This window comes from Solanum lycopersicum, chromosome 1 (assembly GCF_036512215.1).
Source record: "Solanum lycopersicum chromosome 1, SLM_r2.1".
NCBI classification, from domain to species: Eukaryota; Viridiplantae; Streptophyta; class Magnoliopsida; order Solanales; family Solanaceae; genus Solanum; species Solanum lycopersicum.
The window spans coordinates 62,581,288-62,653,376 of NC_090800.1; the positions used below are offsets into that span (position 1 = coordinate 62,581,288).

Consider the following 72,089-nt stretch of genomic DNA (forward strand, 5'->3'; position numbering starts at 1 on the left):
GACCGCTTTACTTCTCATTTGAGAAGTAAGTTTGAGCGTATCAGATACTAGAGGAGAATAATTTCTTTAGGGGAGCATTGTGCTTTCAGTAGGCTTGATCTTCTGTTTGTTTTCCAGATTTTTGTATGTGTTACAGATTTTATATTTGAGAATTAATTTCTATTCTTCTGCTCTTCGCTGGTTCATTAAACTTTGATAACTTCGTGTTTCTACAAAGTTTATTGGAATCAGTAAGATTCTTTAAACCCAGACTAATAACATTCTTCTTGAACAAAAAAAATTCGTATCTTTTTTCTAATCTATTTTTTATCCTAATTTTTCTACTAGTTTTTATTTTCTAGATGTGAAAATGTTCTTAAACTTTGTTGTGTCTTACCAAGTTCTTCAAAGTTTTAATCTAAGTATCTTAGAAATACAAGATGAACAACAGCTAACTGGTGGAATGATCGTCTTACAATGTTAAAAATTATCTAGACTCCACTGAGATTATTAAATTATCTGTATTATGTGGAAAATTTGGAAGGCTAAAAATTCGATGAGTTGCAATGGAGAAATTTCTTATCCTAATGGTATTGTTGATAAAGCTCTACTTTATTTCCATGATTATGAAAGAAATTTGATCCATCCATTTTTCCCTATAGTTATACCTTCTTGTAAGGATGATAGAAATATAACTATGGCACAAGATGGTATTGTTGTGTTTGCAGATGCTAGTGTACATAAGGAAACAAAGACGGGAAGTATTGGTGTGGTGGCTATGGATAGTTATGGTAACCTCCTCCATGCCTTTGATACCTAAATTCAATATGTTGGAAAGTAATTAGTGCTAAAGAAATTGCAATTCGTATGACGATAGAGACTGTTGTTAGGTAGTGTGTGTGCGTGAATTCGATCCTAACAACTGGTATCAGAGCCAGGTTGATTCAACACGATCACAGAAGATGGATAGTTCGAAGCTTGAAATCGAGAAGTTTGATGGATCCAATTTCAGTTTCTGGAAGATGCAGATTGAAGATTATCTTTACCAGATAGATCTTCATGAACCGTTGACCGGGGTGAAGCCGGAATCCATGACAGAAGAGAAGTGGAAACTCAAGGATCGCCAGGCTCTAGGGTTGATCTGGTTGACTTTGTCAAGAAACGTGGCGTTCAACATTGTGAAGGAGAAGACTACGTCAGGTTTGTTGAAGGCACTGTCAAACATGTATGAAAAACCATCGGCTATGAACAAGGTATATTTGACGCATAGATTGTTCAATTTATAGATTTCTGAGAATGGATCTGTTTCTGATCATATAAACGAGTTCAATATGATTGTGAGTCAACTCAATTCTGTGGATATTAATTTCGAAGATGAAATTAAGGCGTTGATTTTGATGCCATCTCTGCCCGAGTCTTGGGATACTGTTGTTGCTGCGATTAGCAGTTCCCATGAATCTGAGACACTGAAGTTTGATGAAATCCGTGATGTTGTTCTTAGTGAAAGTATTCGCAAACAAAAAGTGGGAGATTCATCGGGCAGTGCTCTCAGCTTTGATCGAAGGGGGAGAAGTAAGACGAAGGGCCAAAATTAACATGGTCGATCAAAATCAAAAAATCGAGGAAAATCCCTTAAAAGATCAAACGTGACTTGTTGGAACTGTGGAGAAAAAGGGCACTTCCGGATGAACTGTACAAAGCCTAAGAAGAAATAGAATCAGAAATTTGGAGATGACAATGATTCTGTAAATTCAGCAGAGGACATTGGGGATGCTCAAATCCTTAGTGTGAACAGCTCGGTTGAATCATGTATTTTGTATTCTGGTGCATCTCTCCATTCGTCTCCAAGCAAGGAGTTGTTCCAAAACTTCAAATTTGGAAATTTTGAAAAAGTATATCTTGCTGACAATAAAGCCTTAGAGATTGAAGGAAAGGGGGATGTTTGCATAAAGATCACCTCGAGAAACCAGTGGACATTGGAGGATGTCAGATATATTCCTAGGATCAAGAAAAATATGATCTCTATTGGTCAGTTGGATACCACGGGATATGCAGTAGAGTTTGGGAAAGGTTTGTGGAAGATCGTGAAAGGTGCTATGGTAGTAGCTCGTGGCACCAAATCTGGAACCTTGTACACCACTGCAGGGTGTATAAACATGGTCCAGAAAAGAGAGACAAGCTTGATGCCAAGGTTGTGAAGTGTTACTTCATAGGCTATGGTTTTGTTTGGTTACAGGTTTTGGGATGAAAAGAACAGAAAGATCCTAAGACATTGTGACGTGATATTTGATGAGTCTCTCCTGTAAAAGGATAGAGAGCAGAAGGTTCTAGACATTACAAAGAAAGTGGGAGTTGAGGTTAAGTTGAAGAAGAGTAACCCCAGAGATGTCAAAGCAGATATTCAACCAACTCCTACTGAAGAATCTGAAGTGGAGAAAGTTACACCTGAGCAGGTGTTAAAGAGATCATCCAGATCCATCAGGGCACCAGATAGGTATTCACCTTCATTACACTATTTATTGTTGACTGATGAGGGGGAACCAGAGTCTTTTGATGAGGCCCTACAGGTGGAGGATTCGATCAAGTGGGAGCAAGCCATGGATGATGAGATGAGGTCACTTGAGAAGAACGACACATGGGTGTTGACTGAGTTACCTGCAGGGAAGAGAGCTTTGCAGAACAAGTGGGTGTTCAGAATCAAGACTGAACCAGATAGCAAAAGAAGGTTAAGGCTCGTTTAGGGTTAAGGGATATTCACAAAGGGAAGGTATTGATTATGCTGAAACATTCTCTCCTGTTGTGAAGTTAACCTCTATTCGAATTCTGTTGAGTGTTGTTGCATCGGAGAATTTGCATCTAGAGCAAATGGATGTAAAAACAGTGTTTTTACATGGAGATCTGGACAAAGAGATCTATATGCAGCAACCGGAAGGATTTGTCGTTCCACGCAAGGAACACATGATGTGCAAGCTCACCAGGAGCTTGTATGGACTAAAGCAAGCACCAAGGCAGTGGTACAAGAAGTTTGACTCCTTAATGACCAAGAGTGGATTCTACAAAGCTGAAAAGAATCCTTGTTGCTACTTCAAGAAATACACTGATTCATATGTCTTTCTACTCTTTTATGTGGATGATATGTTGATTGCAGGATCTAGTATGAGGGAGATTAACAATCTGAAGACAACGTTGTTTGCAGCGTTTGGGATGAAAGATTTGGGTCAAGCAAAGCAGAATTTGGGGATGAAGATTTCTAAGGGATAGATTTGCTGGCACTTTAAATCTATCTTAGGAGTTGTACATTGAGAAGGTGCTGAGCAGATTCAGGGTTAATGATGCTAAACCCAGGACTACTCCATTGGCAAATCACTTTAAATTGTCAAAGGAGCAGTCACCCTAGACTGTCGAGGAGCGTGATCACATGGCACTTGTTCATATGCTTCAGTAGTTGGTAGTTTGATGTATGCTATGGTCTGCACTAGACCTGATATAGCACATGCAGTGGGAGTTGTTAGCAGGTACATGGTGAACCCTGGGAAAGAGCATTGGGAAGCTGTGAAATGGCTTCTGAGATATCTGAGAGGTACATCCAGTACTTCACTTTGTTTTGGCAAAGGCAAGGTGATTCTACAGGGTTTTGTGGATGATGATCTTGGTGGGGATGTTGACTCGAGCAAGAATACATCCGGTTACATTTACACCATAGGTGGAATAGCAGTGAGTTGGATGTTCAGGCTTTAGAAGTGTGTTTCTCTTTCATCTATTGAAGTTGAGTATGTGGCAATAGCTGAAGCTGGGAAAGAGATGATATGGCTGGCAGATTATCTTGAGGAATTAGGCAAGAAGCAGAGCGAGAAGATTCTTTACTCAAATAGCCAGAGTGTCATACAGTTGGTAAAAAATTCAGTCTATTATTCGAAGACAAAGCACATCAGAAGGCGATATCATTTCACTCGCAGGGCAGTGGAGGATGGTGATATGTGCTTGGAGAAGATAGAGGGTGCAAAGAACCCGGCAGACATGTTGACGAAATGTGTTGATGTTGGGAAACTGAGGTTATGTAAAACCTCGGTTGGTCTTCTGTAGTTGTTGCTACAGATATTGCGGTGCGGTAAAGATGTTGATGATAAAGAGATTTTTTTTTAAAATGTATTTTTTGGATGACTGAGTGAGTCTCCAAGTGGGAGAATTGTTAGGTGGGGGAGCCTGATTAATATATATAACTGACCTAAATTTTAGGCTTTCCTATTTATTCTCTATTTATTCTCTGTAACTAAAAATACTCTGATTTATTAATATAAATATACCTCACCGCCGTGGAAGTTTATTCACGAGGTGTTACCACGAAATATTTGATCTTCTTTTTCTCTTGAAAGTTCTTGTGTTCTTCATTCATCTAGTGTGTGTGCGTGAATTCAATCCTAACAAATGCGACAGAAAAGGGGTCAACAAAAAGGTGCAAATCTTATCAGATGCAAAAGAATGTGGTGGATATGGTACTACAAAGAACTATAGTCTCATGAAAGATAGAGACTACTTGTAAAGACATTTGGAACCTTATGAAGTACGACTTTGAAGTGGTTAATGTAATGCATATTTTAAAGTCTTGGAATTTAGTAGCACATAATTTAGGAAAAATTTCTACTTTGTTAGTACACAAAGTTGCTCGGCTTTCTACTTTCCTTAGATGGGTTGTAAGTGATGTTATCGCATTTTTTAACTCTTTACACCTTTGTACGAATAAATATATCTAGCGTGTTGGTTGCTTAAAATATTGTAGGATAATGTTTCCTAACTTTTTTAACTTTAACTTCAAATCCAAAAAGAAAACCTAAATAAGCGAGACTACTCCTTTCTTATGAAGAAAACGTTTTATTCTTTTCTGCTTAATTCATGGTCTAATAATAAATAGATCAAATAAAACAAACCTATCTGGTAAACATCAAAATCATTGAATAATATTCACTAGCAAACAAAAGTGATACTAACAAAAATTAGACATTTAAAATATGAATTTTGATCGATTTAATTAGTACATTAAGTACAAGATCAAAAAAAAATCCTACCCAGAACAGTAAATAAAAAAATTGAGTGGTGGAGTTACAAAATATATAATATTAATTTTTTTTAAAAAAGTTAATGAACGAATAAGTGCAACAAAATTAAACATTTATAATATAGTCATATACCTTCAATAATTTATTCCTTCAACCGAGTTTTACATGACCCATCCAATATTTATAATTATTAGGTGGAATTATTTGTGGCCCTCTAAAGTTAGCACCAATTTTTACTTTGACATTTCAATTAAATTTTATTCATTTTAAATATCTCATGTCATATTTCGCTATGTTATTTTGACACTTTTCGCTGACATGTCATTGAGAGTGTAATGCACTCATTACGGACGCGTGAAAGACTTGTTAAATCATTTTTTTTTCAAACTTTAACTCCTTTTATGGAGAAATAAATTTGATAATGTTCCAAAGAAAAAAAAAATGAACTTAAACGCATTGGACTCATAATATAATGGTATAATAAAAATTAAAAGAAGAAATGTGAAAACCTCTACTACAGTAAAGAAGATAAATGGAAAGTCACAATTCATGAATAATTTCAAATTAGATTTGAGTAGGGGTATGTGTGGATTTTTTATTCTACTCGAGAAGATGATGTTGGGGTTAGAGTGGTAAACATGGAGAAGACGTTGGTTGAGTGGGGGAAGAGTGGAGAAAATACAGGGTTGGGGTAAGTGGAGTGGAGAAGATGATTTGGGTAGGGTTGGGTTATTTTATACATATATATATATATGTATGTATATATATACATATATATATATGTATGTATATATATATACATATATATATATATACATACATACATACATATATATATATATATATATATATATATGTATATATATACATATATATGTATATATATATATACATACATATATATGTATGTATGTATATATGTATGTATATATATTCAAGGAAAATTCAGCTGTATCATTTTTTGACTGCGTAGTAGTCTTGTTTCAATTTCACTTTTGTCATCTTCAAACATATCGAGGACTGTTACACTTGTCTATTTCTGCATTATGGCTCATGTTTAACGTTATATTATAAGCTTAGATGATCAAAAAGACGATGGCTAGCTACTTTTATTTTTTCCAGAGGTGAAAGATTAAACGTATCCCATTTAGTAGTGGGTAAAAAATTTTATCCAGAAGATATTAAAATACAAAAAGATAAACATGCAAAAGAAATTTAATATTTATTATATACGCATTAAAATTAGTTTTGACATAATTTTTGAAAATTTGTGTTTGAACATACAATATTTTTTAAGAAAATTGTAAATGAATATCTTAAAAATCCAAGATTTGATTCTTTTAAGGGAGCTGAAAATATTTGACGATCAAATTACATGATATATGCGATAAAGTATAAGATAAATTGTAAGATTAATCCAAAATAAAAGTTAAGCGGATAATTAAAAGAAAAAGTTTAAACGTATTGATTCAAAATCCAAGTCAAACATATATTTAAAGAAATAATTTAAATGTATTCAAATAGATATTTAAAGAAAATATTTAAATGTTTAATTCAAAATCTGGAATTATATGATAACTTAATCAGTCAAAATTGAGAACCTACTTATTGACGACACATATTTCAAAAATGAGCAACTAATCAATGTGTAAAAAGATCTTTACTTTCCGACCCTATATGTATTTCAAGGGAAAAAACTACTATATACTTATTAATGTACAACATTTGTTTTTTTCCCTCAAGAGTCCAAAATAATGACTACTTCTACTCTTGAAGAAGCTTACAAAGAAAACCCTCTAAGCCTTCAACACATTCTTCCTATAGATTTTCAATCAATCCAAGAAGTCCCAAACTCTCATTTATGGCCTAACATCAATAATGTCCCAACTAGTCATAATGACAAAAACCCTAATGTCCCAATAATTGATCTTATAGACCCTAATGTTGTGGAACTTATGGGCCATGCATGTAAAACATGGGGAATATTTCAAGTTGTTAATCATGGAATTTCTTTAAAATATTTTGATGAAGTTGAATCTCAGGCAAGGCGACTTTTTGCCTTGCCTACTGAACAAAAGGTGAAGGTCGTAAGATCAACTAATGGTGTCACCGGCTATGGCACAGCTCGAATTACGCCGTTTTTCTCAAAGTTCATGTGGCATGAAGGGTTCACAATTGTGGATTCACCACTTGATCATGCTAAGGAACTTTGGCCAAATGACTATAAGAAATTTTGGTAAGTACATTCTACAAAATATTTATATTTCTCTCAAGCTATACATAAATTTAATTATGTGGATAATTTGGACAATTTTTTACCTTCAGAAATCACGATAAATAATTTGAGACGCAGGAGTAATATAATGGTTCTTTATTTTGATTATTTGTGATGGTTCTTACAGTGATGTGATGGAAAATTATCAAACGAAGATGAAAGTTCTATCCTTCCAACTCTGCATGTTCATCCTCAACTACTTACAACCATCTCATGAACATTCAATTAATTCATTTGAATTTGAAGGAGCCCTACAGTTAAATTCATATCCATGTTGTCCTAACCCTTACCACGCACTGGGGTTAGCTCCTCACACAGATTCCTTATTCCTAACAATACTCCATCAAACAAATAATACAAAGGGTCTTCAAATCTTGAAAAAAGACCAAGGATGGACTTCAATTGCTCCGGTTTCCAACGATGCCCTCATTGTTAATGTAGGCGATCTTCTTCATATACTCTCTAATGGTGAATTTCCATCGGTTTATCATCGAGTTCTTGTGGATCAAACTAAGCATAGGGTTTCTTTGGCTTATTTTTTTGGACCTCAAGTTGAGTCTATAATTTCACCATTAGTTTCTTCTCAGGATAATGATGGTGTTGTACTAAAATATAGAAATGTGACAGTGAAAGAGTATCTTGGTCTCAAGGCTAAACATCTTGAGAAGGTGTTCTCTATGATTAGAATTTAATTATGTTATAGTATTTTAATACGTAGCTCAGTTAATTTACTACATATACTTTTATTTTATCAGTGACAGTTCTTGTAATATGCTCATCATCCTTTCCCCTAACCTACCCCTTAACCCTACCCCTATTTAATAAAATAAAATATGATGTTTTTGTAGCGTTCATAATTTTGAGTAATGTGATCATTGGTGTAATTGGTATATACCATAGAAAATTATTTGCAGTATCTATTCAGTTTACTTTTTTAATTTTATAGTTTACGTTTGTTGTCAAAGTGTGTGACTCTCTGAATGAAAAATTTTAAATTTTGAAAGAATATATTTTTATTTAGGAAATTGTATTTTTAATATGTTCCTCATATACAAATTTATATTTCTATGAGTTAAATTTGTGATTTTTTCTGCAATACTCTTAAAATATGACAATGAAATTTAAATCCCAAATTTTTACTTACGCATGCACTATAATAATATACATGATCATTTCATCTAAAATATAAGTTATTAATATGCATATAGTACTTCTTTTACTTAAATATGTACTCAACATACATATGTATATATATCAAGTTGAATCACCTAGGAATTTACTCATTTCCAGCTAGACATATTTATAGAGCAACATTTTCGAAAAAGACAAAGGACAAAACAAAAAGAAAGAATTGTGAAATTACGTAACTAAATTGAGTTATTTCTTGTTCAATCAGTCTAATAAGTCCAAAATAAATCACTTCTTGCCTAGTCGTAGGTAGCTAGTTTATATTTTTTATATTAGCAATAAAATGATTTTGTCAATTATGGGAAAAACAAGGAAATTGAAGAGTGATGGATGAGACAAAAAAGATCTAGTATTAGTTCAATAACAACAAAAATGATAAAGCTTCCAAATCCCCCACCCCCACTCCAAACCCAACCACCAACACGAGAAAAATGTTACACTATTTGTCTCGATTTATATGACTTATTTTTCTCATTAGTTAGTCACCAAAAGAATGACACATTTCTATATTAAGAAATAATTTACTATAAAATATCTATTTTATCTTTAATAAAATAATTTACAACCAGAAATTTCATGAATAGTGTCCATGAATTGTATACGAGTACATTTTTCATTTGGATTAATCAGTGCACCAGAAATTTTAAAAATAAAACCACGTAATATACACCAAAAAAATATGTAATGTACTTGAAAAAATTTGAAAAAAAGAAAGATGAAAGAGTGCACTAGAAATTTTAAAAATTAAACTACGTAATATACATGTAAATTTTTGAATAAAAAGTACGTATTATACATGAAAAATTTTGAAAAAAAAGAGGTAAAAAATTTGAAAATATACATGAAAAAAATTTAAAATGAGAGGCTTAAAGCTATTGCAAGCGAGATTTGAACTCACAAATGCTTAAAGACGCTCTTTCAAGGCATCTTAAACAACTAAGCTACAACACCTATATCGCGAAAAAGAGCTGCTCTAGCTTTAGCGCGCACCCTTTCTCCTATGAGGAAAGTTACTCTTTCCGATTCATGTCTGGCCCTTCCTGGGTCTGGATCACAGTATACCGGCGACTTTGTCCTTGAATTCATTCTATTTCATATCCACCGATCCGTGATTATGTTAAGGGTGTCCAAAATATGTTGTTTAAACATTTTATATATTATTTTACTTATATATACAATGTAATTTCTCGACGACAGGTGGACACCCTAAACCGTACGTAGCTACGCCCTTGTTTACGGTCACACAAATTTCTATCATTCATTTTGGATCACGGATTTTAAAATTAATCTTAATTTCTTTCTTATACTCCGTACCGAATCAAACTACCTCATATAAAATCACACAAAGAGAGTATTAAAAAATAATATATTAGTAATTGTTTCATCATAAATTTATCAATATTTTTTACTTTATTTATGGTTTAAAAATTTTGAAATGAAAGACGTGTTCTGATTGTACTTTTCGTAAACAAGAAAAGAAAGTATTTTGTTTAGAATGTATGACTGTTAGTGGCCTCAATTAACTGGCGGATCGTTTGACTTGAAAAATAAGACAACACAATCCAATTAAAAATTTGGAATTAAATTTATTAATTTCACATTTGGTTGGATTGTTGATGTCCTGAAACTCATGTGTTGTAATGATCTCAAATTATAATCATTAAATTGACACAATTGTTATTCTCTAAATCTCTTTTACACAAAATCGCTTAAACAAACACGATTGAAGTTAAATTTAAGAAATTACCTTGTTCTATCTAGTTTAAATCAAACACGTACTTTACATTATACGTGTATGGTCCATTTTAATTTAATAAAAAATATATAATCAATAAGTGACTTCGTTATTTAGAGATGTCAACATTGGTCAAATTAGGTCCACCCTACACAAACATCCAAATTTGATGGGTCAAGAGGGGCTAGCCTACCATTTTGACACACCTTAATATTATGACTTGTATAAAATTGAAAAAAAAAAACGTAAATACACAAATATTTAACTATCCCTAGAATTCAATTTGTTTCTTGTCTCAAAGCTAGGAAAATGATCTTCAAGGGGTGCATTTACAACATCGTTAAGGGTTGTGGATGTTGAGTCCGAAACTCCTTCCTTAGAGTCAGTCCCCATGGTGAGTGAGTTTTCCAAAGTTTCTCCCAACGAATTGCCCGGCATTCCTTCCGAACAGGAAATAGACTTCGGCGTTGATCTTTTGCCAAATACACAACCTATATGCCATCATCCCTATAGAATGGCTCCAACTGAAATAAAGGAGTTAAAGGAGCAATTGCAGGATTTGCTAGACAAGGGTTTTATTCAACTACGTATCTGGTGCTCCGATGTTGTTTGTGAGAAAGTAGGATGGACCCCTTAGAATGTGTATTGACTATTGCCAACTGAAAAAGGTGACTAAAGGATAAGTATCCCCTTCCTAGAATCTGATGACTTGTTTGATCAACTTCAAAGGGTTAACTACTTCTCTAAAATAGATCTTTGTTCAGGTTACCATCAACTAAGGGTGAGAGGGGTTGAAATTCTAATGACAACCTTTAGGACTCGGTACGGTCACTTTGAATTAGTGGTTATGTCATTTGAGTTGTCAAATGCCCCGGCGGCATTCATGGACCTAATGAATATAGTGTTCAATAAATACCTTGACATGTTTCTAATTATGTTTATTGACGATATTTGATCTATTGAAGGAGTGAAAATGAGCATATACATCGTTTGAGAATTGTGTTGCAAGTCCTTAAAGACCACCAATTGTATGCGAAGTTTAGTAAGTGTGAGTTTTGGTTAAGGTTCGTAGCCTTCCTTGGTCATATTGTGTCAAGCAAGGGTATTAAGGTAGATCCTAAGAAGATGAATGCGGTTAAAGGTTGTCCTAGACCTTTAACTCCTACCAATATTAGAAGATTTTTGGGTTTGATCGATTATTATAGGAGATTTGTTGAGGGTTTTTCCTCCATTACTTCTCTATTGACGGCCTTGGCTCAAAAGAAAGCTAAGTTTGTGTGGTCGAAGTCTTGTGAGAAATCTTTCAAGAGTTGAAAGATAGACTTACTTCCGCTCTAGTGTTGACCTTATCGGAAGGTACTGATGGCTTTGTGGTGTATTTTGACGCTTCTCGAGTGGCTTTGGGATTTTTCCTTATGCAACAAGGTAAAGTGATTGTCTATGCTTCAAGGAAACTCAAGGTCCATGAAAAGAATTGTCCAACACATGATCTTGAATTAGCAGCGGTGGTGTTTGCCTTGAAAATATGGAGACTTTACCTATATGGGGTACATGTTGATGTTTTCACCAATCACAAAAGTCTTCAATATGTTTTTATCAAAAAAGCCTTGAATCTCCGACAAAGAAGGTGGTTAGAGATTTTAAAGGATTATGACATTTGTGTCATTTACCACCTCGACAAAGCTAATTAGTTAGATGCCTTAAGTTGAATGTCCATGGGTAGTTTGGATTAGAAGAGGAGAAAAAGAAATTAGTTCATGATATGCATAGGTTGGCCCGTTAGGTGTCCAACTAGTGGATTCCACCAACGGGTGATGTAATGGTCCATCATAGTTCTGAATCAACCTTTGTAGTTGATGTGAAGTCTAAAGAACATCTTGATACTATATTAATGGAGTTGAAAATATCGATTCTCAACAAATTCATTGAGGCTTTCGCCTAAGAGGAGACAGGTGCTTAAGTACCAAGGTAGATTATGTGTTTCCATCGATGGCTTGAGGGATAAAATTTTTGAAGAGGCACATAGGTTCACGGTATTCTATTCCTCTTGGAGAAACCAGATATACCATGATCTACAAGAAACCTATTGGTGGAATATTATGAAGAAAGACATAGCGGGTTTTGTGGCCAAATGTCTGGATTGTCAACAAGTTAAGGCCGAACACTTAAAACCGGGAGGTTTGCCCCAAGATATAGATATTCGCACTTAGAAGTGAGAGGATGTGAATATGGATATTATTGTGGGTTGCCTTATACTAAAAGGCAACATGATTATATTTGGGTCATTGTGGATAGGAGGACAAAATCAGCCCACTCTATTCCCATGAAGGTTTCTTATTCGGCAGAAGACTATGCCAAATTATACATCAAGTAAATAGTGAAGTTTCATGGGGTTCCTTTGTCTATTATTTAGGATCGAGATACTCAATTTACTTCGCGCTTTTGGAAGCCATTCTAAAAGGGCTTGGTACCAATGTTAGCTAAAAACCGCTTTCCACCCTCAAACAAATGGTCAAGTGGAACGCACCATTCAAACCTTAGAGGATATGTTGATGGCGTGTATTTTTTATTTCAAGATTAATTGGGATAACCATCTATTGTTGATAGAGTTTGCCTACAACAATTGTAACACCTTAGAAAAATTTTGAACTAAGACTAGAACCGTTCATCGTAATGAGTGAGATTTTACCAAGGAATTAAAATTTCTTTAGTATCAAGGTCAGTTAACTAGATTTAGCACCAAGAGTTCCTAAAAGATCTAAATTAGAAAGAGCAAAATCTGAAATTTGGGTCAACTTCAAAGGACCATAAGTCCTAGCACAGGATGAGTTAGGTGTGCTACAAGATACCATAGGAAAAGTCTTTGAATTATCTTTCCAACTCCATCGAGTTTGCTAAGTTACTAGTTAAGATGACTGAGATATGACATTTTGAAGTTAGGTTGTCCAGCTAAGAAAAGTTACCCAAAAATATGAGGGGTATTCTGGTCCTTTCCTTATCCAATCAGATTTAATTCATTTTTAATAATATTTTATGGGTATAATCATTTTATATTCAGTTTTAAAAATCCTAATATACACCTAGGGTTTTATTTGAGATTCCAAGAAGAGACAAGAAGAGAATAGAAGAGAAAAAAGGAGAAAAGAGGAAAGGGTGAAGGCCTTCGTCAACGTTCTTGAGTTTAGTTATGGATTTTCGCCATAAGTTTAATCCATAAGAGGTATGTAAGCTTCCATAGTTTTGAGTTTTCTCTCCCAAACACCAAACATGTTATTTTCAGCGTAATTTCATTCTCAAAAAGTTGAAGGATTTATGTTCTTGATAGATGTTCTTGAGTTTCTTTATAAATCTTGTCTTGTTGGGGTTTTGATGATTTGTGGAATAAATCGATTAAAAGCAATTTAGGGTTAGAAAACGAGAAGCGAAATTCGTCGAAATGTTGCCTGGGGAGAGGCACCCCAGACGCTCCCAAGGGGCTGGGGAGGCACTCCTGGAGTGCGCAGAAATGCACTCTCTGATGTTAGGGGTTGTCTCCCCTCTCCTAGAACGCGCCAAGATCGCCTGCCCGCACTCTTTTTCCATCGGTTGTCCCGTTTTAGCTCATTTAAAGTGTATCTTCACTCCTTTTGATTCTAACACTTAGAAATCATTCATAACATGAATCATAACCTTGAATTAATAATTCAAATTCAAGGTAAAGTTAAGATTAAGTTTTGAGAGTTCTTCTAAATCTTTTGAAGAGTCCCTTCAAGACTTTTTGAGGAGTCTTCAACAACTTCTAGTAACTTGTTTCAAGACTCGAGCAAAATACTTGAGGATGAAGAGAATTTATTTATGATTCTAACTTTCATCATGAGATTTTCCATGTCATAAACCAAAAATCTTGAATTCGTAATTCACATTCAAGACAGAGTTAACAGAAGAGTTCAAGAAAGCCTTTTGAGTTCAATTGTGAATCCTTTGAGGTAAACTATTGATTTGAACTAAATTTTCAGGAAGTAAGAGAATGAGAAGATTTTTATACATGAGTTTCATCTAGTTACTTAGGCCTTCTAGTCGATTTGTTCCTGCCCATAACTTCCACATGAACTCCATAAATTGAGTATCATTGACAGGAGAAGTATATCCAAGTTCCAAGTATTGAGTATTGAGTATTGAGTATTGAGTTCCTTATTTCTTTTGAGATTATATTACTAATCATGGTACTATTACATGTTACTTATTAAATCCTTGAGATGAATAGTACATGCCCATAATTCTGCATGAACTCTATTACTCAAAAAATCTTGAGATAAGAAGTGCCTTCGAGTCCTTAAGTTGAGTAGTTCATGCTCATAATTCCGCATGAACCCTCCAAGTTGAACATCATCAAAACATCCATAACTATGATATCATGAACCTTGAATCCATAATCCAATTCAAGGAAAGTTAAAATCAAAGTCAGAGGAGTTAACAATTAAGTCTAGAAGTTAAGAAGCAAGTCAAAGTAAAGTTTCTTACAATTTTCAAGAGTCTTTTTTAAGTTTTAACTTCATTTTAAGTCTCAATTTTCAAGTCAAGTAAATATTAAAGAGTTGAAGATCTTCCTTCAAAGTAATATAAAGGAACTAAGTATTCTCTAAGAGTTGAGCTCATTTCTCAAAAGTTATAAGAGAACTAAGTATTCCCTCGAAGTTTATAAATGTCTTCATATTTAAGTTAAGAGGAAAGTAAGATTTCCCAAAAGAGGTTTAAACAAGAAAAGTGAACATTGATTCCAAGAGAGCTTTTCAAAGCTAAAGTTTTTAGCAAATTATCTCAACCCAAAGAAAGGATGTTATTTTAAAAGTATGAGTTAAAGTATATTTTTGAGTAGTATTGTGCACCGAAATGGGGATGAGAGTTCATATTAACTCAAGTCTCCATGTAAACCATGTATTCATCATGGGTATTAACGGATCATACTTTTTAGATGATCAAGTAAGTTAAGCTAGTGGATCCACCAAGTTAAGGAGTTTTATGCAACATCAAAGTATAGGACAAATCTGGCAGCGTGGGCAAGACATTGTATCACCATTTAGGCTCATAATGGTGGTTCTCAGTTACAGAATCTCCCACAGAAATTATATTACTTTATTATATAAGTAAAGTTGAGTTAGTTATTCCATCTTCTTTAACAAACTAAATTGTTTTTTATATTTTATAAATTTTTCCATATATTGCATGCATATTCTTGCTTTATATTGAGTTGAGTATCCAGAATTGAATATCATATCCTTTAGTTGATTATCTAATCTCTAGTTGAGTATCTTATCCTTGAATACTTCTAAGTTGAGTATTCCTTGAGTTGAGTAAGTTTGTAAAGAGGTAAGTAATTTTTTCTTTTTATCAAGTTCAAGCTTATGTTATGCTTTAAAATTCCCTTTACATGCTCGTGCATTCCTCGTACTTCGTCATTTGGCCTGCATCTTCTCATGATGCAGACACAGGTATTCAGGATCTTCAACAAGAGCTTCGTCGATACATTTGAGATATATGGTGAGTCTCCTTGCTTCCGGAGGATTTCATTTACTTTTCAGTTTAGTCTGGATGTCGAGGGCCTTGTCTCAAGTTCCATCTTTACCAGTTAGATGTTTCATAGATAGTCAGTATAGATGAGGATTCTGTAATAATCAACCATTTTATTAAATATTTTAAAGACTAAAATTGTCTTTTTATAGTGAGTTGTATATATTTAATTTTGGACTTACAGTTGTATTTAAGTTTTATGAACTTTTATTTTAGTTTTAAACTTTTGTATGCATAAGTTCGTTCACCCGGGATTAGGGTTCGCTTGGGACCAGAGATGGTTCTTGGGTGCCAGCCATGTCCAGGGTGTAGACTCGGGTCGTGACAACAATAAATATCATTCAAGTACTTTCGTGGCTCCTTTTGAAGTACTATATGGTAGGAGGTATAAATCCCCGATTGGTTGGTTTGAAGTTGGTGAATTTTCTTTAATTGGTCACTAATTATGAGGCCATTGAAAAAGTTTGAATCATTAGAGAGAGATTAAAAACGGCCCAAAATTAGCAAAAGTCTTATGCAAATATTAGAAGGAGGGATCTAGAGTTCGAAATTGGTGATTAGGTCTACTTAAAAATCTCACCTATGAAGGGTGTGATGAGGTTTGGTTAGAAGGTGAAGCTTAGTCCTCATTATCTGGGCCCGTATCAAACCCTGCAACGTGTTTGGAGAGTTGCATATGGATTAGACTTGCCAAGCAAATTTGCGCCGGTTCACCCAGTATTTCATGTTTCCATGCTTAAGAAGTGTATTGGTGACCCGATATCCATCATTCCTTTGGAGGTTTTTGGGAGTTGATAAGAATCTTTCTTATGAAGAGGTTCTGGTAGAGATTTTAGATCGGAAAGTTAAGAGGTTGAAAAACAGAGAAGTAGCTTCAATTAAGATTTTATGGAAGAATCATTTAGTTGAGGGTGCTACATAAGAGGCTGAGGCCGATATAAAGTCCCTCTATCCTAATATTTTTCCTCCTACTCCTATCAAAGCTTGAATTAAGTAGTTTTCTTGAGTTTGGTGTTTTAGGAGTAACATGTGCTATATGTATCTTTCATGATTTTTCTTAAATATGCATGTTCTTGTGAGAATTTATATTTTGGCGTAAATTGAGTTTTAATGATTTTTATGTTCCTCATGTTGATTTGTATTTTCAGTATGATGAGTGCATATTTGACTTCATGAGATGGCTTGATGAACATGCTTAGTTATGCTTATGATGAAATGGATTATTGGATCCATGATGTTATGTTGAGCTTGCTTTGAGTTGGAGAAGGTAGTTCCTCCCATGATTATATAAAATGATGAGTTTTGTGCATAATGGGTTGTAGATGTAGTTCCTACCTACTTGCAATTGCATTGATTATGTCTTGAGATGAAGTTGATGTTTCCTCTTTTGAATTGTGCATTATTGATATGTTGCATGCTTGATGGGCTGCTAGTCTTGAGTCTTTATTTCCGTAAAGTGACTAGATCATCATTCAAGGACAAATATTACCAAGAGGGAGATAATGTAACACCCCAGTAAAATGATAGGCTAAACAAGAGCCTAATGTAAAGGTTAAAATCATAAAATGACTCCATGTATGTTAATAACTCATTTAGGGTTGAAATGAGGTTTATTTGTGCCAAGGCAAAGGGGAAAGCCAAGGTTGCCCCTAGCTGGGAGCACACTGTCCCACCTTGATGAGAGGGTAAAGGTGGTCATGAAGCTTACTTGTCTAAGGGGAAATGGATGCCCTTTGGGCTAGCTACTTCCTCAGCATCCACGGAAGGGAAATGGCTCGTGGTCTTGCCACGGCTCATGGAGCCCTTTGTGAAAATGCCTTAGGTATTGAAGCCAAGGGCCCCAAGTGGTAAGCTCACTACCTCAAAGACCACGAGAGAGACCACGGATCGTGGAGCCCCTCGTGGTAATGCCTTGGGCTTGTGAGCCTAAGGCACCATGTGCCAAGACACTGTCTCACCATGGGCAGGACCACGGGCCACCACAGCCCATGAATAAGATGCTCGTGACACCTAGGCATGGTCACTTAAATGACGGTCAATTGAGTCGCTTCCTTTTTAAGTCCAATCAAAGTGATGTCATTTTGGGTACTTTTAGGGGTACTATATAAGTTGGTTTTAAGTCAAATTCACCCGATTTCAGGTCATTAACTCAAACACCCAAATAATTCTCAAGATCCTCTCTTCTCTCAATATTTCTCGAAGAAATCTCATTGTCCCATAACTATGTGCCCACATAGGTCTTTAGCTAGTGGATCAACCTAAAAGTATGTTAGTTCTACCTTAGGCAAGAAAAACACCTATTTTCGGTGTGGGTGTAATACGTCGGATTCCATGTAGCTCAATATGGTCTATGTCGTTTAAGGCTATATTTCCCTATATGATAAGAATATGAATATGAAAATAACATGAACTATAACTAACTTCTTAAGAGGTACTACTTAGTCTAAGTGGGGGTATGAGACTCGATTTCTGCATTGCAAAAGTAGGCTTCAAGAGTCATTGTGGTAAGGTTCTCTTATGCTCTGAAGACTTATGAATTATGTATGTATTATATGTGTTATTGGTAAGGATGACTCAACTTGCTACATGTTATGAATATGAATGTTTCGTTGCATACAGTGTTGGCTATGAATGAGGTTAAGGTATGATATGTATGATGTAGGTGATGTAAAAGTGGTACTTGGCATTTGGTATATGGGATCTTGCTTTTGCATTGCACTAGTATAGCTTTGGGTTGCTTATGATATGTTATGATTATGTTATTTCACAAATGTGAATAATGGTTTTTAAACTTGATAATTTATGGTTTTAACTAAATTTTCCTTTTATGCATGTTTTAAGGATTTTTTATGCATGGCTTCCATACATAGTACTTTTGTGCTAACTCATATTTTCTACATTTATTATGAGTGTAGGTTCTGGTCATTGAGACGTACTCCTCCTTTCAAGTGAAGCTTAAGTTAAGTATTCCTTAATCTTGGTGAGTACTCATGGTTCGAGGACAAGATGTTATTCTTTGCTAGTTCTATTGTATTTTCTATTTTTGAGACTTTATTGTAAACGGATTTGACCCTAATTGTATTCTCTATTACACTATATGGTGATTGAGACAAGGTCTAGAGTCTTATATTTTTTTACAAAAAAAAAGTTGACTTCAACTATAAATGTTTTAAATTTTCCGCATCATTTCTATGTCTTGTGTCTATGATTATGCTAAGGGCATGTATGAGACCCATTTGGGTTCGAGTACGCCATGTTATTTCTAAGGGGTAACCCCAGGTCGTGACACTCTCATGCATGAATTGATGAAATACTATGATTTTATGATGATTTTCCCTATGAACTCATGTAATCCCCATGTTTTCAAGTTTTGATCATATGATGTAGGAATTTGACTATAAAAGGAAAAAATTATGAAATTAAACATGTACTGCTAGCTTGGGTTGTATTTTAATATGCTTTCTTGGGGAGCATCTATTTCCCAAAGAGATAAAGGAAGAACATGCAAAAGAGTTTCTTAATCTAAAGCATGAAGTTATGAGTGTGCAAGAGTACAACCTCAAGGTCACTCGGCTATCTCTCTACGCTCTAGAGATGGTGATTGGTATGAGGAGTAGGATACGTTTGTTTGTGTCTAAGATGTCACACTTATCGAGTAAGCAAGGTAAGGCAGCTATGTTGATAGGTGACATAGACATAGCAAAATCATGAGTTCGACTATCATAATACCGGGGATGTAAACCGGTCATACTTTCAACAAAGGTCGTATGGACCTGGTCCATCGTCATTTAGTGTGCCTACACCAAAGAAAAGGAATGATTACAAGAACTAGAAGTCCAATAATTTCAAAGCTCGGATTCTTAGTTGCAAGGCACGCAAGGGTTCACTCATAACTTACTTCGTAATAAGTGTGGTAATCTTCATCAGGGGGAATGTTGTGTTGGTATTGATGTTTGTTATAAGTGTGGTTACTTTTCTAGGGAATTTCCTATATGGAACCAAGGTAATAAGGGCAGCAGGGCCAAACTTCTTTAGCACCAATTGCACCAAAGGGTGCTACTTCAAGAACATGTGAAGGTTCAAACTGTCTGTGTACTATATCTAGTCTCCAGGATCAGGAGAGCTCACAAAATGTCATCACAGGTATGCATAAAGTCATTTTTTTATGTTCTTACTTGATCCATGTGCAAGTTTTTATGATGTGATTCCTTATGTAGCCATGAGATTTGGTGTTTTGCCTGAACAACTTCTTGAGCCCTTTGATGTTTCTACACCTAGGGGTGAAAGAGTCCATCGTGATTGTACCATCTCTTTCAGGTGCCTTCATTCTTAAAAGAGCAGTTCAGATATCAACTTGATAAGTGTTTCATCTGACCAAGTATCTTATCTTTGGACGCTCTGGTCTTACTCGTAAGAAATAAAAATGTTTCCCTTAGAATGTGTATCTATTATCGGCACCTGAACAAGGTCACTGTAGAAAATAAATATGACCTTCCAAGAATAAATTGTATTAATTCTTTTATGGAGCTTTGGTATTGATTTATAGTAAATTGATATTTTTATTTATTTTCTTAATAGAAACATGCCTGAGAAATATCAACTACAAGGATGTATTAAGTTATAATTCACTATACATTTGTAACTTATAATAAAAGTAAAATAAGTATGAAAAGCGTATGTGACTAATAAAACTTCTTTATTAAATCAATCATCTTGACCTCAATACAAACAAGTCAGGATACGATAATTTGTTTGGTAAGGGTAGTGTAGCTAAGTACATAGATGTGATATACCCCAAGAGTGTAATATGGACAATTAATTCTAAGACAATCACTAGTCGTTACATTCACGTTCAGTGGCAGAGCCACATGTAATCAAGGGGTGTCAATTAACACCCCTTTAACGGAAAATTACATTGTTTAGCAAGATAAAAAGAATTTTATGTATACTTATATTGTATATTAACTCCTTATGACTTCTTAGTGAATTTCCATCTTCATATTTTGACACATCTCAATGAAAATTTAGTTCCTTCATTGTCTATGTCGAACATGCTAATTACATATAAATTGCACAGAAATAACTTAAACAATCTGTATTTACTATTTATAAAAAAAAAAAAGTTATACTTTTTATTTCATGTATAATTATTTAATTACTCAAAACTTTAATTTATTAATATTGAAATTATTTTTATAAATGTATTGTCGATAACTTGGGGAGAAATTACTTAGAACAAAAAGAGTGAAGACCTTAGAGTACTCTAGAGGAAAGGAGAGGAGAGTTTCAATTAAAGCATCTACCCTCAAAATATAACAACTTCAAGAGAAAGCATGATGTGAGAAGACAGTAAATTGAGAATATTTGGAGAGTACATAAAAAGAATACATAGCTAACTAAGGTCTCAGTTGCTTGCATTTAATGAAGGTCTGAATTTTAATCAATCAGATTCTCCTCATACAGTGTATTTGTTTCTTAGGATTAAATTTAATTATTTATATTCAGTTAATTGAATCTGTTTGTTTTATTTCCTTATAAGTCTCTTAATAGGTCTGGATATATTTGAATGAATTAGATCTGCAACATACTCTTAACACCATTCAGACTAAAAAATAAAACTCTTATATTAATTCAATTACATCTCAACAACTCATAAAAGTTTTTTCTTATTTAGTTAATGTTAATTACATGTTAACTGTTATAATTTCTTTTATTCTTACTAACTTAATATACGTCTTTTACTTTCATAAATTAGTCAAATATATTTAAATCAATAAGCACTTAACGATATAATATTTAGCACGATTTCAGAAAATAAAAAAGTATCAATTATTTGATCGATAATAATAACAAATGTCCATTATAAAATAAAATATTTTCATATACATTGTATTACTACTCTTTATAGACTATTTTACATTCCATTATATTAGCTAGCGTTTGGTCATAGATATTGAAATATTTTTGGCAAATATTATTTGGATGAAAATTTGGGTGAAATTTTACCATGTGTTTGGCCATAGAATTTGAGAAACATATTTCATTTTTTTAAGAAATATGATTTATACCCATAAGTTTTTTTTGAGAAACATATCATCATTTTCATATTCATTGAATATTCCATCACTACTTTGGTGTTCACGTAAAAAATTATGCAATACACCGCAAGCAATTACTATTTTCACTTGCATGTCACATTCATAGTTGTTCATGCCTTGTCTTAGTATTCTGAATCTACTTTTCCACGCACCAAAAGTTCTTTCAATTACATTGCGCAGAAAAGCATGTCTATAGTTAAATAGCTCTTTTCCATTCTTAGGCTCTCTTTCACTTCCTCGGTAGTCCTACAAATGATAGCGCATTCCTTTGAATGGAGCTAAAAATCCTCTTGTGTTCCGTAGACCAGCATCAATAACGTAATATTTATCTACCAAAATAAAATATTGAGTAAATTTTCTTATATTGAATAAAAATAGAACTACTAATTTATATACCATGTGATGGGAGATAAATGAATTAGTTGGTATTAATAAATATTATTATTTTTGTAAAATAAAAAGTTAAGGGTAAAAATTGAATTTCCAAATAATGGAATTTGTCCCAAATACTAGTTTTTTCTAGTATTTGGGAATTTGGAAAATTTGCCAAAAAAAAATTTGCCAAATAATAGAAATGTGTATGGACAAACAAAATTTGCCAAGTTTTTTCCCAAGTTTGATGTGCAAAATCTATGGCCAAACGGGCCCTTAGATTCTCAAAGTTTTTGAGTGCAAAGAATAGTCATATTAATGATGTAACTTAATGTTAAATTTAGACAAATCATATATCTTGTTACGATAAAGATGTTCAAAATATTATTTTTTTAAAAAAAAAATACTATGTTTACGATAAAAATGTTCAAAATATTATTTTCAAAAAAAATACTATGTTACTAAAATGAGGCTTTTATAATATTTTATTAATATAACATTTAATTTCATATGTACATCCAGATATTGAAAATAAACCGTCCCAATAACCCAGTGTTCAAATTCAAAGATAACATTTTATATTCAAATGTTTATTTAGATTTATACATATCTTAATATTCATATTAAGATGTGTATTCAAATTCAGACGTTTTAATCTTTAATAGAAACAAAAGAGACCTAAGGTTGGACTCGATATGAAATCACAGAAACAGTAACCCAAAGTGGCTCAAACGTCACTCATCCATAGCACTACTTGTCCTGTTACATTATTCACCAAAGCATGAGGTGTGAATGGAGGAGAAGGAAAGGTTCAATAAGAGATTATATTAAACATTATATTAACATAAATTTGACAAGTACAAGCTACAAGCTCGTCAAGCAGCAACTGCAAGACTGGCGCAAAAGAACGCGTTCATTTCTTCAATGTGTTTTTCAAGAGCAAAAGCATTTACACTATGAGAGGATTTACAAGTAACAACACTCAAAATGTACAATCGTGTCATTCTTCTCTGTACTGACCACGAATACAAACTGTGTTGAACCTTTTTCGCTCTGTGGAAGAGCAAACTGACTGAGGCGTTGAACAACAGAAGGGGCGGCAGCAGCTCAACCCCCAGCATTTGGGTACTCAGGACGTGCATTTGTGGTCAAATATCCATCAAAAACACAGATGGTTGGTATTTGTAGTATACAGGAACTATTCACGGATTGCTCCCCACAACCTCCAACAAGGCTTTGCACTCTGGAGCTCACTATTAAAGTGGGCCTTTTAAGGTAACTGATCAGCTTGCACAATTGATAACTTCAGCTTCCCAGTTGGGCCTTGATATACATTGTTCGCACTCTTCAAGAACTCTACCTCCACGTGACCTATATTTATCATATCAGTCATAGCAGGAGGCAATCCCCAATAAAAAACGAGATTGGGCTCGGATGCATCAACGTCAACATACTCTGTTGGGTTGGGGTCACAAAACCCCAGCAACTCCTCCAGCTGCCAACCAAGCAAGGAAGGTTTCTTCAAAATACATACTCCCAACATGAAATAAAAATAATATATAAAATCGAATTACTTGTAAAAGGAGATCGTTTTATGCATTGCCAGACAAACTATGCAGAGACTACCAGAAACTGGGTTATGCATTGCCAGACAAACTATGCAGAGACTACCAGAAACTGGGAAGAAAGAAGATCATGGTCAAGTAACTCTAATCATATATCTAGTATACCATGGGAGAAGTAATGTTAAAAACTTCTCTAATCCACAAGCATCTTGCGATCTACATGTACTGCAATGCTTTATTTAGATAGAAGACTTGATTCATAAACCTTACATATAGATTTCTCAAATAGTCGTCATCATGCACCAAAATAGAGACACAAGAGTGTTTGCTTAAAATGTTGAATTTCATTATCACAGTGATATAATACCTACCATGTTCACAGTACCAGAACGAGTGCGATAGACAAACAAAAACATATCTCGTCATGCATCATTGGAAGTCAACCACATAACATGATCACTTCAATTAACCGCAACATATTGGATTACACAAAATTATATCAGGTTCAAGCATGCGAATTGCCCATACCAAAGATTTGATAGTGTATAACCAGAAATCATAATTACATATCCACAACATATTGGATTATACCAAATCTATCTAGTTTGGCAGGTTTCCAAAGAAAACTTTCAACTTTCAACATTGTGTCACCTTTCCTAATATTCTTTTTTCTAGTTAGAGGTGAAAATATGCAACTAGCCATTTATGATTCATGTTTAACAAAAGCTAAGAGAGTTGAACGACAGAGAAACAATAAGTCAGTTGGCAAGTCACATACTTTGATAATTAGGCAGCGAAAGCGTGATTTGACACAACCCACCCAGTCACCTAGCTCATCTTTATCAGAAGCTGAGAGGAAAATTTTGACAAACTTCTCATATTTTCTTGGATAAGGATAGGGCTCAAACAGGTTATTCCAATCAAAATCTGGCCTTAAAATATCCTGCAGTGAAGATGACATGTAGTGAGTAGGGAAAGGAAGGGGAACAAGAAAGACCAAGCACAAATAAAAGGTGAAAAGGAAGCATTAAAGATTTAATTAGGAAACGGATATATATCAACAAATTAATGCACAAAAGGCACATACCTTAGTCAGTGTATGCCCTCTCAGCAACTCACTCTTGATTATGAAAAATGTACTTCGGACCGTGTTTGAATGACAAAATTGATATGGGCTACACGGTAACTGGATTGGCATCCACAAAACTTTATCCGTGGGAATAAATGGCCAAGCAACTCCATCTTGTAAAATTACTGGAGTCGGCCAAGGCCAAAAGGCAAATGTTTTGAAGAAAATAAAAAAAAGTGCACTCAAGCTGGCTGTTGGATGCCTTTGACAGATGAATGCTGAAAGCACTGCTAGATGAACTCCTCCAAAGAATCCAAGCAACTGCAGGTTATGCTTCATCAATTTTACTTCATGATAATCATGGTGAAATTTTAAAATAGAAAGGCAGATAAAAAGTTCACAATCCTTACATTCCCATAAACTCCTCGTTTCTTTGCCCATAGTTTAACACAACGCAGAACTGCCTGAAATATCTGTAGGATATCACCACAATACAATGTAAGACATGGCAATTCTGACGAATGAGAACCAATTAAGAACCTATAACACACTGACACAACCCAAGAATATCCAAAACCAGAACAGGCTTATTCAACTAAATTCACGGGTAAGTGGATAACGAAAAAATGTCCCAACTACTAGAGTATCTTCAAATAAGTTCTCCACCTACATCATATCTCAAAAATTTGATAATGACTAATTTCTCAACTAAGTAAAAGTTTCTAAGTAACCTCTCTCTTAATTTCAAATGACCATAATCGAACTCATGAAGGACTTTGGCAAGAGTTCAGAACTCAGAATTGTACATCACTACAATCGAAAGCTTTCATATTTAAAAAAGTTAAGTAAACCATACAATAACTATTTAGAAGCATTACTTACCTCTACATTTGGCACAAGTTGAAGAATTCTCCTATTTGCACGAACACCAGACAGACTTTTCCAACTCTTGTCATCAATATTCTTCAAGAAGAACGGATTGAATACATCCACATCCTGGCCATAGCATAGAAAAAGCTAATATGATGTGACACTTCCTTCAGAAATTATATAATATTAGAGAAAGACATTTAAGAAATCATTGTTTTCTTTTGCAAATGAGTTGGTTGAGATGCAGTGACTTATATGGTTTCTCAAACCACTGACAATCAATCACAATAACAATAATATAAGAGTAAACTCACCTCAGGTATGGATATTACTTTTAGTCGTGCATATGGAAGATCAATAGAGATCCCTTCAAATTTGAATCTCATCAGAGGAACCTTCGCACCTTTGACACAGTGAATACCTGATACTTCTGGTCTGCTCGCGAGAATGTTGCGCAGAACAATGAAAAAGTCTTCCTACATGAATCACAAGGATATACCCATCAAAATATGCACAACCTCAACCAGATTCAAAGAGGCTAATAAGAAAAGGACTCACTTCTATTGTTGCAAAGCACGGTCCAACACATAATGCATCAATATCAGACTCCGAATTATGAACCTGAAAAGAATAGAACAAGTCAAGACGGCGAGGAACCTGCAACTTTGAAAGTATTTTCTGCATCAACTTGCAGCTGTTATATTAAAAGTGGAAGAGAAGTAAACAGTAAAATTGCAATCTCCCGGGGCATGGATTGGTAGTGTTCAGTTACAGGTTAAAATAGAACCACATGTACAAATGTCAGTTTCAATGCTGTATCGCTGAAAGTACATTCCCTCTTAGAAAGACTTTCAACTTGAAACTGCATTTTGCAACAAGAATCCGTCAGTTTGATAACAAGAACACAAATTATTACCCACAGATCTGCCATCATACTACTGCATTCTCCAACCAAACAAAATAGAGGAAACTGTCAAGTAATGAATTAAGACTTACTCCTAGACCATATGATCCATATGTCAATATTGTGCCAGAGGCAAACCTGAGGTATCTTTCTGGAAGAGCGTGATGGTAAGACACTGTCTGGACCCATTCCCTCACTATCTGATAAATGAGAATGAACAAATAATGTAACTGAGTTAATAATTCTTGCCAATTACAGAATTTACATAATGGAAAAACAACTATGCATTTCGATGAGATGTAAACTTTCGGAAATTTATACATCATTAAAGATTATAAAAAAACTTCTAGTACTCATTATTTTTATTTTATACAATATTGGATTGAGATCCGTGAAGATTTATAACCGACCCCAACATGTTTGGGATTGAGGTGTAATTGTCATTGTAGTAGAAACAACAGAAAGAAACTCTATCGAATTTACTATAGCGCAAAGCCAAATCTATTTGGTTGATAAAATTCCAACAGATTTATTAAGGTTATTTAGCTCTATTGTTTTCTTTCCATTTCTTTTTTCTTTGGCACATTTATTTTACTATCTTGTTTTAATCCTTTAACTAGTTCTTTTCCTGCAATATCATGAGTTCCATAAACCTACAAAAAGGATACTTTCTCAATCACCTAAGAAAAATACACACTTCTTCCAATTGATTAATATATTCTCACCTTTTTGAGCTTGTGAATAGCATTTCTCCTCTTCATTTCCTCCTCTAGCGAAGGCACTAACCCTTCAGCGCCCATAATCTGCTTAAAAACAAAGGCAACATTAATCACAAAGTTGAAAAAATTTGATCAACACTTCAAAAAATTTACTAACCTGAAAGAGTGACATTGACCTTTCCATTTCCATTCGTAGAATCGCATCTTGGTTTCCCCCAAAACCCAAAACCCCACCAGGATGGGGTACCTGATAATCAAGATTCAAGTTTGGACGCAACCCAATTGACCATCTGGGTAGATATGTATACACATGTCGAGGATCAACCAATTGTTGCCTTTCAATATACCCAAATTCCATGCACAAATGTTCAATTGGAATTCAGGAAGATGAAGTATGAAAAGGTTAAGGGAAAAGAAACAAACAAAAAACCCTTATTAGAGAGGAAGAGGAAAAGGGTTTAGTAAGGGGGAAAATATGAAGAAAGGATTATGGTGATCTGTATATGAAAACAGGAGAAAGAAGGAAGAATTGTTTGGTGTGTGTGGTTAGAGGTGGAAAACGTGTTAAAATGCGCAAAGTGTCACCATTTCAAATATTGACACCTGTATTCTATGTCACACCTCATCTAATCCAAATTTTATTTTAGGGTTTGTTCAAATTGATGTAATAACTCTCTTTGTTCCTTATTTATAAGTAGTTAGGGTTGTGCGTAATTCGGTTTGTATCAGTTATTAATTAAAATTTAAATTTAAATTAATTTAATTTTTTTTTAAAATTTGTAAAACCAAATAAAAAAAAAATTAGTTTAGTTATTGTCGGTTTGATTTAGTTTTATGATTTTTCTGATTTATTTGGTTTGAAAGTAATATTTTGAGGACTTACGTCGATAGACACAAACGTCTAAAACATGAACAATATAGAAATGTTATTGTCAATTCAATTAACCAATACTAGAATTATCATTACATGAACAAAATGTTTCAATTAGGAGATAATGTGGACTATTTTATGTTATGTATTGTAGGTAAACACTAAAATTGATTTTAATGGACTTGGACTTAATATTGTTATAGTTGGGCTAAAGTGTTGACCTGAGAAAATTGTAAAATTAAAGACTTAAATTAATTAAAATTTATAAATATTTATATTTCATTTGTGAAACACAATATACAAATAATTATAAAATTCTATATATCTAAATTGTCGGTTTGATTTAGTTATTTTTGCGGTTTTTTCAAGTAAAACTAAAATCAAATCAAATAATATCGATTTTTCAAAATTTAAAATCTAACCAAACCCAACGAAGTATCGATTTTTTGAATCGATTTGGTTTAGATTGCGGTTCGGTTTGGTCTTTTAACCATAGCATGAACAACCTTATATGTAGTCACTATTCTCTCCGTCTCATTTTATATGTCATTCCTTTCTATAAATAGTTAATTGATAATACTTGTTATTTGATAAAATCAATGCATAAATTACCATATTCTTCTTTTTTTTTTATCCTTGTGAGTTATTAGCCTTGAAAATATATATTTGACCAACTTAAGAAAAGTTAAGTAAATTTTTCATGTTCATTGGTAAATTAATTAATCAAAATAAATTAATTCATATTCATTGATTGAAAACTTGAGCTCGAAAAAATTAAATAAGGGTAGAAGAATAAAGTTACATCATTTCTTAATAAGTACAAAGTAAAAAGGTGACATATAAAATGGAATACTAAAATTAGATGTTCTTTAATATTTTCTTCATTTACTTTTAGTTGTTATTTATTTTTAATATAGATTTCTACTTTTACTTGTCAATATTGACATATCAAAAGCGACAATTTTTCTTTTCATATTTTGCCCCTCGGCATTAAATATTTACTCCCCAAATCATTTTCAAGATCAAATATTACATCATTTATTAGGAAAAAATACATATATCAATAATTATTTTTTTAATGAATATGTCAAGTCAAACAGTCACAAGTAAAAATAAACAAAGGAAGTATTTGTCATTACACAAAATCAATATATAAATAACAGGAAAAATACTAGATAACTAGACATACTTAAACGCCACATATGCATACTTTATCTTCTAGTTTAAAAATTGCTCATCATATCACTTTTGAATAATTATACCATGTATTTTAAAAAGTTAAATCAAATACACAAATTCCTTGAATATGATACTGAATAATTATCTTAAACTATAATCTCTATAATTAATGGACATTAACAATTCAAAATTTCTCTCCCATCACACTAGTCATTTTTCTCCCCCAATCTCATTTTCGATATGTATCTCACCCCACCCACGTAATTCACACACATCCATCTTCTCAACTTCTTCCCCACCATAATACATGTTTGGATGTACTAAAGCAATAACTAATTCTGGATGATTAGCAATATACAAAAAAGTAAGATTTGTTTAGTTTTTTGCTAATATTCAAATGTATTTGGAAAATTTCACCACTATGTATTTGAGTTAGAGTTTCAATTTTTCAAAATTCGATATTAGATTTTATATTGTTCGAAGTGTCTTTATTCATAGAGCAATGTCTCACAATGTTACGATCCAATTAGATTTTACAATTTTTCTCCAATTAAGAAAAGTTTAGGATTAGTCATTCGACTACAACATGAAGGAATAATGACAACTCTAATAAATGATTGACAAATATGACGACTCTAAGATTATAAAATAGAAAAAATAACAATTTAATAAATCTCTTATCGAGTGAAGCAACGTAGGGCTACTAGATGCTACCAAATCACACTCTCTACTTAATGAAATGCTTGTCAATACCACTTGAGTTCTTTGTAAAGACGTAAGCTCAACAAGTAATAAAACTAAACCAAAATCACTTTAATGAGGGATAAGTCAAAAAATATGTTAGTATGATAATAAAAATGATGAATCAATGTGCCCTTTCAGAAATGATAACAATAATCAATCTTATTTGTCTAATATAAGCAAAATCAATGTGAATTTTTAGTAATAAACTTAGAAAAAAATTCATAGCAAATCTCATATTTGGGAGGTTTTCAAGGATGAATCATGTAATAGTTTGACCTTCTTCTTTAAGAAGTGACCAATGACAGTGAACTCCTCATAGATGAGTTAAACAGTCATTCGGTAGATCCCTACTCAAGGGATGCCGATAAAAGTATGTTAGTTTTATCTTTCCACTAGCAAAGCCTATAGAGGTAATATGTAACTACAAGATATATCAGGTCTAACGAACCTGCTATTAGCTATAGGATTCGTCAAGGTCTATTCTCATTTATACTTTTTTATAATCAGTAAAAATATTTCAATTTTTTTAAAGACATTTAAGATCTTATCGAATCATACTTTATGAAATTTTAACCAAAAACATATGTCAAAATATTAATTTTTCAAGTAAAATGTTGAACTCTTTCGATAAATTATTCACTTTATAAATCATAAAAGTTATAAGACACAAATTATGATAAGATTATTACTCATAGTACTCATGTTGAAATGTCGAACTTGTCGCCTCAAATAATCTGTAACGCTTACTTCAATCAATCTCTTTAATCATATCATAATAACATTGTGTTAACTTCTTCATTTATGATACTCCATTGTACATTAAAATACCCAGCCTTTGAGGTACCATAAATGACTCCAAATCTTCCATATCGCCTAACTGGTACAAGACATCCTCATCTTGATTACTTTCACATTGTAATTAACCAACATAAGCTTATTGTCCTACTTTTCTTTCATCTATGCTAAAATAGAAAAACTTTATTCAGTCATTTAACGTACGCATTCAAATGTTAAACATGATATGGAGTTAAGTATGTCCTCTACCGAAAAAGATATGACATTTATGATCCTTGCAAAGGAATGGACAAGCAGAAACCCAAGAGACAGAGCAAATGTTTGCCCAAAAATTACAATAAAGAATTCATGAATGTCAATGTGTGCGTCTATGAAGTTCACAATTAGTGTTGACAATTTAAGCCCATTTTCACTGATCCGTCCAAATAGCCCTTCAAATATGGGTTGAAAGAGTGATTTTAAATATGAATAATATTTGAAATTATATCCATATTTTACCCATTAAAATATGAGTATATTATGGATAAACTACGGGTCAAATATGAGTATTGCAAGTTTTCTCCAAATTTTCAAAAAATCTTCTGTTACCAAGTTTTAAAAGCGAATTTTCAAAACTTTCATGTACGGGTCCCTATTAATATTTCAACTCTCGACCTCCACCCCCCGCTTCTCAAAAAGAAAAATTAAAGCTTATTTTTAAAAAATATTTTGAACTTCAAAATTTCATTTTTTTCACCCCTACCCTCGATCCCCCCTCCAACTGACCCCACACCAGCCCTTTCACCCCCCAACGCAAAAAAATAAAAATTTAAGTTTATATTAAATAATGTTTTCAACTTCAAAATCTCGTTTTTTCATCTCCATCGTCCCCTCATCACCCCCACCTCCATCCAAAAAAATTAAGTTTGTTTAAAAAAATCCAACTTCAAATATTTATTTTTTCACCCTATCCTGGACCCACCCTAACCATCATCCCCACCCCACCCCTACCCCCAACCAACCCTCATCCTTCAAAAATATTGAGTCTGTTTAAAAAATATTTTAAACTTCAATTTTTTTTCACCCTACCCTGGATCCCCCCCTCCACAACCCCGAAATTTCTTTTAAAGTGTTTTTTTTTATACTTTTATTATAAAATAAAACTAAATGAAGCATTTTCATTTTTCAACAGATTTCATAAAAAAAAAAGACTAAAAATATTTTCTCCATATTGAATTCTTAAGTAAAGAACTATTTATTCATTAAATATGGGTAAAATATGGATAAATTAGTATTTTTACCCATTTTCAACCCATTTATTACCCAACTCATTTTTACCCATAACAAATATGGACGGATTGAATGATTACCCATTTTATGTTTACCCATTTTCAACCCGCCCACATTTGATCCAACCCACCCATTTGCCACCACTATTCACAATGAAGGAAATCAAGAAGTAAAGTGTGAAAACCAATTTTCAAGCGATGGTTAATCTCTTGCTATATAATCGACATCATCAACTTCTCTGGTCTTCTTCGATGGATCACAGTTAACTTATATTCGATTGCTAAATTTTATCCACTGCCTTCCTTTGCCATCTATTTGTCATGTCGGTACTACGGAGTTTCACTACGTACGCCTGGCCCTTGGGTTACTATCATGCGCCATATCGAGAATAATTTCTTTTTGCTTTCTTGAAATAAAAATTGCATTAAAGGGCACTTTTGTTATTTAGGTATTGAGTTATCAAAAAAGAACCTATATTAACTTATATATTTAGAAATTACATATAAAATATCACAAATACAATGATTAACAACTTACAATATTTTTATAAAACATATACAAATTTACAATCAAATAAAATATCACCGACTATTTAAATTTTATTTATGCCACATAAATTAAATTAAAGAAAGTAAATAAAATTGCAATAATTTATATTTTTGTATGTTGAAAGTATTATAAATTTAAAAATTTTATTTTTTTGATTTTTGAAATTATATAGATGTCATAAAAATTGGAATAGAAAAATAATATATATTAGACCCATAACATATTTGATTGACTTTTTAAATTTGATATGTACTACATAAAATGAAATAAATGACTAAAGACATAAAAATAATTTTATACTACTTAAAATATAAAATGGTGTAAATGACAATAATTAATAGTAACTTAAAATAGTCATAAATTTTTTTTTAAAGTAATATTGCAGTATGTGAACAGTGACAGAAAAGGACGCTAGTTTTTGCTATAATTAAAATCTCACGTCTTTAAGGTGCATGATCTTGCAATCAAATTAATTGAGTGTCGGTAGCACCTGCAATTCACTCTACTTATTCATCTACATGAATATTCTTTTTATATTAAATGATATATATTTAAAAAGATTTATTTAATTTACTTTACGTATTATAATTTAATTTTTTTTTTGAGTTTTAACCGACAATTCAAATAAAAAATTTATATATTTAAAAGTCCTGCTCATTAAATAAAATTATTTCAATGTGGTAACTGAAACATATAGATGTATATATATATATAGATAGAGAGATAGATAATTAAGCATTAGTGTTTTTGATTAGCTTAAAATGTGTTTATGAAATAACCCAAACATTAAAGGCGGAAGGTTAGCTTTCTAACCATTTTTTATTTATTTTGTTTGTAAGCGTTCACCCTCCCAACCATTTAAGAGCAGAGTATAATAAATAGCAAAAACACAAAAGATTTATAATTACATCTATTCATGATTTCTCTTCTTTCTTTCTTCTAATAATAATAATTGAATTGTGAGAATGCTAATCTACGGCCCTCTTTCACCTGGTCAGGTTAGTCTATTTTGGTTCCCATTTTGATCCATTTTTATTAGTGTGGGGGTTTTATACTATGGAGTAGTGCGTTTTGTATGAACTTCAAATATTTGCTTCCACTGTTTGCTAATTGTTTATCAAGTTGGGTATTCTATTGCTGAATGCTGCTTTCATGGTTATCGGTCATAGAATTTACTTGTTCAATAACATACTTCTATTGGACTCTGGGATTTGGTTCAAATGCTATCTTATGATTAAATTCAGACGTGTTTGTTCACTCTATTACATAAATCTTGCACTGAGTGGACTTGTTTTACTAAGCTGCATTTCTTCCATAACTTCCCACTTGTAACAACTCAAGTTACCACACAAAATACAATTGAGAAATGGAAAGTAACCACTAGCTATCCTTAAAATGGAACTGAGAATGTAATCAAAGGGGAAGAAGATCAGAAATTACTGAGATGGATAGAAGGGGGTGAGAAGCTTAGACTAAGAACGGAGATGAGAGGAATCAAACTCTTTTCTTAACAATTTGCATAATCCCTAAATTATATGTCACTGCCCTTTTTAATGGAACCGCGAATCCCAAATTAACCTGGCCCTATTGCTCGTTCTCAGCCCAATGACTCTTGTCAACCCAAAAACTACATGTGTGACCTTGGTATCCACGTTAGGCTGAACTTGGTTCATAACACCACTTGATTATCTTTTCGCTGAACTTAAAGTTTAACTTGATCTTTTAAGGGGTTACTCCCACTCCACCATCATTATAGTATGTTCAATGCTTTTGGGTAAGTGGCATTTTCGATGTTCTAATGTGTGACTCCTTTCTGATTATATTTTTAAATTGGGCTTTTATTTCTTTGGTTGGATCTTCCTTTGGTTGTATTGAAGTTCCATGTTTACTGGGGTTTTTGAGATTTGAAGTCTTGTTCCGCCTTCTTCGTTTCAAATGTCATAGCATTGTCCTAGAATTTTATAGTTAGAAGGTGGTTTACATGATCTTTGCCAGGTGATCATGTGTTTGTAGTTCTAGGTTTCAATGAATTGATTTTGGCTATGTTACTCCGACTCTTCAAAAATGATGCTGCACCTGTGTCAAATTCTTCAAGAATATATGTACTACTTTTGAAGAACCCGACACGCACTCGTCGAAATTTTTGAAGAGTCCGAGCAACATATGATTTTGGACAATGGATGATTGATATATCAAACGTAACTTCCCCTAAATGAATTGCAGGTGTCATTTTTTCTTGGAATTGTGCCGATATGTGCTGCTTGGTTATATTCAGAGTATTTAGAGTATAAGAAAAATTCAGCATCATCCAAAGTGTAAGTGGATTTAAACTCTTCGGATTAAATTGTTATATGGCGATAGCAATATATTTAAAAATTTCTCGACTATATAATAGCTCTTTATTAATTCCCCTTATAAAGAAATATACTTCTTATTAGGGTTGTTGTTGTTGTTATTGTTACTATTTCTTGTGTTATTGTTGTTGATGCTTCCTCTGCAAAACTATACATTAGGGAGCATTCATTTGTGTGCTTTTGTCTCTCTACAAAGAGCGTCATTTTAATATCAGATCAGATATGATGGTAACTGATAAGTGCCATAAGATGTGAGAATAATAATTTTCCAGTTCCTTGATATCTAAGTGTAATGTGATTCCTTTCTTAGTCCGTGGTATGTTCATTCATCTGGCCATTCATATTTTCCTATCTTATCTCCTAGAATTAGTGAGTTAAGGTGGTAGGTTCTTCATGAATATATGTTTTTCTAAAAAAAATTAAGTGTGTATATCTTTACTGTACCTCAAATCGGTGATGCTTGTCTTGGTCAAGCGTGGGCTTTCATCTTCAGTCTAATTTATTCTGGTGAGTTCCTCTTACATATTGCAGTAGGCATTCTGATATCAACTTGGTTGAGTTGGGAGATGAAGCAGTCAAAGAAGATGATAGAGCTGTCCTATTGGAAGGAGGTGGTCTTCAATCAACATCGCCTAGAATCAGAAGTTCATCTGTGACATCTCAGTTTACTAGGTTTGAAACTCTATATTTACTCTAATCAGATGAAATGCCAGTTCATGGAACTCATGTAAGGTAAACACCTCAGGTTTTTCTTGATGGATGAAACTTTCTTGCTTGAAAATCGATTAACTCTGAGAGCAATGTAAGTGGCCTTTAATTATTTGAAGACTTAAGTTCCTGAAGACTATGGCTAAACTTGTTGTTTTTCATCTCCCCCATTTATCTACAGATCAGAGTTTGGTACCCTTTTGATTTACTTTTACATATCTGACCGTACAAATCTGTTTGGTGAATCAAAAAAGGTACGTTAAACCTTTTCTTTGTCTTTGTGTTTTCTTCATGAGCCATTGACATTGTTTATAATTATTAACCGAAGAAATATTGGAACATTCCTTTTGGGGTAAAAGCATGGGGAGAAGTTTAACTGTGCAGCATATGGACAATTGACTAATTTAGCTGGGATAGAAGAACCTTTCTTTCTTCTATCCTTTTTTATCTGTCGCAGCTCTTTGTTTTTTTTTTTTTGTTTTTTTTTCTGTTTCCTCTTTTGCTACAGATTGACTTTTAAGGGCACGTATTTTTCAGTATTAGGATGGAAAAGTTGATGTTTTTCTCCTGAATACTGTTACAACACTGGAGCACCCTGTTATTGTGCTTACAATAATATGCATAAAAACTAAGTTGGCCCATGTTCTGTGCTATATCTGGATGAAGCATCTCTAGATCCTTTGACAATGTGGAGACACAAACTCAAGGATAACGAGTACATTCCTTCAAAATTAAGAAGCAAGTACAACTGATCAAAAATCCTTAGCTCTATTTTGTGTATTTTTTAATTAGTTGGAGATCATTTGCAACTTCGGATAGATTCCAAGGTTCTAGCCTTTAATGATCATTTATGTGCCGGAAACTGGTTATATGCAGTTGCTTGGTTCTAACTAGCTTTTGCCTCTTCTTTTGGTTGTCTTCACAGAGCTACAATCGTGATCTTTTCATCTTCCTATACTTCCTTCTCATCATTGTCTCAGCAATCACTTCTTTTAAGATCCACCATGATAAGTCTCCTTTCTCCGGAAAATCTATAATGTATTTGAATCGGCATCAAACTGAAGAATGGAAAGGATGGATGCAGGTAACTCATCTCGTGAAGTATTCACTAGCTGATAATCTATGATTTCTTGTCTCCTGATTTTTCCTGCATATGTTGGCATGAACTGACTTTATGTTGTACCTTTATCTTTCACCTATTGTTGTGAATAATGAATCTCCTCATGATACTAGTATGGGATTGGAAACTATTGGATAATAGTAAATGGCCTACACAACGACAAAACTTGGACATGCTTTCCCCCTGTGAGTATGTGAGCTCCCACGAAAAAGGTGGAAAGAAAATAAGGGTACTAGTGTAGGGCTGTAGGCACTAGGAGAGAATAGGATGTCCGCGCATGAACAAAGTGCTTCTCCAAGGGGGGCTTGTTTGAGTAAGGAAACACCGGAGCCATCTGAAGTATTTATGATGGCATAACTTATATCAGAAAAAAATTATGGCATAATTTAAAAATAAACCAATTCCCTTTGCATCTTAAAAATACTTGTTTCCTGTGTCATTGGAGAACCAGGCATTCTTTTGAATAACTTGGAGTCGGTGAAGGTATCCTTCTCATAAACATCTGGCAGTTTATTTTCTGTCTACAAGTTTCTGTTGCATCCGCCATACACTTCTGGATTCTCACAATTTAATTTCTTGTGACAGGTGTTATTTTTAATGTATCACTACTTTGCTGCCACAGAAATTTACAATGCTATACGAGTTTTTATAGCTGCATACGTATGGATGACTGGGTTCGGGAACTTCTCTTACTACTACATCCGCAAGGATTTCAGCATTGCAAGATTCGCTCAGGTAGTATCTGCCCATTGACTTTGCAGATCTTTTGTATTGAATTTTCCTTAATTGGCAGTGCTTCTGAAAGATCTAGTCTTTGATGGACAGATGATGTGGAGGCTTAACTTCTTGGTATTCTTTAGCTGTGTTATCCTTAACAACAATTACATGTTGTACTATATATGCCCCATGCACACTCTTTTTACACTGATGGTTTATGGGGCCCTTGGTATATTCAACAAATACAATGAAAATGGGACAATTATTGCCGTTAAATTCATTGTCTGCTTCTTGTTTGTTATTCTGATGTGGGAAGTTCCAGGAGTCTTTGAAGTGGTTTGGAGCCCATTTACTTTCTTCCTTGGTTCGTACCTTGAATCTTTTTTTTTCTTAGCAGTCACGACTGGTTACTAACACCTGTGTGTATGTATGTATTTTAGGATATGCTGACCCTGATCCTTCAAAACCAAAGCAGTCTCTCTTGCATGAATGGGAATTCCGTTCAGGCCTTGATCGTTACATCTGGATAATTGGGATGATATATGCATACTACCATCCAACAGTAGGTTTTCATTGAGAGCTTTATCAATTTTTACCTGTCATTCAGTCCACTTATGAACTTTTGCGACTGTCAGAGCAGAGCTGAGGATGTTGTCCGTTATCCTTTTCTGAAATTTCATCTCCTTTCCTTAACAATGTTAGTTGATAAATAATCCAAGTTTCATATGTCAGGTAGAGAAATGGATGGAGAAACTTGAGGAAACTGAAGTGAAACGTAGGATATCAATAAAAGCAGCTGTTGCCATAATGTCACTCACGGTACCTCCTCTCTTTTTCCGCTGTCTGAATTTTTCAAACTTCTCTCCCTTGTTTACTTACCATACAAATGTCAGATGGGATATCTTTGGTATGAGTACATATACAAGCTTCCGAAGGAGACATATAACAAATATCACCCTTACACATCTTGGATACCGATAACGTATGTCTTTTTTCCCCTTTACTTGATTGCTTAGTTATTTGGGTGTTTCTACTTCCACTAGTGAATAATGTCTTGCGTGTTCCCTTCTAATGTAAATTTTGCTGTTCTTATCTAACAGTGTCTACATATCCTTGCGGAATGTTACCCAATATTTTCGTAGCTACACGTTAACCCTTTTTGCGTAAGTAAATTTGCATTAGAAGTTCTTTTTTACAATTCATTTTTCATATGCTTGAGTTCAAGTAAAGGCATTGAAAGCCGGTAAATTCATGACAGACATATATAAATAGACACTAGATATTGGATTTTGGTTTATTACTTCAAGACAGATCACTTATTGCTTTGTTGACCTGCAGATGGCTTGGGAAGATCACTTTGGAGACTTATATATCGCAAATCCATATATGGTTAAGGTATGAGAGATGAATTAAAGGTTAATTTGTTTCTTGCACATCCATTACATGATTTTTAAGATAGTATGCTTCACTAGTTCTTATTGATTCGTGATACTTATTCCTTTCTCTGATATGTGTATAATGCCATCGGAAGACTAATGGAAGTTTCACTTTGGCTGTTTATTATGTGATGTTCCTCAAACTATGATCTTATTAGTAATTCACTTTGAGCTGGTTATGAAAAAAGATATTATAATAGGTATATGTCACCTCGGAATGCTGGAGTTGGCTTAACGTTTTGGCGTACTGACCACTAATTACAATGTGATTCTATGAAAACAAAGAAATCATAGTTAGTTCTGTTTCTCTTTTAAAAAAGATGAATTGTGACTATCAACAAATGTGTACATTTAACATAGAGGTAAATAAATGCAGATCTGGTGTGCCAGACGGACAGCCTAAAAAGTTGCTGTGTTTGATCCCCGGCTACCCATTGATGAACTTCATGCTTACCACTGCCATATATGTTGCAGTAAGTAGATTAATATCTTGTTCACTGCCTTCCGTGAGGAGAAAGAATGAAACACAACAAATCAGTTTCCTGTTTCTTTATATATGTGCAGGTTTCTCACAGATTATTTGAATTGACAAACACTTTGAAATCCACGTTTATTCCCATGAAAGAGGATAAACGTCTTGGCTACAACATAGTTGCGGCTTTAGTTGTATCAGGTCTTCTATATGTCTTGTCCTCAGTATTTCTAAGGGTACCTCAGATGCTGGTAAGTCATTCTCTTTAGTGTTTGCTTCAGCTTTTTCGTTTCTCAAGTGTTTCTTTAAGAATGATCAGAAATCTCAAAGAGAAAGCAAATGTATGGTTATAGAAAATTCCAAGTTGACATCTATCTAGTGAAAAGTGGAAGTTACTTTCTCTCATCTTTGAATTGAAAGAAAATCAATCTTTCTAATGAGTTTGTTTCTAATTTACAGGTGTAAATGGGTAACGTACATTATATGAAGGCAGATACAATTTGTGAGCCAACTACAACTGGCTATTGTTTCTTGTTTACATAATTAAACAGAGAGAGATACTCAACTGGATTATAGTTCTTAGTTTAGGATTCTTTGTATATACAGTCTGGCTCTTAAACTCAACTTTTGGATTGTGCAGTTTGTATTTTTCACATTTTGTAATGTAGACCTTCTAACTGCGAGGCCGATATACCAATTTACTTATCTATATTGTTCTACCTGAGTAATATATTTGAAAGGAAATTGTCATTTCATCCCATAAAAAAAGCTTGTATTTCTGCAGAAACCATCTTGCCTTACTTGCTGCTTCCCAGGCATGTCACCTAGTAAACTGCACACTTCCGTTTTGTATATTCCAAAACGCATTGGCATCAACAACGAAAGAACAAACAGGGACGTATAAATTGCATTCTGCTGAAAATCAAGGTGGAGCAGTTTCAAAGCCTGTACTGCAAGGCAAAGCCAACCTAAAGTCGGAACGTATAACTTGTATCAAGTAAAAGGCTCAACTGCAAGAACTTAAAACCTGAATAATTAGATTAGGCTCATCTATATCATTCAACAGTGGTTTGAATTGCGTTAACTGCTTGTACAATTACTCAAGCTTTTAAACTCAAAAATATAAGTCACCCAACAAAAATCTTTGGTCAAGATCAAAATGTTCTCAACTACTCCCAACTCAAAAATTTGAACCAGTGATTTGTTCTGCGATAATAATCTCCAGCAAGCTTAAAAGAAAGGAAATGTCATGAGTGCAAACTTTGAATACCACTACATTGAACTTGAAAATGTCTAGCATCTTCTTGATGTGCACGTAAGGTCTTCATCTCACACAGGATCCTCAGAATATATGCACAATGTCATATGCAAATCTTTCGTGTGTTAAGGAATTATAGGAATGTATTATAGGATAAAACACAAATGCAAGTTATGATATGTAGATGTACATAGAAATCACACAAGATATGCAAGGAAAATATTGGGACTGATTCTGCTAATTTATCTCTGAAAAAGATTTTTAAAAACTTGTTTTTGTTAAGTTTTTCAGAACTTTTTCCCGGAGGAACTGTCACCTTTTTGAGTTGAGAAGTCTTCTCTTAAAAGAAAACAAAAAGGATCGAGAACACTTAAAACACTTCCAAAAATCTTACAATTATGCATACATGTTTTTGATCCAAACAATTTTTTCCTCAACAAAAGCAGTTAGTTTAGGAGAGAGGATAATATGTTGACAGCTACTCTTAACCTGATGATATCTGTACATTCATTCCTATCTTGTTGCTATGATAGTAAAACTTGAAGAAATTGACAACAGACATACTTCTTGGGACAGGGGAAGAGGACAAAATAGTTCAGATAGTTTTATTTAGGGAGGGAAAAAATGCACAAGTCTATCTTTCATAAGACTACAACAGACAAGGATACGTCCAGAAGAGCACAAATGACTGCAAAGAAAAGAAACAATGTCAGTTAAGTGTCAAATTAAGGGTAGAAAGCTAGATTAACAACTTGAAATCATAATGTAGTGATAGTAAATTCCTCTCAGCAATCAAGCAGTGGAACTGTTATGTTGGATACTATATCAAAACTAAAAGGTAGTTCATAGGCTACAAACACCTAGAAATCAACCCCTTGTCCACAGATAGCCAGGAAACCTATTTCTTTATTAGTTGCCAAAAAAAAAGACCTAAAAACAAACCCATCACCCTAAAATTAATCAAGAAGATCCACAGGAATACTGACAAACATGATTCTGATCAACAAAATCTCACCTACATTGATAATAAGTTCCAATAATTAAGTAACTTAAAGAGAAATTTGAATAAAGAAAGTTAAGATGATATGAAAAGAATTCATAACTGGAAAATGAATTGAGAATAAACTTCCATAAGGGTATTAAAGAAACAGGCAGAAAAAGCGAGGCAGGGTAGACAAATTAATCAGGGGTTCAAAAAAATATCACTCCCTCCGTTTTAATTTATTTGTCATGTTTTGACTTGGCAAGGAGTTTAAGAAAATAAAGAAGACTTTCAAATCTTGTGGTCTTAAATTAAAGATAGTCAAATGTAACAAAGTGCCCTTTAATCTTCTGGTCTTAAATATGCCATGCGGAAAGTTAATGTTAAAGAGTTACCAAAGAAGGAAAGAGATATTCTTGTTGAAACATACTAAAAAGGATAGGACTAACAAATTGAAATGGAGGGGGTATGATTTTGAACGGAAGTAATTGTTTTATAATATTCTATCCTTTTAACCTTGTGCAGGTGATTGAGCAGGGAGATGAATTATTTCTAGATGAAGGGTCAGAATAAATAAAGAACGTATGAAGAAGAGATCTTATTATGAATGTAAAGAAGTTACCATAAGACCGCCAAAAAATCCATCAAGCAAGACTCTGTTCCAGCTGTCAAAGTAGGAGTGGATTGAAAACTTGGCCTTTGCCGTGAGTGCAACTGAAGTTATTGCCATGACAAGGAAATAAAATATAAATCCTGTCAAGCTAGTAAGTCCCAGAATGCCGGCAATGACACCACCAATGATTGCCATGAATGTGCGGCTGAACAACAGAATGCTCAATGTAAATGGAGATATCCAATGACAAGGAAGAAAATCTACTAGCTTAGAAAGACGAAAAGAACCCATTTTCTTGTTAATATATGATTGATTGCCTGTCTCAATCATATTTTTATTTATCCTTCTGCTCCAACTCTGTGATCAAGTATTACATTTCTTTGTCGACAGTTGCAACACAGAGCTCAGATTTATTTGTTTATTTTTCCTTTTTTTAGATAAGTTTATGGAGCTTGGGGTTGCTTTGCTGTAGAGGCAAAATGACAAGGGTAGTCCCAGGACTTCCGCTAGCATTGGAAACAGGTATTAACTGTTCAATTACTCAAAAAGCTATTACTTTACTGATCAAAAAGAAATTATTCAAAACTACAACTAATTCATTAATTGTAAGTTTAAAAGGTTAAATTCGCCATTAATATGATTACAATCTGCAGTTCTTGGTTTAGGGCATTAGTTTGTTTAATTGGTGATTGAGGTACTTGTAGGACTTTACAGAGATAAAAAACGGATATAGGACTATACGTATCTCCTCTAGCAATTACAGGCAAGCATACAACTGTACCAAGGGCAAACACACTTTCTGTTTAAGGGCAAGGAGTAATAGTCTTGGGTGAAAGGAAGATAGGAAGAAATCAAGGACTGCAACCCAATTGGCCAAAATACATACTAATCATACCAATGTAGAAGTGTAATCCCACAGATGTAAAGAAGCTAGACTGAGGCTACTTAATGAGGTAAGTTATCTAATTAAACTTATACCATATTCTTTATTCTATATCCTAGTGACGTTCCACCGAAATGATGCCTCAGTGAAGGAGTTAAAGCTACATGAGTATATAATCCCTAATTTCAACCAGTTGTTCAGTTGGGCTAACATCAGTGTCACATAATTGAGGATGAAATTCACATCGATAGTCTGTATCAACCTACATCCAGACTTTATAAGAAAAATCAGCTAAATTGTTACTATCCAAAATCATCAAGGAACTATAATTTCAGTCCACCTAAATATGGTGTCAAACTCAAACCAACCTGTAAAGAATAACTTTCATGTTGTTTTGCATATTCTCAGCATTGAAAGTGGGCAAATCATCCATACCACTGGTCGACTTTTCTGTAGATCCGTTCGAGTTATCATGCCCAGCCATCGCGCCTTTTTGGAATTCTACAGCAAACATCAAAATAATAAGAATAGAGAAGTTGAGATGTAGATCGAGAATAGAACTTTGTGGTCACTCACTATCTCAGTTAGAAAGAAGATTGAATTCATCAACATAACAAAATAATTTACCCAAGATATCCTATAAGATAATGAAATACATAAACATTCAGATGTTCTTCCATGGATGTCATATCCAGTTCAATTCAAACTCTTCCCGTTACAATTGATTGATTCTATGATCATAACTAAGAAGTCGAATCATAGCCAGTTCGATTCAAACTACCTCAGTTGGTGGATTCAACCAACACAAGAGAAAATTGAAGTTTCTTCAAGGGCGGCTCAAAACCTCAAAATTACATATCTCAAATTCAGTTCGCTTAAATATGAACACACACTCCGAATCGCAAGCATCCACAGAAACAGTAAATATACATATACATACATAGACGGAAAGAGATAAAAAGAGACAAACCAAACAAATCTGATTAAGGCGATGGCGATGATTACTAATTGTGAGAGCACCGTAAGAAGCAATGGCAGAACGAACTCTGAGATTGAAGGACCAAAATATCCCTCGCTCAACCTCTAGCCTAGTCCTTATACTAAATAGAATATAAGTAAAAGCCTAAAATACTTGTAGTATTAAAAATGATATAAAATTATCATTCATCCATTTATTAACTTCAATATGCGCTTTTCATTTATTTGTTGGCTCTAAAATATCCTTCTCATCCAACTTTGACATCTTTGGGTTCAAAATTAAAATTAAACTTTTTATATATTTTATTAAAATACTTGACGTTCGACTATTGATTACAATTTGATTTATTAATATAATTTATAAATCAAATCACTACCCACTCATTACTAACTAAACCCCACCGAATTAGTAATCCAATTATAATATCAAAATCGTTATAACACTACTAAAACACGACGAAATTATAGATTCCTGAAAATGACATTCAAAATTATTCGAGTCCGTATCGAATTAAGAGGATACTTTCAATAGAATTCTCTTTCAAGATTGAATTAGAAATTTATGATTAAAGGTAAAAAAGCAATGCATCCCCAATTAATTCATGCACTATTTTTAAATATAATTTTATAAATATTTATGATTTGTTTTAAAACCTTTAATATATTATTTTGAAAAAAAGTTACCTATGAAGTAACATCACATAATTGAGACGTAAAAATTATTAAGATGAACATAGTCATACTTTTAAGTTTATCGATAATTTTTATTTAGACACTTGAATGTATAATAATTTACTTCTATAGATATTTTCGCCTAAATTTTTTAAAAAACACTCAGTTGGCAGTAGCTGTTCTATTGTTGCATTAATAATGTGACGGGTTTATTAATTTAGAGGAGTTTAATTAGTAATGGGTGGGTAGTGGATTGATTTATAAATTATACTAATAAGTTAAATTATAACAAATAGTTGAGCGCCACATATTTAAAAAAATATTTAAATAGTTTAAATATAAAACCGTTAAATAAGTGGTCAATTTTGAACCAAAAGGTGGATGACAAGGGTATTTTGGACCCAATAGGTGGGTGAGAGGGTATTTTAGAGCCAATAGATGGATGGAGGGTAATTTTGTACCATTTCCAATACTTTAAGGGTATTTTAGGCCCTTTTCTGTAGAGTATAAATAACTAGGTAAATTACGCGGGGTTCGCGCAATGGTATACTTAACAATAATCTACTTCTGAAAATTTTATAGTATAAGTGTTTTTAAGAGGTTACATTCCTACAACAACTTATCACGAATATTTCATCCAAAGAAGAAATAAAATATTTTTTAATCTTAAAACGAAAAAAATTTGATTCTAAGTGTTCATGAATTTTATTATTAATTCTTCATTTTACTATAGTTGTTCATCACCAAACTTTTTAGAAAAGATATGTAATTGTTTCATTTTTTGTATTTATATTTTCAAAAAGTGATACAAACATTTTATTAATTAGTTACAAGAATCGCGCAACTGTTTACTTAGTCAATAATCTACTTCTGAAGATTTTTTAGTACAAGTGTTTTCAAGAGGTTACATTCCGACAACAACTTATCACGAATATTTTATCCAAAGAAGAAATAAAATATTTTTTAATCTTAAAACGAAAAAAATTTGATTCTAAGTGTTCATGAATTTTATTATTAATTCTTCATTTTACTATAGTTGTTCATCACCAAACTCTTTAGAAAAGATATGTAATTGTTTCATTGTTTATATTTATATTTTCAAAAAGTGATACAAACATTTTATTAATTAGTTGCAAGAGTTTTTCTCCTATTGAAGGTCTCAACGTGCAAAATTTAAATATTATACTTCTTATAAAATTAGTTTTTTACTTGATAAGTTAATAAAAATATAAAAACACATCTCTTGGAGATCAATGAAATAACGCATGTTGCTCAAATAATAAGTCTCTTATTCAAAATCATACTCATCCAACGACACTACTTAGACAGACAAAAGATATATTTTATTATTTATGTTTCGATCAATATGATTAAAAATTTGGGACTTTTAATCTAAAGTTTATAAGGAGATAATAATTTCTTTACTATTTGATTAATATAGATTTATCCTACTTTGAGAGGTAATTCATTAAATCCAACCCAACATTTACCCCAAACAGTTGATTATGGTTGAGTACAATAGTTATCATCCCACTACAAACCTTTATTTTTTGGAAGTTACTAATCGATTGAAAGCACATTAAATCCAACCCAACATTTACCCCAAACAGTTGATTATGGTTGAGTACAATAGTTATCATCCCACTACAAACCTTTATTTTTTGGAAGTTACTAATCGATTGAAAGCACCGATAAGATAGAAAGTTTAAAAAATAAAAATCCAAGGTAATGGACATTATTCCCTTAAGGAAATTATTTCATTCTAGTACCCGAGGTTTAAAGGAAATAGATCCTCTCAGGACAAAACGATTCTATTCACCACTGTATTGATAAAAAAATAATGGTGTCAACAAGTCACTCAACAGGAGAAAAGTACACGAATATTTATTGTGCAGAAGAAGATGTGCAGAATTTTCATTGTTTTAAAATAACAGAAAATCACTCTATTTATAAACAACAAAGGGTAGTATAAATAAACACTTATTGTGTCTTATCGGAAAGGTCACAACTTTTTGTAAAAGTCACAATCTTTCATAAAAGTCACATTTTCTTTTATAAAAGTTGCAACCTACATAGAAGCCACAACTCTTCACTAAAGTTGCAACTCTTCATAAAAGTCGCAACTCTTCGTAAAATTCGCAACATTTCATGAAAAGCCACAACTTTTTTTAAGAGTTGCGACTTTTCATAAAGTCACGACTTTTCATAAAAGGGGAGGCTAATTTTGGAAATAAATAAGTTAAGAGAGAATTTTGGTTTGTGGTGGCGCCACATAGGTGAAACTAGAGTCTAAAGAAGTTGTTTTGAGTTAATGTAAGATTTAAATGACGTAAAATGGTTATTCCCGTTAAGTTGAGGAGTTTGGAAGTTAAACGTCAAGAAACGATTGTAACGCCCGAAAACTAGTAAGTTGAACTAGTGTGTTGTAGATTCTTGTAGTTGACTTTTGGAGTATCGTATGAGGGTTAAAATCAAGATAAATGTTTCCTATACTTAGATGGGTTTAATTAGGGGTTAAACATCTGGGTACGATCCCCCAAGGACCACCGAAGAAGGTCCTTGAGGAGGATCCCACAAATAGTCCCCAAAACTGTCAACTTTGGTGACCTACGGTTGCGATCTACGTTCATTAGATCAACCTACGCCCGTAGGTCATAGGCGTAGATTATCCCTGCAAATCCCTGCAAAAAATGAATCTCTGATCAAACCACGAGACCAAACTACGAACAATATAGCAATCTGCTGTACGTAGATGGCCAAACGTAGATGCTGCTAGTTTTCAACATTTTAGTTTTAAGTTAGAAGTTAGGGGTTGTGTTAGTTATTAATTAGGCATTAATGTAGTTTGGTTAATAGGTTATTTAACCACTTAAATAATCTTAAATACACCCTAAACTAATCATACTTACTAACTCATCTAAAGACCCTAAAACTCTCTCCAAAAATCATCTCTATAGAATTGAAGAAGAAGAAGAAGAGAGGAAAACATCTAGGTCAATTCTCCATTGAATTAAAGCTTGGTTTAGGGTATTAATTGAAGGTATGTGAAACTTATTCATCCATGGATTCTTCCACCCATGGATCCCACATAGTTTTCCTCAATGGTGAATCAAAATCAAATTTTAGCTAGGGTTGTGATTACATTGTGGGTAAGGCTTGATTGTGACTCAACTCTAGTGGATAACATTCAATTATGTTTAAGTTATGTTTGTTTTATGATCATATGATGTTTTTATGTGAATTCCATGATGAACCCTAATCTAAGTTGATGAATGCATTCTTTTATCATATCAAAACCTTCCCCACAGATTTCACGACCCGAGTCTACACCCTCGATGTGGTCGTTACTCAAAGACCTTTGTTGATCCCCAAGCGAACCTCATCCTGGATGACTACAAGAGAAAGACTAACTCAAACATGTAAAACATAAAAACTGAATAAAAATCATGAAACTTAATACAAATATTTAACTCAAAAGAAAACTCTGAATAAAAATCAATTATTCAAATCCCCATAAAAAAAGAAACTTAACACTTAAAAAATATTTAATAACATAAATGAATAGACTTTTGAAACTCTACAATCGATCTATAAAACATTTAAATGAGAAGGATGAAAGTCAGGACAAGACCCATGACCTTCTAAAAGCTAATATAATTGAAAATAAAAGTGCAACACTATGGAATCAAGGATGCTCACCATAGATAGCTCGAACTCCTAGTGGTATCAATGAAGATCCTATTGATGATCCCAATTACCTAAATATGCATCATGAAAGGATGCAGACCATATAGTTGACTACGTGGAATGTACGAGCATGGAAGGATAATTCTAAAGCATAGCATAAACTTGAACTTGATAAAAAGAAACACACTTACCTCATCTCAACTCACTCAACTCAACTCAACTCAGGAATAAGATACTCAATTGAAAGATAAAATATTCAACTTAGTGAAATAAGGCTTAACGCAAGAATAAGACACTCGTCTCTTGGTAATCAAACTCTGGATACTCAATTCAGGATACTCAACTATTGATACTTAACTCAACAGAAAGCAATAATAAGAGATGCAATATATGGGAAGCTTTTAAAACAATGGAAAACAATACAATGTATTTAAGAATACATTATATTCAATTTGTATGCAAGGATACAATATAAATTTTATTTGTATATAAAAATACAAGTACACTTTGTGTATATAAAGATACTAATATCTCGGTTGGAGTTACTCTAACTAACAACCATATAATATTTTGAAGAAAATTCAACTTCACTTTTACTTTACTCAACTCAATGCTCAAATCTTAAAACAAAGTTGAAACGTTTGTAAAAAACTTCTTAAAATATGGTTCATGCCGAATTATAGAAGTGAATTACTCAATGCAAGGTTTTGAATAGCCATAGACAGAAATTAATACTTGGAACTCAAGAACAATCATACTACTACTTTCAAGAATGCTCAACTCAGAGGGTTCATGTTGAATTATGAGCATGAACTACTCAACTCAAGGACAAAAAAATATTTCTCATCTAAATACTGCTCGACTTATATGGTTCATGAAAAATTATGGGAATGAACAATTGAACTCAAAGACGTCATTGGTAGCATGTAATTGTCCCATGATTAGAAATATAATCTCAAAGGGGATTAGGATCTCAATACTCAAGATGTAGAACATGGAAATACTACTCCTCTCAATAAAACTCAATTTATGGAATTCTTGCGGAAGTTATAGGCATGAACGACTCAACTCAAGGTATGAATATCAATAAGGAACTCATGTATTCAACTCTTATAATTCCCTTACTTCATCAAAACTAATTTCAACTCAAAAGTTGATCTAAATGGATTTACAATTGAACTAAAAGGCTTTCTTGAACTCTTACCCTTAACTCTCTATTAAATGTAAATTATGAATTCAAGAATCATGGATCATGATATGAAGGATCTAGGTGATAACGTAGACTGATAAATACATTCTCCTCACTCTAATTTTCACTTACTTGAGTCTTGAAACAAATTAGTAGAAATTGTAGAATACTCTTAAAAAGAGTTAAAGGACTCTCTAATAATATTTGAAAGAACTCTCAAAACATAACTCTTAAATTAACCGTTGATTTAAATTATTTATTAATGGTTATGATTCATGTTATGAATGATTTCTAAGTGTTTATAAGTAGTTTAGAGTGATTTGAATCAAAGGGAGTGAAGGTAAACGTAAAAGGGGACAAACGGGACAACTAACATAGAAAGAGTGGAGGGAGGCGACCCTGGCACGTTCTGGGCGTGGGGAGCCACCCCTTAACATTAGACACTAAATATGGGTGCACTGCAGGGGATCCATACTATCCCATTGGGCGCATATGGGGCGCGCCGCCTCATCCTCTCTATACGTTAAGTTCGACGAATTTCGCCTCTAGTTTTCTTATCCTAAATGTTTTAATCGATTTCTTTTCTCATATTTTACTTAGATTCAATTACCCAATATAAGTTCACACAAATCTACTCAATAAACACTTAAAAATCACTTTTATTTGAGGAAATCATCAAAATCCCAACAAAACAACATTTGAAATGTTTTTTACTTCAAGAACACTTCTCAAGAACTTAAATCCTCAACTTTTAAGAGTGATATTTTGCTAAAAATTACATGTTTGGAGTGTTTCTAAGAAAAACCAACACTATGGAGGCTTAAATACCTCATAGGGGTTACCCAAATGTGGAATATCCGCAACAAAACTCACGAATCTAGACGAATACTTTGATCCTTTCTCTTTTCTCTTCTTTTCTCATCTTCTTTTCTCTTCTTGAACTCTCAACTAAAACCCTACCCATATATTAGGATTATAAAACTGAAACTAATCAGATTAGACCCCTAAAGCATTAGTAAAAAACATTATATCTGATTAGGCAATTAAAAGACCAAAATACCCCTCTAAAATCCGGTTTTGACTTTTCTTATCTAGACAACCCAACTTCAATTGGACATATCTCCCTCATACGAACTCGAATTTGAGTAAAATTAGTTGCATTGGAAATATAGTTCAATGATATTCACCATGGCATATGGTACAACACCTAACTCATCCTTATGTAGGAGTTATGGTCATAATTTGACCCAAAACTCATAAGGATAACTTGAAAAATTTCAGATTTTGCTATTTGCAATTTAGTTCTTTTTGGATTTCAGGGTTCTACATCTAGTTACCTTAACACTCAAGAAAATTTTATATTACTTATTATAAATCTCACTTATTGCGAAAAATGGTTTGAGTCTTATTCGAATATTTTCTAGGGTGTTACAATATCTCCATTCTGGGATCATTTCTCGTCGAATGACGACTGGGCTGGGTATGGAATTGTTACTCGTACTAAGGTCTGCATATAATGATATGCTTTTACTATATTCAAGAATAAACCAATTCCTTAGGTTTGGTTCTATTCCTCTTTAAAGGGAATCTCATCCCAAAACTATTATTCTTTACCACCATATTGGGCTCACATCAAGAACCACTTAATGTTTAACAACAACACATTCAAGCTTAATACTCTAACAATTCCATGGACTCCTACTAACTCCTTCGGAACCGATTTAGGGATCTCATTTAAATATTTGTCTTAGTAAAACCTCATCCTCCTCTCGCACCTATTAAAATCCTAGATGGAATTATCACACCATCACTATCTTGATAAAAACATCAACCTTCTATTTCTAACATCACTCCATTACTAAAAAAAACCTCCAAAAGGTAACCTTCCATACTCTTTGGAACACATTACTATCTTAATATTAAAAAATTGACTTGATTCTTGCCTCATCATATCCCCCTTAGATCTAAAGCTAACACTTGAAAGCTATGGACCTATTTCACATTAACAACTCAATTATGCTATCTAGGAACACATGGAAAGTTATAACTCAATTGGAACCTCATCTTGTAGTATAACATCTTTGCACACCTTTTAATGCTATTGTTACTCTTGCGACTTAGCCACACTTCACTGTCCTTATATAAATGTTAAGGTCCCTCACTTGTACCACTCATATTTAATGCATCTTATCACCTTAATTCTTCATCTACTCTATGTCAGGTCTTCTAGATCAAATATCTAGACTAACATTATCACCCTCATGTTTCCATTCTTTTGATCATGAATCTCATTTCAAATTCAATCTTAATGTTTATTACTAATCCCAAATATCAATATGATTGCTCAACTATAAACTCACCTCTAATATGCGCAAATTTTAGAAACACTCGTCCATTAGGACCTTATGACAAGTAGATAATCTTCACCTCTTAGTATTCATTCTAACAATTTACTATCACAATTCCAATCTTAACTTCAGTACTATTTATTCACTCAATATATATCAATGCCTAATTAGTTCTATAAAACTTTGAATATTAAGAACTCTCCCCTAAAATCATAAGTCTAGCTTAGATCTGTCACCCCATGAATACTCCTCTTATATTCAACACTTAAACTTGGTCATTTCATACACAATGACACTTCATCACCAACTCTTTTCTAGATATAACACATTCAACCTCATGTGACAGAATCTTTACAACTCAACATTTCTTAGTCTACCCATAAGGGAAAACTCATCATTAATTACTTACTAGGTGCATTACTATATTAATATAGATCTTAAAAACACTATCTCCCTTTCTAGGATTACAAAACATCTACATACTTTCCTCTAACTCTGGACTCTTTCACTACTACTGCTCATGAGCTTATAGCTCATGCTGCCTTTTAGTGTAAAAATACTACCCAAGGTCTAAACATACTTTCTCATAAGAATCTAATCTGAAACAAGGCTTAACTAGGGGAAAATTACAACTTTTAGATCCAATGCACGATTTATATGAAGGCATTACTCTAAAACTGAGCACTTAACTTACTCTTAGTTTTCACGTAGGCCCTTTTTGAGTCTCATTTCTTTGTCAAGACTCTTGCAATGAACAAATCATCCATAAGGATGTTTGAACTGTACTTTTCAACCACCTCTATTCTAATGGGTAGTCGAATGGATCTAAGATACACCAGAGTATGAATAAATCTCTATGATGTAGATCTATTGCACGATTAAGCGTTTGAAAGAATGGAATATTATATTAAATGTCTGTAGTTATAACGATATGAGGGTATACCCTAGAATAAATGGCATCCTTAAGTCGCCACAAAACATACTTGACATCTCAGAGGTCTTATACAAGCCCTTAGATATCATTCATCGCATATATATATGCAAAGTAATGCAAAATTAAAACGTTTCACAACAATAGTTCAATCTCTTTTTATAGAAAACATAGAAAACTAATTCTTATCATAGCCATCTTAGACTCATATGAATCTTTGGGTCACAACCCATATATCAATTTAAAAGTAGAACTGAAGTCTATTACAATGTCCTCTGAAAATGAAAACTAAATCATAACTATGTCCTAGAATCATGTGAGGACATACCAAGATTGTTTTTGAGAATGCTATTCCCAAGACTCACTTCCAAGAGAGTCCTCACTTGCCACTTATACCTTTAAAAGTAAAAAACATATGAAATTAGCACACTGAATGTACTAAGTAGGTGAACGTGCAAGTAAACCATGCTAAAATGGACATTTACTTTATAATATGCCTTTTGTCCTATTTTGATGTAAATCTCATAAAAGTAATTATAAAGACCATTTTCAAATAAAACATACACATATAAGGAATATCAAAGTATATCATAAGAGATAATCATAACCATTTATAGTACACATAGGCATAGGCTCTCTATCAATAGTTATCCTAAGACTTTCTTAAGTAAGACAAGAAGAAACCACCCATACACTCTTTTCAAGCACACCTAAGAAATCCATAAGACTACCCAAAGTATGATTATTAATACATTACATGAAAATATAGTTTAATAATTATTAAGTAACCCCTTTTCATAATTTAGACTCTCCACCTAAAATTACGCGAAGATTCACCTAAGTAAGACATGAAGAGACCTCCCATACACTCTTTTCAATCATACCTGAGGAACCCTTAAATCTACCCTAGGTAAGTTCCTTTTCTAGTAAACATATTTCATTCAATAACATTCAAAACCATTTTGAGAGACAAGTATCCACACGAAGGACTTCACATAATGTTCTTGGAAAAGACCTAGGGATCTCACCTAGCATCTTTAAAGCCTACATGTGCCATGTATAAATAGCATCCCATTCCACAACCTACACGTTTTAGAACTTATCCAATAACTAGAGTGTAAATCCCATATGATGAGATAAGGCATTAACCGACATATACCATACTAGCTTGGTATGTAATCTGGTGTCATTAAACCCCCACACCGTGGAAGGTGTTCTACTTGCCAAAGGTAGAACTAAGACTCATATCATGTTGTCACATGGTTTTAGGATATCAAGGGATTGTTTGTACACTAGTCTCATTCTCAAGTAGAGATACTACCACAAGCATTCCCGCTCGGTGCTTTTTCTTTATTCTAATAGTGTAATCAATCCCTAGGTGTATTAGAGAAAGTACCATTTCTTATTCATACCAACTCATAATACTTTTCATGGATATCTCATTCATTTAACCTTCTTTTCAATATTCAAAATTCTTCATATAAGTCATTCATAGAAGGGAACATCCTTTAGGTCTAGAGATCCTAAACTTTATTCATACACGTACATGACAAGGGTGCCTAAGCCTGCCTAGTCAAGAGATAACATTCACATCACTTTCATGTATCAATAAGAGGGGCAACTAATTCACCATTCAAAACAACATCATCATATCTTGTATTCAAGAACATTCAAGTACCATGTAGGGACAACTAAGTCTACCAAACAAGATACCTAATCAATTTTCATTTAAAGACTCATAATAGTCTATCATATTCACATATAGCCATTTAGAGGAAATAATACTTTCACTTCACACATACACATGTACCATATAATCCTTCACATTGTTATCTATACAAGCTAGAAATTATAACACCATAGTTCACATAATAATATCGACAATTCAATATCAATTCTACACAACATAGAGGAATAACGTCAACTGACCACTAGAATTTTCAATCAGTACACTTCACCAAGGCTCTTACCAATAGCCATATACACAATACTAAGCCAACATTCAATCCATATCAATGATCCAACACTATAAAATGTTGATTTTATCAATATAAGGCAGCCTATATACAATTCTTTTATATTCTATACATAATTCAATAGCCCAATACAATCTACACATGAATTCACTAAGATCAAGACATAATCAATTCACCCACTTTAGATAAAAAAATAGGAATTCATGTAATCCATGGGTTCATAGAATTTTTTTCTTAAAACATTCAAGAATCATCAATTGTAACATAAAACATTGATTTAAACCTTTTTATGCACGAACCCAGGACTAGAATTCAAAATAGGAATTTTGATGTTTTTGAACATCTTTGAAAAACCATTGGAATTGGCTACATGATTGAGAGAATAGTCAAGGATAAAACACCATAAATTATTTGAATAAATCCCGCAAAATTGGATCGAAAAACTTGAAAAATTTGGTCTTTTTCCTTAGAGCTTCAAAGCTTCAACAATGGGGGTTTTGGAGAAAAAGAATAGAGCTTTTCTTTTGAGTTGAGGGTTTTTGGTTTGATTTGTGAGTTTTAAGGTTTTAAAAGACACAATAACCGTCAATAAATGACCCCCAAAGTATCCAAAAGACTCCTGCACTTATTAGACCTTTTAACCAATTCTAATTTGACTTAAAAATGACGCGACCATATCTGGGAATTGGCTGTGCGTCGAGGAGGTACTTCTGATTCTTGGTTTTGGAAAATTTTGAGACAGAATGGTTTATGTTGTCCCCACGTCGCAGGAAAAACCTTTTCCCCTCTAAGTGTAGCTGACGCTACGCGTTATGGACCTTAAATCTTGCTGCCTCGGCAGCCTTTACCCATGTTTGGGTCCTCCTCAAGGAACCTTTGGCTAGTCCTTGGCATGTTGCTCTTAGATGTTTTGACCCTACATATGTCCCTCTAGGTACTACGGTCATATCCACTGATTTTAGACTACAAAAAATACCTTAAAACATGCAAAACATACAAGGACGCACTAGAACACAATCGAGATTATTTTCTGAACGTCTTGGTCATTCTTGGATATTTGAATTCCAAACTCTTCCAAACTCTACATACTTTTTTCTAACACTCATACTAATAATTCTCCCCCACTTGGACAATATTCGTCCTCGAGTGACACTTTCTACACTTTAAACACCTTCAATAGTAAAGACTCAAGACTAGCAGCTTATAACCGTACCATACTATTCACAAAAAATATATTTAGGAGGAACATCAACTCCATAAACCAAGAGACTCAAAACACAATAAGAAAGTAGGAACGACATCGACAACTCATCATGCAATAAGACTCTACCTTTTCATTTTATATAGGAGGAACTTGCTTCTACACATAATATCATGCTCATACACATCATTTCTAAGAACATATTACTATTTCTCATGAAAGCACAATTAAGACATAATTACAATTACCTTACAATAAAGCATGATCACTGCATCACTAATGCAATACTTAAGAAATTTACTTAAAAAGCATGACAATATGAGAGACAAAATCATATAAAATCATCTTACAATATAAGGAAACCTCATGAAAGATATGCACAAATTATAGAGATCAATGAAATTCATTTCCACTTTGACTCCTAAAAACATGCAACATGATACTATCAAGTTCTAACAATCAAAACCCAAATATTCACCATACTACCCCACATAGAAGGAACACATCATTACTCAAGAGAGAAAACTATAACTTATCGGTGGCTTCATCTAGATTCTCTCCCTTGTTAGGTCAGAGAACATAGAAACGATTCCTCTTTGGTGTACCAACATCCGGGGTATTAGGAGGAACTTTCTTGTCTTCTCTTCCTCTAGCCACAATAGTAGGACAATCTCTCACCTTATGATCATCTTTCCCATAGCGAAAACACCCACTAGTACCGGAGAAGTACTTCCCATAATATTGCTTCCCACAATTTTAACAAGTAGGCTTAACACCTTGAGAACCACCACATCTATCATTGTTAGTTTTAAGAACACCAGAACCATATTGATTTAGAGCTCTCTTATAAAACCTAGGTTTAACTTTCTTATCAATTATCCCCTCTAATATATCTACCCCCTTCCCATGTTTTGACTCTTCAATTGATTAAGCATACACCATAAGCCTACATAGAGTCATGTCATCATGAAGAATAGTCGTATGACACTCTTCCTTCAAAATATCAGAAACACCAGTCAAGAACCTAGTCATCTCATCCCTAGGGTTAGACATCAAGGATAGAGCATACTCAGACAATAGGGTAAACTTCATGGGATACTCCTCAACACTCATGTTACCTTGCTTATGCTTTATAAATCATGAACCTTAACCTCCCTCTTATCATGGGAAAAGTATCTCCCTATGAATGCTTCCTTACACTCTTCCCATTCTAAAAGACCCGATTCGACCGGCCTATTATCTTTCTATTGAGTGAACCACACTTTCGCAACATCTTTCAATAGGTATGAAGCTAACTCCACTTTTTTCCTAGAAGTCACTCCCATAGCATGCACTATCCTATAAAAATTATTCAAGAAAGCTTGGAAATACTCTCCCACCTTAGAACCAAGGAAAGTGGGAGGATTTATCCTCACAAAGACCCTCAATCAATAGGTCATAGTACTCTAAAGAGCATTCATCGTAGGCCTAATTTCTCTCTTTTCTTGAGCCTTCATGGCTTGGGATAGGGTAACAAGAGCTCTTCTAACCTCATCATTAGACATGTATGGGGGAACCACCAGAACCTCATCCCCTTGATCAACTATGGGCACTTTCTCACCTTGAGGAACTTGTTCACCTTAGAGTGCTTGTCCACCTCGGGGAGGAAATCCATAAATCACCACTTCCTCATCAAATCTCCTTGTGGATGTCCTCCTTATTCCTCTCCAATAAACACAAGAGAAAAGATTAATAAAGGACATTTATCACTTTCAACTCTACGGCACGACACAAGAGTAATGAAGAAGGGAAACTCTATCATCGATGAGAAAGACTCTACTGGAAGTGGCTTTTATGAGACTTTGAATCCTAAACACTACTCCTAAAACCATATGCTCTGATACAATGTTTGTAATGACCCGAGGGTAAACCCAGAGGAAATGGCATCCTCAAGTTGCCAGATGGCGCACTCGACCTCTCAGAGGTCTTATACCCCTTAGACATCATTCATCGCATATATATATATGAAAAAGTAGTGTGGAATTAAATTTTTTTACAATAATAGTTCTTTCACGCCCCGAGCTACCTAGAGACTCGGACATTGGACCTAGGACCACAAGTGATCCCAAACTAACCGTGCTAGCATAATCATGAGCATACTAATGATAATAAACTTATGCGGAAGCTAAATCATAATTAAAATGAAAATATGGGGAATACCCCTATACTATAACTGAGATATATGAAAATTGATGACTTTAATACAAAGAACATGTTAACTCAATACTAATCCAGAACTAACTATGTCTGAAAATAGCATCTAACTAACTAGAAATGCCAAGATAGGCCCCCAGCTAAGTGTGACGAAAACTGAAAGTAAGGTCATGACTATTTTCCTCGGAGAATGAGGACTCATCACTTATTCTGCTGAACTCGAATACGAGAACCGATCTAAGCATGATTTAGATGCTAAGAACCTAAACCTATATCACGAGAATATGTAGCACACCTATGCGTTAGTACTTCAAAGGTACTAAGCATGTAAGAGAGAGTAAAGGAAATAAAACATAACTGAGCAAGAACAAAAGCAAGTATTGTATTTTAAACATGATATACTGAATTCTGAGCTAGCTAGTTGCAATGATAAAATTTATAACATGATGAAACTGAATACTAAGTGAATTGTAAATATGGTCAATGCAATAGAGTCTGACTGAATTGTGGGATCTACTAATAATCGATATTAAAAACACATGAGCTAAATGGGGAGACCAATGTATACACCCCATCGAAAGGGCCCAATATACCCTGCCAGAGGTATAAATGCATGCTGGCATAATCACTAAACTATTGCCCACAGAGGGGACCTACAACCTAAATAGATAGTAGTTCTAGGAAAATTTCGGTACATAGAACCATAGTCCAACTCGGTATTATGCTACTCCTAATGAATCAAGTGATTAACAAATTATGACTGAATTTTTGTACATACTGGATAGCTCAAACTTAATATGCAAACTTAGAATGAAACAGTGAATCTGATAATGATGAATTTATAAATGAGGCATGTATAACTGAGGTTCCTGACCTAGTATGTATATTCAAGAACTAAAGAAATACATAGCAAGGGTTCTGAAATTCATGCAAAAAACTTGAGTACTAACATGGAAATTTGAATTGTAACATATAACTAACAAATTCATGATAATCTAATAAAGTTCTTGTCATGACTCGAGTATAGACGCCAGACGATACTGGCGTTGTTGACCTCTCAGAGGTCGTAGACAAGCCTACATACGTCATCGTTACTTCATCTAGGTTAATTTTAGCAGAAAATTTAAACATTTTGTTACTTACCATTAATATAATACATTCTACTTAAACTCATAAACGTTCACAATCAACCATCTAATATTAAGATTATCAAATAAAAAAAATAGTTCAATACTGCATTAAGTATTATACTTGCAAAAATGGCACCAATACAATGTCTGAAATAAAATGAGAAAGAAACGCTAGTTGAACATACTCCACTAACTCAAACCTATATCTACGCTAGAATGTAATGGGCAAGCGTCCTCAAAAGCATGAGTACCTACCAAGTCTGGATGAATGCTCCACGTCCGGATAAGAGCACGTCGTATCGTAAGCTCTAGCGTCCGCCTGTGCCTGTACCTAAAAGTATAGAGTTTTCTGGGATTAGTACACACTTATACTAAGTATGGGTATATTCAAGCATACACCAAGGACATGCATTATTAAGAAGAGCTCTCTCCTAACGACATGAACTATGGAAAATCAAGTTAGTGGACTTGTCAAAATCGGATTAGGAAAGTCATGCTATGAGAGTAACATGCATCATTAAACTTATGATTTTGCAAACAACACATAACATATTGCACATATCATATCACATAGTTCATATAATTCTTTCAAATGTCATGAGACCTTAGAATCATGGACTTGACATTAGGACTTCCCAAAATGAGGGCTCAACATATAGGACCTCTACTAGGGAGACTTCTTTAGCAAACACAGAGTCTGCTTCATTCATTCATACGTACTTCAATTTCATTCTTTCAAATTGTAGAGCAACCACCAGTCATACCTAGGATGTAGTTTAAGACTCTCATTGGGTTCGCTGTGCAATGACCACGAATAACCTAGTGTCATTACTTAAGTCTAGATCACCTCTTGATTAACCTATCCTAATACATTTGGTATGGTTCATTTCATTATGTGTATTCTTTGAGGCTAGTCTCATTCTTTCTTTGGAACTTTAACCTTAAATGATATAGATCATGTGAGCATCATGAAATCTAGTGTGTAATCCTTACACCGAAAAGAGGTGGAAACACCGACCAAAGTGAACCAAAACATGGTAGCATATATAGGGAATTGAACCCTGCTAGATCCTATATTGGAAGTATAGGTTTAAAGACTAAGAGATATAAGGAGACCCATACCCGGCGTATACCTGACAGTCTCATCTTATGAGATTACGTGAACCTCCGTCCTTCCCGAAGGAAGGCATCACCGCTCATAGCTAGCCTATCGGTGCTCAATATAAAGTTCCATTACATTCAACTCATACATCATGTAAGCTGGCTTCTAGCATGAGGACATCATAGCTCATTAGATGATTTCTCATCTCATCATTAGTATTAAGTATGCATTAACTTCAATACTTTCATTAGAGTGTTCATAGAGACTGGTCTCTTCATTAGCTTTACACTCTTATAGGTGAGTACGTTTTGGTAATATTTACTTTTGCAAATTTGAGATTTCTCTCATCTTTTACATAGCCTCTTATCATATTGTCACCTTATTCATTAACTTTAACACATTTGCTTTTCATAATTACTCACCCCTTCACGTGCATGTTCATTTCATCATATACCAATGCACTTGGCCATTTAGTGTGTTTCACACTCACTTAATCCTTCTAGGTTACATCATTTTATCACATAGATCTTAGGCTCACTTACTTTTAAACGTATGCTAGACTTATGAGTCCACACATACAAGCCATGAGGCTTTATTCATAGTTTGTCTAAGTGATTCATGTTTACCCTAGATTATGTGGTACAAGACTTATGCATCTTGTAGATATGCCAAGATATTGATTCAATCTTTTGAGGCAGCATTCATTAAATATTTGTTTACGTATGACTTATGTGTCAATTCAGAATTAGGCAAGGGAACCCGATTTCGAATCCCTTGAACAACACTTGATCTTATTTTAAACTTGATAATTGCATTTTTTTAGATTTGGGAGACCCTAGTTCGATTCTCATCAACGACATAATATTTCTATCTTGTTCTCATCTCCTTTTTTGTTTTAGGCAAGGAGGTTGTGGGTTCAATCCCCCACAAGCTCATTATTATCCATTTAATTTATCTTTTAACTTTCTGACCTATCTAAGAGGTTGTGGGTTCAATCCCCACTCTCCCCATTTATTTTCTCCTATATGTTTCTCCTAACCCTCTCATCCATTCAAGAGGTTGTGGGTTCAATCCCCACTCTCTACATTTTATTTTCTCCTTCATTTTTCTCCTAACTCTCTCATCCATTCAAGAGGTTGTGGGTTCAATTCTCACTCTCCACATTTTATTTTCTCCTTTGATTTTCTTCTAACTCTCTTTTCTATTCAAGAGGTTTTGGGTTCAATCCCCACTCACCACATTTAATTTTCTTTTCGTTCTTTTCATGAACTTTTTATGTAATATGCATTTGGTGAGGTTTTGGGTTCAATTCGCAATGACCTCACAATTTATAAAAATTTCTAAAACATAGCTCACTTTTCAAATTTTTGGCCGAGACAACATTTCCAGCAAGCTGAAAATTTGGTCTCTTTCAATCCATCTTTCTCTCAAGTTTTAATGTTGATTCTTGGACTAATTCGTGTGACATTTTTCCAGCAACATTATCCTTATATGAAGATCACTCTTTTAATATTTTCATATACGAAAACACAACATTTATAACACACAAATTTCAGGCAGCAACATAGTTAATTTACAGCACACCTATGCTCAAACAATTAACATAAAACACTTTACGGAAACACATCTTTCATTCCTTACTTTATTTCCAAATACATATTCAATACATAATCACAACCAGAGCAAAAATTATCTATAAGAAGACATACCAACACATGTTTTGAATCTTTCAAAGGATTTACTGACAAGGGCATGCAATGGGGACAACCTTAGTTTTTCAGTTTCGATTAAACTGAACCTTAAGGGTCACTTGGGAAAGGGACCAAGAGAGAATAAAACACATACCTTAATGTTGTTCGACACTTTTTTCAATGCTGCCAATTTCCCACGAAACCAAGCTCACCACCGAAACTTCAAGCACAATCCCGTCAAGCACTTTGTTGTGATTTTCATTTTTAGCTTAGCTTTTCGTTTGAATTTTTGTGTATAAGCCATTCAAGAGTGAATAACTATTATTTTCAGTTATTTTACTGATAAAAAACGTGAGAATGAGAGGATTACAATTAGGAGAGTTAGGTGGAGACTTAGTCAAACTAGGACTCCTAATTATTTATTAATTTTATTGTTATTATTTTTTTAATTAAAAATCTGATTTTCCCTTAATTAAATTAGATTTTTAAATATTAATTAATTCAACCAATTCACTTAAAAATTAAATCAATTTAATACTTCCACCAAAGCTTGAACCTGGGTGGAGCTAGATTTTGCTTAAAGGGTCAAATTCGGCAACCTCTACCCGAATTGCTCCTCCACCATATTAAATAATTAAATATTTAGGGTAATTACAATACTACCCTTATCCTGGAAAAGACCATTTTACCCTAGACCCTCTAAACTTAAGATTACCCTTTTTAAGTCCGGTTAAGACTTATGTGGGTAAATCTTCATATTGGGGTGCCCTACATGGCTGGACCCAACCTTTATTAGCTTAACTAACTCACCAAGTTAGTTGGCTTGGCTGTTGCAGAGGTTTAGAGGTCTTGTTCTACGCGCATCAATATGTGTGAACCCGGTCTAGTCTAGGCATTCTTGATACATTAGACATTACTTAGCATAATCGTTTTAGGTTGTTTACAGTTCTAGAAAACCTGGGTCTAATTATGATAACAGAATCAAGAATCTGAATGATATCTAGGAATCTAATGGGTGAAAGGAACCCACTAGTGAAATCCCACTTAACTGGCGATAAATTCCACAAAGAAATCTTTAGATTACGAGGCTGGAACAGATGCAACCTTGCTGCGTTCTTAAACAGCGGTTCTTGACCTTTCTCTCCTCTCTTGCTTCTAATTTTCTAAGTTTTTATTAATGATTTTGATATAGGTAAGATCTAGTTATGTTTCAAGGCTTAATCTTACTAAAACCTCATGATTTAAGGTCCAAATGATGTATATTAGGGGTTAAACGAACTAGGAAAAGACAAAAAGAGCTATGAAATAATTTTTGTCGAAGTAATTGACGATTGGACTGATGGGATGTCATTCAATCGACGTTCTGTCATTTGGGTACATCATTTGAGTCTATTCGATAGGCCTTCACTAAAATGGGCATCACGTTTTACTCAGAGGTCGTATTTTAGATAACTCGGTGGCCATGTAAAGAGGATTTAATTATCTATCATATCATAGGACATGGAACACCTAATTAATTTTGTACGAAGAGTAATGACCATTTAAGGTTGACCCAATCAACAATGTACCCCTAACTGATTACTAACCTTAACCAACGATCAGAACTACAGTCCGTAGGTCCATTTATGGACTGTACTAGTCAATCGTGGTTCATGGTAATGGGGTCTTGATCCACAGACACAGGATAGGGACCGTGGTCTGGCTTACAAACCGTAGGTCTATCTGTGGGTTGTGACATTGCAAAATTTTTGAGTTGGGTATTGGGGAGGTGTCGCAGTGGTGAACTAAGGACCTATAGTATGGGACATAGATAAAACTATGGTCCGTAGATAGTGACTGTATATTACACCTACAATTTCTGAAAAGCTGAAATCTCGCATGTTTTTGGATACGGGGTGTTACATAATCTCACCCTTAGGGAACATTTATCCTTGAATGATGACTAAACTAGCTGTAATGGAGGGAGAGATATCCAATCCCTACAACTTAACACTGGGAATTGAGTTCCAAGAACATGCAAATACGCTGAAAATGCAAGTTAAAACTAAGTGAACATGATTCTAAGGCTAAATTCACGCATGAAAGACTGACAAATTGAAGAGAAACTATTACCTCAAGATGGAGTGGAATTGGAAGGAAATTGAAGAGAAACTATTCTAATGGCTGCTTGTACTTGTGAAGCAGCTCCCTCTACGGACTGACTCTTCCACAGAACCTTGACTAAAGTAACTTCTTTGTTTCTCAACCTTATAACCTGAAGGTCTACAATCTCAACTGGTACATCCGCATAAGAAAGACTATCTTTCACCGCCACACTCTCCAATGGAACTACACAGTCTGGAAGACCCACACACTTCTTCAAGAGCGAGACGTTGAAGACTGGATGCACTGCTGCTTGGTCTATGATGGGGGTGATGAGATTTGGATTCACCTACTTCATACTAACCAACAATAGATCTACATCTGCGCCCATGCGGTGCCTCATAAGGGGCAATATGAACGCTGGAATAGTACATATTGTTGTAGGCGAACTTAATAAGAGGAAGGCGATCATACCAAATACCTTTAAAATCGATCACACAAGATCTCAACATATGCTCTAGAGTATGAATGGTACACTCTTCTTGTCCATCCATCTGCGGATGAAATATTGTGCTAAGATTAACTTGAGTATCAAGACCCTTCCAAAATGACTTTAAAAAATTAGAGTTAATCTAAGGACCTCTATATGAGATGATAGAAAATGGTACTCCATGAAACCTAACAATTTCATTAATCTAAATCTTAGCATAGTTCTCAACAAATCTTTAGTCTTGACCTCTAAAAATCAAGAATACTTAGTCCTCTTATAACCTATCACCCAAATGGAGTCATGCTGTTTGGGAGTTCGAGGTAACTGTGTGATGAAATCCATATTGAGAACTTCCTACTTCCTATTATGAATGTCGATCTCTTGAGTCATACCCCCTGGTCTCTGAGTTTTACATTGACTTCCTGGCAATTTGGGCACTCACTTACAAATCTGCTACAACATGCCTTTCCACCAATAAATTTCTTGTAGATCGTGGTTCATCAAAGTGGCACCTAGATGAATATAATATTTGGAGCTATAGGCTTCATAAAGAATATGCGGCCTCAACTCACCCATATCAGGAACATACAATCTATCCTGGTAGCAAGTACACCATCTCCCCCTTGGGAGAAAACCTCCACGATTATGGACTGCAACGTTCTTTCAAGCAAGATTAGATCACTATCTTGCTTTTCCTTCACCTCCACTACCAAATAAGATTTTCCCCATTTTGAATTGTTACACCACTATCTGATATGCTCATAAGGTGAGCTCCCTAAAGAGAAAACCAATGAACATTATTCACCAGTTCCTTCCTTTCTTCCTCAACATGGGATACACTACCAATAGATAATATTCTAAGAGCTTCTGCTACTATATTGACCTTAGTAGGATGATAATACACACTCATATCATAATCCTTAAGGAACTCAAGCCATATCCTTTGGCGAAGATTCAACTCTTTCTGGGTGATCACATATTGAAGGCTCTTATGGTGACTGAACACATCTATATGACACCATACAAGTACTATCTCCAAATATTGAGTACAAACACCACTACTGCAAACTCAAGCTCATGCACCTTAAGTTGTCTAGAAGCATAAGCTATAACCTTATCTCGCCGCATGAACACACAACCTAGGACAACTATGGATGCATCATAATAGATCACATAACCATTTGAACCATGTCATACAGTCAAGACAAGAGTTGCAGTTAATCTAGTTTTCTGTTCTGCAAAGATTTTCTCACAATCATCTGACCATTGAAACTTGACTATCTTCTGAGTCAACGTATTCAATAGTGAAACCATGGATGAAAATTCTTCCCCGAACCTTTTGTAATAGCCCGTTAGACCTTAGAAACTTATAATATCTTTACTAGAGATAGCTCTGAGACATTGTTTCAGTGCTTCTATCTTCTGCGAATCCACTCGGATCCTCTCACTAGATACAATGTGACCAAGGAAAGAAACAGATTGCAACAAGAACTCACATTTGCTAAACTTAGCAAATAACCGACCATTTTTGTTAGTGTGCAGAACAACTCTCAAATGATTTACATGTTTTTCCTCATTCCTAGAGTAATTGTGATATCATCAATAAAGACGATAACAAACAAGTCCAAGTACTGTTTAAAAACTTTGTTCATCAAATACATGAAAGTTGCAGGAGCATTGGTTAGTCAAAATGACATAACTACGAATTCATGATTACCATACTTAGTCCTGAAGGTTTTGGTCGGAATGTCACTAGACTTTAAGTTGATGATAACCTGATCTGAGGTCTATATTCGAGAAATAACTAGCACCTTGAAGTTTGTCAAACAAGTCACTAATCCTGGGGATGGGATACTTATTCTTGATTATGACCTTGATCAAATGTCTATAGTCCATGCACATTCTAAGAGAAACATCTTTCTTCTTTATGAACTACATTGGTGCACCCCATGGCAAAATACTAAGTTTGATAAAGCCCTTATCAAGAAGGTCTTTCAATTGCTTAAGCTTAGTTGGATCCATGCTATAAGTAGGAATAAAATTAGGCTTGGTATCTTGAAGGAGATCAGTTCCAAAGTTGATTTCCCTTTTGGGAGGGACTCTAGGAAGATCTTCTCGGAACAATTCTGGAAACTCAGTGACTACTGGAACTGACTCAAGAGTTGGGGTTTCAATGCTATAATCCTTACCTGAACTAGATAATAGAGATAATCCTTAGAGATCATGTTTCTGCATTAAGGTAAGAAATGAATCATGCCATAGGCGGTCAGATACTACCCTTCCAATTCTAAGATTGGTTCATTAGGAAATTGAAAACGAACAATCCTAGTTCTACTATCGACTGAGGCATAATAGGAATGTAACCAATCTATGCCTATAATGACAACAAAGTCTACCATTTCTAACTGTACAAGATTTGCTGAGATGAATTTCTCAGAGACTACGATAGGGCAATTTCTATATACCATTCTAGCAATAAATGGGTCACCAACTAGGTTAGAGAGTGAGAAAGGTTTGTAGAGTGTTTGTGGACTAACATTGAATTGTACATCCATGTAAGAATATAAAGAAAATAGTTGCCCCTAGATCTAAAAATGCATAAACATAAAGGTTAAAGGCTAGTAACTTACCAATGACTACATAAAAAGAACCTTTGTGATCCTGACGAGCTTGAAAAACATATAACATGTTCTGACGTTGACCGCCACGTGTACCAGATGAGTTATCCTACTGAGTCAGGGGACTTTCTAGTGTTGCAGAAGTTGTAGACTGAGATCTACCATTACTATCTGCTTAACCATGTCTAGAAGGAAAATCCCTTAACCTGTGACCAGACTGACCGCACCCAAAACATACTTCCTTTCATGCAAGGCACTCACCTGGATGGTTCTTACTACACTTAGGGAAAGTGGGGTAAGTATTTATGCTTGAAACACTTATATGAGACTTAGAGAGTTGTGCCTTCTGAACATACTTTTTCTTAGAGGATGGAACACTAACTGATGAACTTGCTGCGGATGAAAGTTTCTCCTGACTCTGCGAGCGATTTCCACCACCCAATTTCTGTTGAGAATAGTTATAGTTCCTAGTCCTAGCTTTTTTATTCTCCTTGGCATGTTCTCTAAGATTATCACGATCAACTTATTGAGCATGATTTATAAGCTTAGAGATGTTGATGTCTTTGAATAACATAGAAATTTTGCACTTTGTTTTCACCAAATTTGACACTTCATGCAAGAACTTATTCATCTGAGCACTGGAGTCAGCAACGTGCGAGGAGCATACCTAGAGAGTCAGTGAAACTTGAGTGCACACTCTTGGATCGTCATGTTACCCTACTTTAAGTTCATGAATTCCTGAGCCTTTACACCTGTCAACTCTATTGGGAAAAACCTTTCAAGAAAGGTCTCACTAAAGTAATCATAAGTAAATAAAACTGAATCTGCACCACTATTCTCCTTCCACTGAGTGTCAAAGATACGAGCCATTTCTTTCAGCTGGCATGATGCCAAATCAACCTGATCATTCCTAGTGACATGCATCACTTCAATGATCTTCTTGATCTAATCCAAGAAATTTTAAGGATCATCACCAGTTTGCGCTACTAAGAACTTTGGAAGATTCATTCTAAAAGAGTTATGAACCGTTGCTGCTACTAATCCACCATTATAATTCAAATGAGCTTGAACCCGATTATTCTGGTTGGCCACACTATGAGCCAACATCTGATGGAGTCCATGTATTCAACATTAGAGGCTTCTTAATCTGGGATTTGAGGAGTTGCATTTGCATTCCTGGCATTATCTCTACGAGAAGGCATGATCTCAAACATAGAATATCGCGTTAGAATGGAATTAGATCACATTTATAGGCGATAAGAGTAACAAAAATGCGAAGTTATTTCTGAAACACTTTAATAGCCCCCTCTCATTAAATGTGGTGCACTTCACACCCATGAAAATGACTTCACTTAGTGCATTTTCATGCATCCTAGGACACATGCACCTAGTGCTCTGATACAATGTTTTTCACGCCTGAGCTACCCCCAAGACGTAGACACGGGACCTAAGACCACAAGTGATCCCAAGCTAACCTTGCTGGTATGATCATGGGAACATTAAAAATAATAACCTAATTCAGAAGATAAATCATAATTAAAATGAAAAGATGGGAAATACCCATATATTATAACTGAGATATATGAAAACTGATGAGTTTAATAGGAAGAACATATTAACTTAACACTAAGCTGGAACTAACTATGTTTGAAAATAACCTCCAACTGACTAGAAATGCTCGGATAGACCCAAACTAAGTCCAATAACTGAAATAAAAATAATAAAATATTGAACTAAAATGATGACTATTATCCTCGAAAAATGAGGACTCACCACTAATTTTGCAGAGCTAGTGATTAGGAACCGATCTAAGTGAAATTTGGATGCTGAGAACCTAAACCTACATCACGACAAAATGTAGCGCACGTATGCGTCAGTACTTTAAAGGTACTGAGCATTTGGGATAGAGTAAAGCTGAAATAAAACATAACTGAATAAGCACAAAAGCAAGTATAATATTTTGAACATGATATACTGAATTCTTAGATAACTGGATGCAATGACCAAATTTATAACAAGATGCTGTAAATATGGTCAACGCAATAGAGTCTGACTGAACCATGGGAGATATTAATAACCGATAATAAAACCACATAAACTAAATGTGGAGTCCGATGTATACACTCCATCGAAAGGAACCAATATACCGTGTGAGAAGTATAAAGGCATGATGGCATGATCATTAAACTGATGCCTACATAGGGGACTTACAACCTATTTGGCTAGTAGTTCATGGACCATTTGGGCACGCTGAACCCTAGCCCAACTCGATATTATACTACTCCCAATGAATCAAGTGATAAACACATTATGACTGAATTTCTGTAAATACTGGATAGCTTAAACTGAACATGCAAACAGAGAATGAAACAATTAATCTGATAATGATGCATATATAATTGAGGCATGTAAAACTGAGTAACAAGTATCTAACCTAGAATGTGTAATTAAAGAACTAAAGAATTATAAAGCCAGGGTTCTAAAATTCATGCATAAATTGAGTAATAACATGGTAATCTGATTTGGAACTTATAACTAACTAATTCATTATAATCTAATGAAGTTCTAGAAACCTTAAGTCTAATCATGATAAGAGAATCAAGAATCTGGCAGATATCTAGGTATCCAACGGGTGAAAAGAACTAATTTCAGAGAACTCCCACATACCTGGTAAAATCGAACATACCTGATAATGAATTCAATGGAGAAATATTTATATTTCAGGGCTGGAACTGATGGAACCTTGTTGCATTCTTGAATTAGGGTTGTTGACCTTCTTTTCACCTGTTTCTTCTAATTTGCTAAGTTTTAATTAATGATTTTGACTTTAGTAAATTCTAGTTATGTTTCTAGGCTTAAACTGACTAAAACCTCATAATTTAGGATCCAAACGACGTATCTTAGGGGATAAATGACGGGACCTCATTCAATCGACGGTCCGTCATTTGGGTCCGTCGTTTGAGTCTGCTCGATAGACCTTCACTAAAATGAACATAACTTTTTACTCGGAGGTTGGCATTTATCAATCTTAATTGCCTTGGAAAGAGAATTAAATTATCTATCATATTATTGGTGATGGAACACCTAATTCATTTGGTGGTAAGAGATATGACTATTTAATGTTGACCCTATCAGCAATTTCCCTCTAACTAACTACTAACTTTCACCTATGGTCTGTAGGTCCATCTACGAACCGTACTAGTCAATAACATTTCATGTTAGAGGCTTGGAATTAGGGTCTTGATCCATAGACACAGAATATGGACCGTAGGTATGTACGTGGGTTGATACTTAGCAAATTTCTAGAGATGGGTTTTTGGGAGGGACTGTGGTAAACTATATACCTATAGTGCGGGCCGTAGATCAGACTACGGTCTGTAGATTGCACATGTAATTTCTAAAAATCTAAAATCTTGTATATTTTTTAATATAGTGTTATACAAGTTCCAGTCAGTTTTATAGAACACATACGAAAGAATGTTTTATTGTAGCCATCTTAGACTCATATGAATCTTTGGGTCACATCTCATACATCAGTTTAAAAGTAAAACTAATGTCCATTACAATGTCTTTTGAATTGGAAAACTAAAGCATAAATATGTCCCCGAATCATGTAAGGACATACCAAGATTGCTTTTAAAAATATTATTCCCAAGCTTCACTTCCAATAGAATCCTCACTTTCCACCTATATCTTTAGAAGTAAACAACATATCGAATTAGCACATTGAATGTACTAAGTAGGTTAACATGCAAGTAAACCATGCTAAAATGGATATTTACTTTATAACATCCTTTTTATGCTTTTTTGATGTAAATCTTATAAACATAAGTATAAAGACCATTTTAAACAAAACATAAACATATAAGGCATATCCAAGAATATCACAATAGATAATAATAACCATTTATAGTACACATAAGCGTTAGGATCTTTACCAAGAGTTATCGTTAGAATTTCTTAACTAAGACATGATGAGGCAGTTACACCCACTTCAAGAACAACAAAAAAATCCTTAAGACTACTCAAAGTAAGATTATTCATACATTACATTAATATATAGTTTAATATTTATTAACTAATTCCTTTTCATCATTTAGGATCTCCACCTAAAGTTACTTCAAGATTCACCTAAGTATGACTTAAAAAGACTGCCCATACATCATCTTCAAGGCTACCTAAGAGACCTTCAAAGCTACCATAGGTAAGATCCTTTCTAGTCAACATACTTCATTCATAAAACCATATTCATTCAATTTTTTTTTGAAAGACAAGTAGCCACACAAAGGACTTCATGTAATGGTCTTGGAAGAGACCTAGGGAACTCACCTAACATCTTTAAGGCCTACTCGTGCAATGTATAAATAGAGTCCCATTTGATAAGCTCAAATTATACTTCCGTAAAGAAGTATAAGAGTTCGTATCAAGTAAAGAACCCAATTTTTAGGTTGGGGTCGATCTCACGAGGAAAATGGT

At 34.0% G+C, this 72,089-nt stretch overlaps 5 protein-coding genes across 8 annotated transcripts; 2 read left to right on the forward strand and 3 right to left on the reverse strand.

Annotated features, from left to right (window-relative positions):
* The first annotated feature begins 6,640 nt into the window (after positions 1-6,640).
* Positions 6,641-8,165, forward strand: LOC101257892 (gibberellin 3-beta-dioxygenase 1-like). The gene is made up of 2 exons (XM_004229049.5): positions 6,641-7,269; positions 7,436-8,165. Exons 1-2 carry the CDS (start codon positions 6,788-6,790, stop codon positions 7,998-8,000), a joined length of 1,047 nt encoding a protein of 348 aa, XP_004229097.1. The 5' UTR covers positions 6,641-6,787; the 3' UTR covers positions 8,001-8,165.
* A 14,893-nt stretch (positions 8,166-23,058) lies between these two features.
* On the reverse strand, positions 23,059-28,036 carry LOC101244314 (nuclear poly(A) polymerase 3). The gene is made up of 10 exons (XM_019214619.3): positions 27,533-28,036; positions 27,382-27,459; positions 26,749-26,856; positions 26,311-26,373; positions 26,067-26,228; positions 25,765-25,878; positions 25,293-25,355; positions 24,901-25,203; positions 24,592-24,756; positions 23,059-23,743 (listed from the first exon to the last, which is right to left on the reverse strand). Exons 1-10 carry the CDS (start codon positions 27,731-27,733, stop codon positions 23,519-23,521), a joined length of 1,482 nt encoding a protein of 493 aa, XP_019070164.1. The 5' UTR covers positions 27,734-28,036; the 3' UTR covers positions 23,059-23,518.
* Positions 28,037-33,451: 5,415 nt separating this feature from the next.
* Positions 33,452-40,357, forward strand: LOC101268423 (protein REDUCED WALL ACETYLATION 2). 2 transcript variants are annotated; one of them, XM_069298034.1, is made up of 16 exons: positions 33,452-33,581; positions 35,006-35,097; positions 35,668-35,808; positions 35,882-35,938; positions 36,026-36,098; positions 36,770-36,928; positions 37,550-37,699; positions 37,790-38,045; positions 38,122-38,243; positions 38,414-38,500; positions 38,575-38,663; positions 38,782-38,844; positions 39,020-39,076; positions 39,494-39,590; positions 39,682-39,840; positions 40,049-40,357. In XM_069298034.1, exons 4-16 carry the CDS (start codon positions 35,892-35,894, stop codon positions 40,052-40,054), a joined length of 1,365 nt encoding a protein of 454 aa, XP_069154135.1. In that variant the 5' UTR covers positions 33,452-33,581; positions 35,006-35,097; positions 35,668-35,808; positions 35,882-35,891; the 3' UTR covers positions 40,055-40,357. The 2 variants fall into 2 exon arrangements, with proteins under 2 accessions (XP_069154135.1, XP_004229023.1); XM_004228975.5 differs by lacking the exon at positions 33,452-33,581 and adding an exon at positions 33,609-33,780.
* A 249-nt stretch (positions 40,358-40,606) lies between these two features.
* On the reverse strand, positions 40,607-44,464 carry LOC101268716 (uncharacterized). Of its 3 annotated transcripts, none has more exons than XM_004228976.5 (5): positions 44,296-44,464; positions 43,694-43,826; positions 42,452-42,647; positions 41,516-41,535; positions 40,607-40,962 (listed from the first exon to the last, which is right to left on the reverse strand). In XM_004228976.5, the coding sequence occupies exons 2-5, from the start codon at positions 43,807-43,809 to the stop codon at positions 40,932-40,934; spliced, it is 363 nt and encodes a 120-aa protein (XP_004229024.1). In that variant the 5' UTR covers positions 43,810-43,826; positions 44,296-44,464; the 3' UTR covers positions 40,607-40,931. The 3 variants fall into 3 exon arrangements, with proteins under 3 accessions (XP_004229024.1, XP_010319134.1, XP_010319140.1); XM_010320832.4 differs by having other exon boundaries at positions 44,107-44,321; XM_010320838.4 differs by having other exon boundaries at positions 43,953-44,321.
* A 20,072-nt stretch (positions 44,465-64,536) lies between these two features.
* Positions 64,537-65,059, reverse strand: LOC138344110 (uncharacterized). Its single transcript, XM_069294704.1, has 2 exons — positions 64,870-65,059; positions 64,537-64,760 (listed from the first exon to the last, which is right to left on the reverse strand). Exons 1-2 carry the CDS (start codon positions 65,057-65,059, stop codon positions 64,537-64,539), a joined length of 414 nt encoding a protein of 137 aa, XP_069150805.1.
* Between the last annotated feature and the right edge of the window lie 7,030 nt (positions 65,060-72,089).

What these genes read in the sequence shown, in the direction of transcription:
- LOC101268423 (XM_004228975.5), top strand. Translation starts at nt 33,748, where the DNA reads ATGCTAATCTACGGCCCTCTTTCACCTGGTCAG. An exon ending in GCATTGCAAGATTCGCTCAG is followed by an intron (nt 37,700 to 37,789) that starts GTAGTATCTGCC and finishes TTTGATGGACAG; the next exon opens with ATGATGTGGAGGCTTAACTT. An exon ending in CAAATCCATATATGGTTAAG is followed by an intron (nt 39,077 to 39,493) that starts GTATGAGAGATG and finishes AAATAAATGCAG; the next exon opens with ATCTGGTGTGCCAGACGGAC.
- LOC101244314 (XM_019214619.3), bottom strand. Translation starts at nt 27,733, where the DNA reads ATGGAATTTGGGTATATTGAAAGGCAACAATTGGTTGATCCTCGACAT. An exon ending in ATGGATCATATGGTCTAGGA is followed by an intron (nt 26,374 to 26,748) that starts GTAAGTCTTAAT and finishes TATTCTTTTCAG; the next exon opens with GTTCATAATTCGGAGTCTGA. An exon ending in GAGGGCATACACTGACTAAG is followed by an intron (nt 24,757 to 24,900) that starts GTATGTGCCTTT and finishes TCTTCACTGCAG; the next exon opens with GATATTTTAAGGCCAGATTT.
- LOC101268716 (XM_004228976.5), bottom strand. Translation starts at nt 43,809, where the DNA reads ATGGCTGGGCATGATAACTCGAACGGATCTACAGAAAAGTCGACCAGT. An exon ending in ATGAAAGTTATTCTTTACAG is followed by an intron (nt 42,648 to 43,693) that starts GTTGGTTTGAGT and finishes TCTGTTGTTCAG; the next exon opens with CCGCACATTCATGGCAATCA. An exon ending in GATTTTTTGGCGGTCTTATG is followed by an intron (nt 41,536 to 42,451) that starts GTAACTTCTTTA and finishes TTTTCTTTGCAG; the next exon opens with TCATTTGTGCTCTTCTGGAC.
- LOC101257892 (XM_004229049.5), top strand. Translation starts at nt 6,788, where the DNA reads ATGACTACTTCTACTCTTGAAGAAGCTTACAAAGAAAACCCTCTAAGC. An exon ending in AATGACTATAAGAAATTTTG is followed by an intron (nt 7,270 to 7,435) that starts GTAAGTACATTC and finishes TGGTTCTTACAG; the next exon opens with TGATGTGATGGAAAATTATC.
- LOC138344110 (XM_069294704.1), bottom strand. Translation starts at nt 65,059, where the DNA reads ATGGATGGACAAGAAGAGTGTACCATTCATACTCTAGAGCATATGTTG. An exon ending in CAGATGTAGATCTATTGTTG is followed by an intron (nt 64,761 to 64,869) that starts GTTAGTATGAAG and finishes TGGGTCTTCCAG; the next exon opens with ACTGTGTAGTTCCATTGGAG.